The sequence below is a fragment of the Carettochelys insculpta genome, chromosome 1, assembly GCF_033958435.1.
Source record: "Carettochelys insculpta isolate YL-2023 chromosome 1, ASM3395843v1, whole genome shotgun sequence".
Lineage (NCBI taxonomy): Eukaryota > Metazoa > Chordata > Testudines > Carettochelyidae > Carettochelys > Carettochelys insculpta.
The window spans coordinates 217,305,431-217,377,519 of NC_134137.1; the positions used below are offsets into that span (position 1 = coordinate 217,305,431).

The 72,089-nt window shown below is 43.3% G+C and overlaps 1 protein-coding gene across 1 annotated transcript; it reads right to left on the bottom strand.

Annotated features, from left to right (window-relative positions):
* Nucleotides 1–3,908: 3,908 nt before the first annotated feature.
* On the bottom strand, nt 3,909–59,652 carry ZPLD1 (zona pellucida like domain containing 1). Its single transcript, XM_074983526.1, has 11 exons — nt 59,643–59,652; nt 49,743–49,856; nt 38,246–38,466; nt 30,184–30,365; nt 22,918–22,990; nt 17,984–18,081; nt 14,745–14,825; nt 13,217–13,388; nt 10,067–10,175; nt 5,244–5,273; nt 3,909–4,084 (listed from the first exon to the last, which is right to left on the bottom strand). Exons 1-11 carry the CDS (start codon nt 59,650–59,652, stop codon nt 3,909–3,911), a joined length of 1,266 nt encoding a protein of 421 aa, XP_074839627.1.
* Between the last annotated feature and the right edge of the window lie 12,437 nt (nt 59,653–72,089).

Below are 72,089 nucleotides of genomic sequence, written 5' to 3' on the forward strand. Positions count from 1 at the left end.
GTGTCACCCGAGAATACTTAAAGGACTAAAAATATGCCTTGTTGTGAAAGACTCCACAAGATCAATCTATTTAGTTTATATAAAAGACGAAAAGATGATCTGCTCTGTGTAAAAACCTACATGGTGAACAGAAATCTGATAACAGAGGGCCCTTCACTCTATCAGACAAAGGTATAACGCCAGGATCCAGGGGCTGAAAATTGAGATAAGACAAATTCAGACTAGAAATAAGGTATTAATTTCACAGTGATGGTAATTAACCCTGGGAACAATTTACTAGTGGGTGTGGTGAATTCTCCATCACTGCAAATCTTTTAAATGAAGACTGGATGATGATTAGAAGATGTGATCTTCTTCAACTATAACTATTAGATTTGAGGCAGGAATTAATTCGTGAAAATCCTGTGGCCTGCATTATATAGGAAGTCTGATTAGGTGATCACAGTGGTTTCTTCTGGCCTTAAAAATAAGTTTATGAAACATACAAGCCTTTAAACCTGAATCTCACTCATTTTCCTGATGCAAATCTCCAGTTTTGCCATACTCCCCTTACATTCACTATCACTAGCTGATGTTTGTTTAGATGAAATGTTACTTAGAGCTCAGTCAGTAAATGATTTTTTTTTTAATTTAATGGCCAAACCAGAATACCTGACAAAAATTTAGAAACATGTTTCTATTCTTACCAAACAAACCAACAAACAAATCAAAACCACAAATACTTGTTTTGGGGTTGAACAAAGCATTTAATGCCACACAGAGTAAGGCTATGTCTACACTAGCACAAATCTTCAAAATGGCCATTTTGAAGATTACTAATGAGACGCTGAAATGCATATTCAGCACTTCATTAGCATGCCGTCGGCCACGGCTCTTCAAAATTGCAGTGTTTCACTGCTGCACAGCTCATGAAGACGGGGCTTCTTTTAGAAAGCACCCCGGGAACTTCAAAATCCCCTTATTCCTATCTGCTGATAGGAATATGCATGGTTAATTCCTAATTCCTAATTTGCTGATAATTCAGCGCCTCATTAGTAATCTTTGAAATGGCCATTTCAAAGATTTGTGCTAGTGTGGACACGGTCTAAATGTTATATTAAGTGAGTTTTTTACCCTTTTCTCTTTAATTAAATATAGCTAAATTTCAAACCCAAACAATTAAAAAATAAAGTCAAAAGATTTCATTTGAATCTATGAAAGCACACACTTTGACTTTACGTTTTCCCCATTTTTCACCTGAAATTACTAGCTGAATTGACCAGAATTCAAGGAACGGTTTGTATTTCTAGGGAAATAAACTAATTAAAAAAAAGAGATCTAGTCACCACAGGGTAAGAAATTAAATTGAACATGTGATTCCAGTTTTCACTTTTGTAGAATGAGGTATTTTAATTTGAAACAGAATCAAGACAATAATTATTTATAAGAAAGACATTCAGACAAATATTTTTTCTGATATTTTTCGGTTTATTTCATTAAACAATCATGTTTTACATGTCATCAGACCTAACCCCTGAAGTGCAAAAAAAATTGTTTCTGAGGTATTAAGACTGAAGGAAACATGGACGATGTTGTTAAAGATCCTTCGCTACAACAGGTTGGGTGATTTCTGAACAGGCCTTTATACAGCATTTTCAAGATCACAGAAGAATGATAAGACATGTCTGTATTTGCATTTAGGCTTGAGATTCAGAAACTTCTGAATATTAACCTCAAGTGTTGCATCACAGAAAACATAGACATGATTAATACAGGAGAAGTGATAAACAACAAGGAGGTGAGGATGAATCAGTCTGTATAGTCCATGATATGTGAAATTAACAGTTTACTGAGTTTGGACACAAATTCTAAGCATTTAGCAATCAAATTAATATATATATACTGTATCTTTTACTGCCTCACTTGTTATCAGTACCAATGTACTCTCCCAGATTCCTCAACCAATGTACCAAAATTCCTACTCAGAGATACCTATTGAAAGAGACGCATGATCATTCACACTTAATTCAGAGGGTCTAAAGTTTATCAGATTAGCTGGAGCTGCAATTCCAGCAAGGAACTTGGCCTGTTCTTGCAAGTCTCCTTCCACCTCCACCTGGCCCCAAGCAGGGAGGACATCTAGTTCATGGGATGAAGCAACAAAAGGAAAGCACCACTCGTGGATAGTTCTGGGTGGAGGGACCACTTCATTATTTGAACTGTGCAGCTGATGTGACAGAACTGGTCCCTTCCAATTACTATTTCAGTGGAGTTTTGCTCCACCTGCAGAATTTGGTCCTAAAACATCCTTTTGGCTGGAAAAGTTATTGGGATTTTCGATGGTTGTTCGGTCCATTGGTGGGTTGTTTTGGAAATAGAGGAGTAAATTCTTTGCACCCTAGCATGGCCATGAGAGCAGAGTATAACTCAGGGTAAGAGCAATGCTGATTGCATCTTAAGGTCCATTACACTTATGGGAAAATCAATGCACTGATGGTTGATCTTCTGAGGTTCAATTTAGGATGCCTAGAGGGGACATGCTAAATTGAACTGTCACAGCACTGCCGTCAACCCTGGTACTCCTGGCAGTTGTGAGGAGCAAGGGAAGTCAAGGGCAGAGTTTATCTGGTCTAACTCCCACTTTGTGGACAGTAGCAAAAGTCAAATTTTGGATAAGTCAACCCCATCTATGCAATTGTCATAGCTGGATTTGCATATCTAAAAATCAGTTTTACCTCCTAGTGCAGACCTGGCTCAAGTAAGGCTTAGCAAAAACTGAACTTATGATGCAGGCAAGCACCCTCTAAAGTTACCATTGGAAGACTTCACTCTGGCTATGTCTACACGAGTGAGATCCCACCAAGTATGTACACACAAAATGCATTCTTTCGATATTAAATCAGAAGAACACAGCACTTTTTCTGGCAGCCCTCTTCCTGCCCCAGATGAGCACCTTGAAAGATTCTTTCAGGAAAAAAACTTGTGTATGTGCCCCGGGGGCCCTTTTTTCAGAAGGGGAGTCCTCAGGGTGCCATATTTTTCAATCCCTGGCCCATTCTTTCTAAAGGGCAGGAGCTGAGAGGACACTATCAAAAGAGCAGATTGATTTTTTCCATCCACTTTTGTGTGTGTGAATGTGCTCTTTCAAAAGAAGTTTTTTTTGGAAGAGATCTTGTGGAAGAACTTCTTTAGAAGGACCACTCTACTGTAGATGTAGCCTGTGAGAGTCCTTTGTCTGAGAAACTGTGCCCTGGGAATGCCTTTGAATTTTCAGCACTAAACAGCTTGATGGACAGTTAACATACCAAATTTTGCCTTGATTTTCACTGTGTGTAGCCCCACTGAATTCAGTGGAACAACACGGTAGAGCAAAATTCTTCCTGAGGGTCATACGATCTTATTTCTACATGGGTGATGATTGTGGTCCACTCACTTTGATTTGTTTTGCAGTTATTTTTAAGTCCAGATAGAAAATGTATGTTCTGAACTGAAACAATTTTTTTGAAAAGCACAAACAGTAAACTGGGAAAATAAAGAAAAAAAGATAAAAGTACAGGCGGTCTTTATCAAAGGTGGTGATTAAATAGGAATGTGTCTGGTTGGCTAGGTCTGGTTTAGTAATAGTGGATTGAGTGATGTTTTATCTTAAGCGTCTTTAAATTTTAAGACCCCCCGGATCGAAGTAGGGCATTCATTTTACAGCGTGTACACCCATGGGCAGAATATAAATAGTCTGATCACAAACATATATGAAAAGAATTACCTAGAATTCTTCCCATTGTTATGACTGTTGAGCTATATGATAAAGCTACAAGGCTACAGATAAATCTAGCTGAAGTTTGCCTTGGTAAATTTATAACACAAATACATCTTATGGACAATGAAGGCAATCTCCCACCCCCAAAACTAGTGAAAACTCACTGTTCCTTTTAGTTGACAGCTAGATTTTGTACACCATCCAAAACTGAGCTACCAGACCATTTCCTGTGCAGGAGAGTGAGAGAACATACAAAGAAGAAAACACTCATAATCCCTAAAATGACTGTTCCTGAAATCAGTGCACTGGTGATTGAGTTCAGCTGGAAAGTTGGTCCATTTGGACGACCTGCAAGGAAATAAAAAAAAAAGCTCCAAAAGGTCTCAGTCTCCTTCAGCAGATCTCTGTCTCCATGCCGCAATGCAAAAACTAGTTAACAGGTTCATACTGAACTGTACAGAATGTATTTAGAGAGTAGTTGCAGACACATAGGTCCTTCCCATATATATACCCCTGTCCCCACCAGGGTGAGTAAGATATGACAATATTTAAGGCATAAGCTGATTTGAATTCCATACTGAGGAATGCAGGATATCTGCTCACAAGAACGCTTTCTCTTTTTCTTTAATGCCAAATTACCATTAGACATTGTTTTCTTATAGAGAAGGACTCTTACCATGATTCTGGATTTCCCAGTATTTAAATGTGTTGGGAGAAGGAAGGACTAGGGGGATTCTTTCCCAGTTGCCTTAAATTTCAGGGGGGAGAGCAGCCGAATTTTGTTACGATTCCCTAGTATATATCAATAAAGATTATCAGCCTGACAACAGCAAGAGGGAAATCAAGAATATGCTACAGATTTATTTCTCCACCCAAAAGAATTCTAGGTCATCAGGAGGAGGAGCATTCTGACAATTTATATACTTACACTTTCCCCTACACTACCTCATTTTTCTTTACAGCTTACTTCACCAAGCAGCAGAGAAGCAGCATTGGACTCTGCAGATGCCTTATCACCAACTATTTCCGTGGATCCTATGGTTACATCCAGGACAAAGGTCGGGGACTACAGAAGCTGAAGCAGAGGACCTTTACCTTTCTGCACTGTGAAGCCAGCCAAGTTGGGCTGCACCATAATGACCATTTTGTGATTCGATTCATCTGTTGCAGGAAATTAGTATTGCTTAAACCTTTGATTTTTCTTCTGGCAGCTGTGCTGTTTTCTAATGTGCCATAGCAGCACAAATAGGGTTGCATTTGATCTGCAATTTCACTTCAATAGTAGAGATTGGAATTTGCTGAACTGTTGGGGCTGGGTGCATGAACTTAACTGAGCATTCCAGATCTACCTATTGCTTTCTTTATAACTCATTCGTAGTGTCTCATTTTAAATTCATGGTAATGAGGAAAACTGTACAATACATATAACTGAATCCAAATGGTTTACCACTCATGAGCGTAGCCCTTTTGCAATACCATTCTTCTATGTTTCTCAGAGCAGACTTACCAAGCTGTGAATTGTTGGTTGGCGTCTCATCTGTACAAAAATATAAAATTGGAGGCAATGTATTTTACAGTCATCAATATCCACACCTTCTCCTCAACCCCACTAAAACCAGGCAAAAATAAAACGAGGGCTATCCTGAAACTCAGAAACTGTGCTGGCAATGTTGCCTAGTCGCTACCAACATCAGTGATTAAATCAGGTTAAGAACATTAATAATGAGAAGTTTCCTAATTTTACTGTGAGGATATTAGTCTTCTGCACCACTTACTAATTTGCAAAAAAATCTTATTTAAGCTCCATTTAGCTGAACGTATTGTTAATTCTTTTTTGTGCTATTTCATAAAAGTATGATCCAAAACATTGCAGCAAGAATGTCTCCTCACTGTCTGCTGCACTAAGGTAGGGATTCTGCAATGGTGGAGGTAATTTATCTTTGTTTCATCAAAGAAATCTGTGACTACATAGAATTACAAGTCTCCTCCTCCTCCACACGTTTCTTCCTTGACAATAGCAAAAAGGAGTTATAATAAGGAATGAATTTACATTTTTCCCTAGCATTTACTGAATCCCAGTTGTTGGAGTAGAAACTAAATATTTTGTCTTTGCAAGCCTCAAACACATCTCAAAAGTACATTTATTTCAGGAACGCATCTTGTATTTTTAAGTAGAACATATAATGGCTACCATTATTTTTAAACAGTTTTGCCTTCACAAATAAATAATTCTTTTACTTCCATATACAGACAGAAAAACATTGTGTCTAAAGTAACTTATCATAGATAAATAAGTGCAAGGTCTCTGTGAATGAAATCAGTGTTCGGATTGCTTAAAGCCGAGATGAGTGAGTCACAAGCAACAGCAATGCTATGTACCTATGCAGATATTTATATGGTGTCTTGTAACTATTTATCTGAGAGCCCCACAATCATTAATAGAGTTTAGCCTCAAAATAGGGAAGTACCATTTTACAAAAGCAGAACTGATGCAATCTGATTGCCCCAAGTCATGCTGGAAACCTGTGACAGTCAAAAATTCAATGCATGTCTTCCAACTGATGGGTAAATGGAGATCTGCACTACCTTTCCTACCTCTGCAACCTAAAAGCCAGAAATAAAGTTAAATTGTTCACTACACCATCCATTAAATATTTGAATTCTATTTCTGAAACAGGCACCAATTGAAAAATGATTATATCCCGCTTCCATGCATATTCATGGCTAAACTAGATCTAGACAAACAATTTTCAATAATCGTGTGTATAAAGAATTTAGCCACCACTACTGACCATGGAATAGCCACAAAAACCTTGTGGTATGCTATAATTTCTTTAACATTCAAAGGCAATTCATTAAATGTTTCCTATTTTTTGTAAACTTCTGTAAATTGATCGTCAATATTTGAAACTTAGGCTCTAATGTTTATCTATGACTGGTCAAATAAATCCCATGATCTTGTTTCTGTGCCCAGATTGGCTATCATGAAAATATGAAAGTCAGTTTCCTTATTTTTGCACCTTTACAAAAACAAGCAGTCCTGTAGCACCTTAAAGACTAACCGTTTTATTTATTAGGTAATGAGGTTTTGTGGGTTAGACCCACTTCCTCAGATTCTGAATCTGAGGAAGTGGGTCTTACCCATGAACGCTTATTACCTAATAAATAAAATTGTTAATAGTTAAAGTGCTACAGGACTGCTTGGGTTTTGGGGTTTTTTTCTTTTTTAGATGCTACAGACTAACCTGGTTACCCCTCTGAGACTGTATCTTGCACTTCTGAAATTCAATTTCCCCAGATATTTTTAAACTATATGAAAATTCATGAGAAGTGAACTCAAAAGGGTCGTGAGCATGGCTGAAGCAAATCTCTTTTCTACTTCAATTATATGAGCTATGTTTGGCATTATTATTCCAGTTCTGTTAAAATCCCTTTTTCTAACCAGACACATACAAAAAACTGAATGCATTCCCAATTCTCTGTGGCCAGATTTCTCCTCTTGCTTGTGTGCATGTCTCCAACACCACACAGTAAATCGGTATCAGAGTGGTAGCCGTGGTAGTCTGTATCCACAAAAACAACAAGAAAGTTTTGTAGTTTTAGGGAAGCTTGGCAAAGGTTTTGTAGGTGTTTATCTCTGTCGGAGGGTTTGAAGCAAATGCAGTTGTATCTTAGTGCTTGGCTGACCCATTGGAAGGAGGATCTTGAAAAGTTCCATTGTAATTTCAACAATTTCCACCCCACCATCAATCTCAGCCTCAACCAGTCCATACAAGAGATCCACTTCCTGGACATAACCGTGCAAATAAGTGATGGTCATGTAAACACCACCCTACACCAGAAACCCACAGACCACTATGCTTATCTACATGTCTCCAGCTTCCATCCAGGGCACACCACACAATCCACTGTATACAGCCAAGCACTAAGATACAACTGCAATCCCTCAGACAGAGAAACACCTACAAGACCTTTACCAAGTTTTCCTGAAAGTACAACACCCACCTAAGGAACTGAAGAAACAGACTGACAGAACCAGACACGTACCCAGAAGCCACCTGGTACAAGACAGGCCCAACAAGGAAGAAACAGAACACCACTGGTCATCGCATACACCCCACAGCTAAAGCCTCTCCAGCGCATCGTCAGTGATCTACAACCCATCCTGGACAATGATCCCTCACTCTCACAGACCTTGGGAGGCAGGCCTGTCTTCGCCTACAGACAGTCTGCCAAACTGAAACAAATTCTCACCAGCAACTATAGACCACACCACAGCAACTCTTACTCAGGAACCAATCCCTGCAACAAATCTCGGTGCCAACTCTGCCCACATATCTACACCAGCGACACCAACACAGGACCTAACCACATCAACTACGCCATCAAGGGTTCATTTGCCTGCACAGCTACTAATGTAATATATGCCATCATGTGCCAGCAATGCCCCTCTGCCATATGCATTGGCCAAGCCAGTCAGTCTCTGTGTTAAAGAATAAATGGACACAAATCAGATATCAGGAATGGTAACATACAAAAACCTGTAGGAAAACACTTCAATTTCCCTGGACACTCAGTAAGAGATTTAAAAGTAGCCAACCGGCGACAAAAAAACTTCAAAAACAGACTCCAAAGAGAAACTGCTAAGCTACAATTCATTTGCAAATTCGACACCATCAATAAAGGATTGAACAGAGACTGGGAGTCACTGGCCAACTACAAAATCAGTTTCTCTTTTCTTGGTGTTCACACCTCCACAATAGGTGCACATCAGCTCTGACCTTCCTCCTAATCAGGACTCCCTCCTTTTCATGAGCCTGTGTAATTAGACCTCTGGAATCTCCACTATATTGCATCTGACAAAGCAGGTCTTTGCCCAGTAAAGCTTATGCTCCAAGGTATCAGTTAGTCTATAAGGTGCCACCGAATCACACAGTAAATATAGACAGTTTAGTCCTGAGGGTCATAGTAATTCTTTTTCCTCTAGGGAATTACATTCTACTTTAAATTTCATTGGTTTCAATTCAGACTGACACCACTGAAAACAGACCCAAGGACAGTTACTGACATGCATCTGACAGTAGAATGTGGCTCAAAATATTTTATCTTTACTACCTTGTCATAGGGATACACAAAACATTTGCTTCTCAGAAATTCCAAAATGTATTTGCAATACCCTAAAATTCTCAAAGACTGGAAATCAGTGGCCTTAAACTGGTATCCATTCAGAGCATAATTGAAAACAGAAACTGGAAGCCTGTCTTTATATTAAAAATGGGAACTGTTTGCTTCAATCTCTGTTTACAGTTGAAAGCTGAGCAAAAACTACATTGCCATTGCAATCCATGGTTAATGTCATTAAAGTTATGCCTACACTGCAAAAAAGAAGTGTTCTTTCTCATCCTATTTAAGCTGCGTTAAAATAGCATTGAACACAGAGCAATCTGGGTTTTTGCCTCAGCTTAAGTGAGTCCAGAGTTAAATTGCTGTGCCTTTATTAACTTAACTCAAGTGAGGTAATGCTAGTTAAGACCACACCCTTTTCACCACGCCCTTTTTTGCAGTTTAGACATATCCTAAGATGGAGATGAAAGAGCAGGGAATGAGCAGGGAGAGACAATGCTAAGTGGTATGTGTATTAGCTTCTAAGTATTTCCCCCCCCCAATTGTGACTTTCCTATCTTGATATCTGATTTTAAGCAAAATGAATCAGGCTCATTTTTTCTTTGCTAGATGGGTTCACTTTCCATTGTCTTAAATGGAAGCTGCATCTGTATGACACATGAGAATTCTGTTGAGTTTGGATGCTTGTGCTAGCCTCAGACACATGCACATAAATCACAATGACTTCAGTGGGGGTGCGTCTACACTAAGAACTAACTTCAAAGTTAGGCACTACATCGAAGTAGCCAGCAGAGAGTCCACACACATTTTTTTCCCCTTACTTTGAAGTTAACTTCAAAGCAGGGAGCCCAACTTCAAAGCACTTGGTCCATTCCTGGGAGTGGAGTAATGCCCTACTATGAAGTTTAACTTCAAAGTAGGGTGTGTGTAGACACTCAGCTTCAAAGTTGCTTGCTTTGAAGTTGTACTTCAAAGTAAGCAACTTCGAAGTTATTTTTGTAGTGTAGATACAGCCCGGGTGTTCTGAGTCCATGTCTGACCAAAAATTGGCTCCGAACTTTTACATGTAAATTCAGTCTGCCAGTAGAAGTAGATCCAAATCAAATGGCTTGGGTTTTGAGTCACCAAAGCTCTCATTAAACAGCAAAACATCTCTCCATGTTTCTGAAATTCCTGCAGTACACAGAAAGCTTTGATAATTCCTACCGCTCCTTGTAATGATGGGGCCAGCAGAGATTACAGCATTTCCAGAGGTGCTCTGAGCATTCCAAGTTGTTCTCCTAACAGCAGCTCTTCTTTCTCTGTTGCTGCAACTCTGAGTAGTTAATCAAAACAATCACAGGTTTAGAGTGGAGAAGAATTATTGCCTTCCTGAACTTCCATTTAGAATGTCAGCTCTTTTAAAAAGTGATATTAGAGCTTTATTTCTTGTATGCATTCATTTACTTTGCAATCAAAACAGATGCAATAGCCACTGCACATTGTAAATGATTGACTTCCAGTTGTATTTCGCTTCATTTTGTTTATGGAATTGCACTGCTCTCATTTACAGTATTCATATTACAGTACAATAAACTTTTCAGTAATTTACCAGAGCTTTGTTCATAGCCACCTGTACCAGGCAACATTTACATGCTAGACTAGGGATATGAAAAAATAACAGGTGAGAGTCTAGCCCAGGGGGTTAGCAACCTTCATGAGGTGGAGTGCCACAATTTGACCTTTTGACCTCTCTGTACGCGCTGAATGCCGGTGATACTTTCTAAAGTCACTAATAATCCTACTTACAATAACTTCATTCATAAATAAATTAAGATGCAGAGCTTTACTGTTTAGCTGGTGGTTGGTAGCATTAGCTGGTCTTTTCTTAATCCACAGGCAGCACGGGTTTGAGCAGGCTCCAGGATGCATGGGGGAGGAAGGGTAGGGCTGAGCTTCCAACTTGAGGGCTGATGAAAATCAGCTCACCTGCTGCTCTTGGTACTCGTGCCAGGGATTGTTGACCACTGTTCCAGCAAATCCGTTACATTTTTAAAAGAGCATCTATAGTGGATCACTCATTTTCCATATAGCTCATCAGAATAAAAAAGTTGGGTTGAGTATTTACTGTCATTTTTCATATGAGTCTAACATTAGTGTCTGTTCCACCTTTAACTGACCATCCTCTTTCCCAGCCACCATGGTACACAAGCCAGGCTGAAACCTAAAATGAAGCATTCTAATTTGACTCTTTTCATACTTCATTTTTCAGGACCTGATTCAGCAAAGCACTCAAGCACATTAACATTAACAACATACTTTAAGTTCTGTGCTGAACTGGAGCTTAGATGAGTAAATTCCCTCTTCCTCCTCCTCCTCCTCTACCCACCCACACATTTTTAGTGATCGTGCAAGGTGCTGGATGGAGATGTGGAGGAAATGGAATTACCATTTCACAGGAAATTCTGCAATTTCAAAATTGGTTTTATTCAAAAAAATCCACTGAAAGCAAAAAAATTTAAAACTTCCCACAGAACAAATTTTTCAAAAAAATCATACCAGAACATTTTCTCTTGCTCACATAATTGTTTCCATTTCAAATTTGCTATTTTTATATGATAAAGAATTTCTAAATAAAATGTTTCAACAATAAGAATCAAAATGTTTCTTTCTAAAGATGTCAAAGCAGATGGTTCTGATCTTATCAAAATAATTCTGCCCTACCCACCCCCCAATATTTTTCCTGAAATGGAATCTCATTAAGGTAGACATGTTTCAGTAGAAGATAAAAGTCCAAAAAAATTGGCATTTTTTGTTGAAGAAGTGTCCTACCAGGATATTTTCAACCAGCTCCACTGTTAACACAGGTGTACTAAAGACACTTACTCTACACACTGAATAGTATAGCAGATGCAAATGGCACATAGAGTTGAACTTTGTCATCTATCTGTAAAGAATGTGAATGCAACAAATGAAGAGTGGCATTTCAGTCACATCACCACTGCGTGAAGTAACACTTGGGACTGTAAAGCTCTGGGGAATGGGCCTTGGCAAAAGGAATGTTCACTTACAGGTCTCTCAGTCAAATCATGGCTAGGGTGATAGAGACCAACTGTTGGAAAAACACTGATAGTTTATGAAACACAAGGGGGTGTTCTCACTAAGTCTCCTGGGAAAATGGTATTTGCATCACAGGGAACCATAAGTATATCTTGGAATAAAGAGCAGAGGCCAAGCTGTATTAGTCTGTACCTGCAAAAATAATGAGAAGTCCTGTGGCACCATGTGGACTAACAGATACTTTGGAGCATAGGCTTTCACGGGCAGAGATCCACTTTGTATTTGCATCTTACGAAGAATGTGTTTGCCCACGAAAGCTTATGCTCCAAACATCTGTTTGTCTATAGGGTGCCACAGGACTTCATGTTGTTTTTTCTTGAAATAATGTCAGTTGAAATCTTCAGGTTAGAGAACAAGTTTGAGCCTTAGACAGACCTACCCAGTCAATTCTAGATGTGGTATCCACAAGACAAAATTGAAGAGCATTCAGTTTTAGAGCATTCAATGGTATAGCAGATAGATGTGATAGTGCAACTTTCCCAAAAACATCCTGTGAATGCTCTTCAATTTTGTCTTGTGGATACCACATCTAGAATTGACTGGGTAGGTCCGTCTAAGGCTCAAACTTGTTCTCTAACCTGGAGATTTCAACTGACATTATTTCAAGAAAAAACAACATGAAGTCCTGTGGCACCCTATAGACAAACAGATGTTTGGAGCATAAGCTTTCGTGGGCAAACACATTCTTCGTAAGATGCAAAGACAAAGTGGATCTCTGCCCATGAAAGCCTATGCTCCAAAGTATCTGTTAGTCCATATGGTGCCACAGGACTTCTCGTTATTTTTGCACATATAGAGTAACACAGCTAGGCCTCTGCTCATTATTCCAAGATACACTTATGGTTCCTTGTGATGCAAATACCATTTTCCTAGGAGATGTGGTAAGAACACCCCCTCGTGTTTTATAAACTATCAGTGTTTTTCTAACAGTTGGTCTCTATCACCATAGCCATGATGTGACCGAGAGACCTATAAGTGAACATTCCTTTTGCCAAGGCCCATTCCCCAGAGCTTTACTGTCCCAAGTGTTACTTCACGCAGTGGTGATGTGACTGAAGTGCCACTCTTCGTTTGTTGCATTCACATTCTTTACAGATAGCTGACAAAGTTCAAACTCTAGGTGCCATTTGCATCTGCACAACCCAGATACCCTCTCCCAACTGTACCCATCTGTTCGTTACAGCTGTAGAATGGCCCCACAGTTGTGCCTCTGGCACATTTATGAACGTTATGGACAAAAGCCTCTTCAAAACTTACAGGTACAAGAAAGGGGCAGTCATCCGTTCTACACAGCTTTGTCACACAATGGAGGAAGACTGTAGACATCTTCTGGTTCTTGTGCTTGACAAAGCGAAACACCTCGAAGGAAAACCGGCCCATCTGGCTCTTGCCATTCTCAATTACAGTTGTCTGTGGGTCCTTGTCGCAGCTAATTGGTAAAAAAGATGAAAACTGGGATGACCATGTATGCTTCTGATTTTTAGCCCCTGAGAATAAAGGATTATAAGTATCAAGAACAATGCTTAAAATCTATTTAAAAAAAAAAAGACAGCACCACGTCATCCAAAACAGGCAGCTATGAGAGTCTCGAGTGCACTGGAGTAGGTCAAGTGCTGAAATGGCATGGCAGTGCGAACTGCACAGATAGGCAGAGAATGACAGTGGACAACAGGCTCAGAGTCAGTATTACTCTTACAAACCCTGAAAAGGATCTATGTTCAAGAGCGTCACACTTCTGATATTTTCTTTATGGGAAACACTTGCCTTGGAGTGTCTGGACCTGACAGGATTTGAGATAACTAGTCCTGATCCTGACAAGGAGTCAAGGTGACTACAAGATGGGCCTGCTGGGGGAGGAAAAGAGAAGCCCTGAGATAGAAAGAAGGTAGCTGTTGGTTGCCACTAAAAAGGAGGCCTAAAACCGAAAGGAGAGTCACTACTGCAGAGTTCTGAGGAGGATGAGGGTGGGTAGGTCTTACACACCTCTTTAAGGCATTGCTTTTTTAAAAAATTAAAACATCTTACAGACTTGGAAAGTGGGTTTTTTAATTTTCAACTGAGATGTCAAATGTCACACAAACCCACCAAAACCAAGTTTTGCTTGGTTAGGGAGTTCCTGAATGGTGTGTTTTGCAATATCAAAACCAAAATTAAAGTAGTTGCAGGTCCCATTTGATTTAAATCCCCCAATAATGGTGGTGCTTGAAACAAAATATTAGGCAAGCTATTTTACGTAGATAAGCACCTCTAAAAGAAGGTAGCAGCTCCATCAAGAGCCTGTCATTTAATCTGAGGTGTTGCTGAGACACCGAATTGCTCCTTTCTAGCCTTTTTAAGGCCCCAATTCAGAAAATCATTCTCATTCAGGACAGCACTGAAGCTTGTGCTTAAACACTTCCCTCAATCAGCTCCTTAGATATCTTAAATGGTTATCATCTACCTAGAGATCATCTTCCCACTTGCTTGCATTAAAATAAATGTTAACAAACACCTATCCATTGAAATACGTATAGACAACCCTTAGCACATGCTTGCAAAATGTCTATTCCTACAGCTACCTTAGTGCACAAGATTTTCATGACCGGGCACACTTACCCAATATTTATGTCTGCAAAAAGTTGGAGAAGTGTCTAATAAATTTGAACAAGCAAATACTTTGGACCTCCCTTAAAACTCTCATGCCCATCAAGAAATGTAAGCATTACCGTATCATACAGAGAACGCATAAATGTGGTCATAAAAGAAGGGTATTTGCATACAAATGCTGGATTTGCAAAATACCTACCTAAAGAAGAGATCGTATCTGAGCTCATCATTGGGATTACCAGATGGAGTGGTGTAACAATAGTCCATCAAAACATTCCATCTGCATGAGGAGCAAGATAATCGTCAGACAACATGATTTAAAAAAAAACCTGAGGTACAAGTTGATAGTGCTAGCTGATGAACTGAATGTACACAGTTATGTACAGTTATGAGCCATGTAAAGAATCCTCTGCATTTCCACTGAGGCCATTGTATGTCAGTATAATGGTTTTTACTTTTCTTCATTGCTTACATTACTTTACAGTGTATCCCATGGTGCAGGAATGACACAATTCAACCAATATGGTTTTATAGCCATCTGTTCCAAAGTAAAGAAGCTGTTACAAATCAATGGCCGCAGCACATCAATGGGTCTCACACTGCTGCACATCATTGCCTCTCAGAATTTCATAGCTGCGTTAGACAGGATTCACCTCCTCATAAGAGCAAAACAGTCATGCTGGGTCAGACCAAAGGTCCATCTAGCCCAGTATCCTGTCTTCCAACAGTGGCCAATGCCAGGTGCTTCAGAAGGAATAAAGAGAACATGCAATCATTAAGTGATCCATCCCGTTAGCCACTCCCAGATTCTGGCAAACAGAGCCTATGGACGCAGACCCTGCCCATACTGTCTAATAGTCATTGATAGATGCATCCACTGCAAATTTATCTGATTTTGTTTTTGAATAGTCTCAACCTCCACAACATCTTTGGGAAAGAATATCCCAGGATGACTGTGCATTGTGTGAAGAACTACTTCCTTCTGTTTTAACCTGCTGCCTACTAAGTTTATTGGGTGAACCCTAGTTCTCGTGTTAAGAAAAGGAATAAATAACACATCCTAATTTACTTTCTCTATATCAGTCATGATTTTATGGACCTCAATGTTATTCCTCCTAAGTTGCCTCTTTATCAAGTTGAAAAGTCCCAGTCCTTTTTAATCTCTCTTCTCTATGGGAAGCTGATCCATATATGTGATCATTTTTGTCCCCCTCATCTGTACTTTTTCCAATATCAATATATACTTTTGAGATGGGACAACCACATCTGTATACAGTATTCCAGATGTGATCATACCATGGATTTATTTAGCGACATTATGATATTTTCTGTCTTGACATCTATCCCTTTGTCAATGATTCCCAACATTCTGTTAGCTTTTTTTAACTGCTACTATACATTGAGTAGATGTTTTCAGAGAACTATCCACAGTGTTTGATGAAATACTGAAATAAATTTCCTAGGGAGGCTGTGGAATTTCCATCATCGAAGATACCTAGGAGCAGGTTAGACAAACATCTACCAGGCATGATATAGATGGTGCTTGGTCCTGCCATTAGGGCAGGGGACTACACTTGATGACCTCTCAGGGTCCCTTCCAGTTCTAGTATTCTATGACTCCAAGGTCTTTTCTCTAGTAGTAATGGGTAAGTTAGACCCCTTCATTTTGTACATGTTGTCAACATTATGTTTTTCAATGTGCACACTTTGCATTTATCAATTGAGTTTCATCTGCTATTTTGTTCCCCAATCACCCTCTTTAGCAAGATCATCATATCGTAGAAATGAAAGGGACCTCAAAAGGTCATTGAATCCTGTTCTCCTGCACTCACAACATGACCTATCGCCATCCTTAGCAGATTTGTTTAAATCCCATACTCTTGAAAGCCCCTCTCAAGGGCTGAACTCTCAACAGGGGATTTACTAGGCCAGTGCTCTAACCACTGAGCTATCCATACCTTTTTAGCTCTTTGCAGTCCACTTTGGACTCAATTGTTTTGAGTAGTTTTGCACCATCTGAAAACTGTCACCTCACTGTTTAACTCCTCTTTTTTTTTTTCAGATAATCTACAAATATGTTGAACAGGACTGGTTCTAGTTCAGACCCCAGAGAAAACCACTATTCACGCACTCCATTCTCGAAATTGACTACTCCTACTGTTTTGTGTCCTCCTGTTACAAAAGTACAAGACTCCTTCCCTTGAGCCCAAGGAGAATCTTTGTTCAGGATTAGCAATAAAGAGCCTTTTTTTTGACTCCATTAACCATGGATTAAACAGAGACTGGAAGTGGCTCGCATCTTACAAAGGCAGGTTCTCTGCTCTGGGTGCTAATATCTCACCATTAGACTCTGACAAAGGGTCACATCCCCCTTGTGAACTTGTTTTTAACTCTTTTGATAAGTACTGTTGATACTGGACCATTTCCACCTTGTTGAATAGACCTTGTCAGCTCTGGCCCTCCCTCTTACTGGGACCCCACTCTATAAATACCCCTCTGAAACCACCCCCCCACCTCATGCATCTGATGAAGCGGGTCTTTGCCCACAAAAGCTTATGCTCCAAAATATCTGTTGGTCTATAAGGTGCCACAAGACTTCTTGTTGTTCTCAAAGCTACAGACTAACACAGCTACCTCTCTGATAATAAAGAGCCTATAACACACAAAATAGGTCTGGATCCGTCCAACTGAGGACTGTGATTCACACATATTAGCCATTTTCTTATTTGTAAATAGGTTTTGACAGATTACATTTTAGCAGTAAATACACATTTCAATATCTATAAGCAAACTTCCAAAATATTTCCATTCATAATGCTCAATCTACAGGTAACAAATGTAAGAAAATGCTGCTTGAGACCTTAGAGTTTGATTAAAGAATATTTACGTTCCTTATTTTGACATAGTGTTGACAGTTTGTATTTTTAAAAGTTATGAAGCTTTAACTTTTTGAATCTCAGTGGCTATATCTACAGAGTTTTGAAGATAAAACTGGGATTTTGTCAACAAAACTCAGAGCATCTATACACAAATTGTGTTTTGCTGACAAACTGTCCACAAAAAAGCCATGTAGATGCTCCATGGGGCCCTTTTGTTGACAGAAAGAATCAAAAGATCAATCTGCTTTTACATGTAGATGCAATCTGTCAAGAGAAGTTTTGTTAGGACACCTCTTCTGAGAGTAACTTCTGTAAACAGATGCTTCTAATGTGCTTTCCTATTGCCTGACACTCCCTTAGTTTTCCACATCTGTGAAAATTTGAAAAAATAAAAGCACAATGAAAATAATCAGTTATCCATTACGGTTTAAAAAAATCAATTTCTGCCAAGCGCATATATAAAAAGACTGTCAAAAAGCCCTATAACTCAGATGATGGTTGGTATGGCTCAAGAGCTACAAAAATTTGAAAAGGAAAGAAAAGCAATCCTTTACTGTACCTGCCATCAAGGTTGGTTGCTCGTACTGCTGCGTATATTTTTGTTTTCAAAGGTAAACCTATACTGGGGATAACCAGCAACTGGCTGTAGGTTGAGTCCTGGAAAAACAAGCACACATTTGCTGTAACACAATGGCTATACCAACACCTTGGAACACAAAAGCTTTTTTGATCAGTTGTGTCAATGGAAACAGCAGTCCTGTCAAGTTTAATACAGTTTAAGGTTTACCCTCAGAGACTTTGAACAGATGCTTTGCTCCCCACAATGTAGCTTTAGCATAGGTGAGGGGGACTAGATTTGCAGGGGGTGTTCCAGCACCCCAGGTTTTAGCTGGGGCTCCGACGCTGGCCCCATTCCCAGTTCCATGTCTGGGGTCTTGACTGCTGCCTCCCTCCACCCTACTGTCTATGGGACTCTGTTTCTGACCCCGTGCCTGCCCATGCCCCCATCGCAGGGAAGGAATGGTGGACAAAGGTAAATGGGCTGGCTTTCCACAACCTCCACTGTTAAAAATGTTCCCACTTTACTTTGCTTTAGTGGAAAATTCAAGTGTTAGGTAAAAAATAAACAAAGATTATATTGAAAAAAAAAATTAAAAAACTACCTCTTTTCAAACAGTCCATTGCCAGAACAGTGTAGGTGTGTGTACAGAGAGGCTGAGAGTGTTGGTTGTATCATACTGTAAAATGAACGTGCAGTAACAGAGTGCTCTTAGCTGTCATAAGCTGAGCTCTTTGGAAGCCACCAGCCTGGATATCTAGAACACTCCAGACACTGGATATAATTAGAGTAGAAGGGACTCAAGTATTTAGGGTTAAAAAAAGAAAAGAGATTATTTTCACCGATAGGGAGCTTGAAGACCTAATGATGTAATTAGCTCACCAGCTGGGTACTGTTAAGAAAGCAAGCAGTGTAAACAGCTGAGCCACAGAGCAGGAAGGTGGCCCCACAGAACTGCCACGGATTGAACGTCTCTCATCTGGCACCCTTGGGACCTGACCAGTGCCAGCTGAGAGAATTTTCTAGACAATGGGTCAATGGGTCAATATTTTCTAGAAGCATTAGCAACACTTCCACTGCTTACTGCACTCTTAGAAGACATTTGGGGTAAATTACAGCTAAATAACAGCACAGAACACTGCGAGCCAGGACTGATGGCTGCAAACAAACTTTGCGGGATCACGGGAAACTTGGCCACACCCATGATAAGTGCTCATCCAGCTAACTGAAACCATGTCGGATTATGGATGTTGTCAGATGAGAGAGTTCTGCATTAGAGACGTTCAACCTGTACTGTGTTGTGATGTACCTGGAATATAAACAATCAAAGAAACTTGGCAGATGTGTCCTGATGGTCTGTGTATGCTGCTAAATTCACAGGTGGCCTACTAGCCAGGGTTTTTAGGAGCTGAATTGGGAAACCATTCACATGGACATAGAGAAGCACTTGGCCGAACCTCATTGCAGAGAAGCATTAAAAAGAGAAGAGTTGGGGGAGAGGTTTAGCATGTGAGGGAAAGTTGTTTAGTGAAAGGGGAAGACAGACAAGACTCAGCCTGCAATTTTCACAGTCCTGCTTGGAAAAGCCGTTATCACCATAGACCCAGGAGAGCGTGGCAGGCAAGCATCAGAAAGTTTGAAAAACATTCAATTACATATGCAAAACACGTGATATGCCTGATAGAATGAGAACAGAGGTTTTAAACAACTGATATACTTCAGCCCAAGGGCAGCGTCCTTTAGAATAGGAAAGAATGAGACAAAATTGGCTACAGAATTGTGACACCAAGCAGCAGAATTTGATAGCAGGGCTATACTCCTCTGTTAAATCCTGTAGGTAATTTAAGAGACTGCAGGAAAGCACTTACCCTTATTACATCCGACAGATTTTTGGAGCAATTTCTATAGTCCGCTATGGGTTTAGGCTGAGATTTTCTAAAGGGAATCTAAAGCTCGGTATTATGCTGGAAATGGAGGGGCTGCTCTGACACCGGTTGTTAATTTTGATCAAACTATCTTTCCAGAAATGCCTGCTGCAGCACAGACTGCAGTAGGGGTGAGTTGTCTGCATCTTGAACCAGGGACTAAGAAGTGATTCTATTTGGGCAGCTAGACTGTGCTGTCATGACAACAGGGCTAATTCTAGCAAAACAGTTTTTAGCAAAGCTAGCTCAGTACCTAAACTACACATGTTGCAGTCACACCCAAACAGTTGTACTTAGGTATTTAAGTCCCTTACGCCCCTTTCAAAATCCAGGCTTTAATCCTTATTCATCTTTTAGGTCTTTCCACAAGGACTAGTTTTGTGCTTGTGCCCATTAATTTTGCAGATGGAGTCATACACAGCAGAGGTATGAAGTAGCACAACAGAACAAATGAAAGCATTGACAAGTCGGGGAGAGGAAGAGAGCGGGAACTGTGGATAAGGTGTATAAACTGAGGAATAAGTGGCAAAAAAAACAATCAGCTACTCTGAACTTTGGCACCTGAAGCCTTATTTGGACACCCAAAAAAAAAAAAAAAAAGATGGCTTGATTTTCAGTCAGAGTCTTTGGGTGCTAAAAAGGCACAACATAGTTGATAAGACACTAACCCCTGCTTAAATCTGACTTTCGATGTCTATTTTGGGGATCTGCATTGGTAAATATTGGCCTATAACAGAACCTAAACATACGGTGTTGATTGGGGTTTCAAACTCCCAGTTCACAGGCCCGAGAGCTTCCCCAGCACAGCCTGCAAAATGTTTTGAAAAAGCTACTTAATCTGGCCCATGTGGCTGCTGGCCAGAAGGTGTGGAGGAAGCATGTGTGGGGTCTCACCCATGTGAATGGCTCCCAGCAGCACCCAGGCCCCCAGCGCTCTCCTAGTACCAACTGCAGCAGACACTGCTCAGTCCGGGAAGGCATGCTGGCTCTCTCCACCATAATGTGAACCATGCTGGCCAAGGAGCTGCCTGAGGTGACACACTTATGCAGCCAGCAGGGCAGGGCTGGTGGGTTTGGCTTCTGGTTTCCCTCGACAGGGACATGGAAATCCCAGCACAAGGATGTGGCCAGGGCTTTCCAGAAAAATAAAGCTCCATTTATAAAGCACTGGTTCCAAGAAAAGTTTGAAACCCCTGGTACAGATCATCTTTGCACAGTAGCTGATGTAAAGAATGTGCCAGCAGGAGCTTAATACTGCTGAAGGATTTGAGGAACGTGTCAAATACCAATAACTCCTTTCTCAGTAACTTGAACACCTTGGCTCTGATTTTACCCCCATTAACTTCAGATGGGCATTATCAAGACCTTTAGGCTTGGGCAATTCATTCAAGGGCATATCCCTGCACGATATTTATGTATTTTCTTACTGCAAAAACTGAATTGCACACTTCCTATCCAGTACACAGTTCCTTTAGTTTTGAAGAGTTTGGCTCTCTCCTCTTTTGAGTACAAATTTATTTAAAAATGGGAGAAATATAATCTTCATTCTAACACATTTTAATCTCTTTTTAAGAACTCTGCTCTGCCAAATGACAAACTTACTAACATGAATTTTTTAAAAAATGCCTTTGGAAAATGTCCTGTTACAATATTTATAGCTCATTATATTCCAAGAAAAAGTGATGACTTTTAAATCAGTTGCATGAATTATAACTCAACATCACCATGACATGAATAATAAAGCAAAAAAATCAAATTCATAATTTACAAAAATGTTGCTTGATAGATTGAAAAATTGATATTTAAATCAGGTATTTAAAATGTATGAATAAAAATTTTAATCAACAAAATATATTTCTGGAATTAATGCTGCTGTTATAAATAGAAGTCCATATATTTTTTTATGTTTCACTCTCATTGACCATATTTACATAATAAAAGTTCAACGTAGTAATGTGTATTCAAACCCAATTATCTAAAAAAGTATAAAAGAAGTGTCAGCCCAGTCAAAAGCTGCTATTAAAAATATTAACCCATGCAATATCCAAAGTGCATGCAACAGTACATCTGTATGCCTGTATAGATTGGAGGGGCAGGGAATCCTGAATACTTCACTCTTATTTAACATACTTGGACAAGACTTGAATCTACATATGCTTGTGAGAAATTGAACATATTAATTGTTGTTATTATTATTATTAGATAATATTTAGAAGAGGTACAGTAGGCAGTAAGTAGGAATTCTAGTGCCTCACTTATAATTTGTACACCTGTGAGGTCTGGATGCCTTAATTGTTGATCACTACCCCAGTGTGCTAGGCACTGTACAAACACAGAATAGATAAAGATAGATGATACTTCATTCACGGTTTGTCTACACTAGCTATCTCCTTCGAAGGGAGGATGGTAAGTAGGGTGTTGGGAGATTATCAATGAAGTGCTGTGCTGTATATGCAGCACTTCATTAAGCTAATTCTCCCCTGCGGCTACTTCTGAGTGTTAAACTTCGAAGTGCCGGCTCGCGTGTAGCTGCAGCTAACCTGCCAGTATTTCGAAGTACCCTGGCAACTTCGAAGTCCCTTTACTCCTCAAAGAACTTCGAAGTTGTCCAGGCGCTCTGAAATACCTGCAGGTTAGCCACAGCTACATGCATACAGGCACTTCGAAGTTTAACACTTCGGAGTTGCCATAGGGGAGAATTAGCTTAATGAAGTGCTGCATATGCAGCGCAGCACTTCATTAATAATCTCCCGGCACCCAACTTACCATCCTCCCTTCGAAGGAGGAAGGTAGTTTAGACACAGCCTCAGAGCAGGGACTGACACAAGAAACAACAGGCAGAAGCACAAGGCAACAATTAGGTGAATAACAACTGTATGAAAGTCCTGCTTCCCTCGTGAGGAAAACAGAACATAATAAGTACATTTAGGAGCCTAATTCTAGTCTGCCAATGAGAACATGTAATTCAGAGAGCATTACATATAATTTGTTCACTAATTTTACACTTACATTGTAAAGCAGCAAACTCAGAGTGCTGATAAATGTCCCATTGTTCTCTTTTACAGAAATCGCAGCTGATGACCTAAAACAGATTTAGAAACCAAAAAATTGTATAAGACTTTAAGGGAGTGTGGTGTGTTTCTTCACTCCTAACCAGTTCTTGAAAAACATCGTAAGGAGTGATTATTTTAGGTTTACGTTAGAAGCCTCTGAAAATAGGAATTTTTAGCGGAGACTATGACAACGCCTTAGCTATATGGAAGTAACGGATGCTATTAAAAACATGAATCAAGCAAATAATTAGCAGAAAAGGCAAAATGACATAGAGGAATCAGTTCTCCATGATGTAGCTTTTAGTAAATCGTTTTATTATACAAATCCTCCAAGAAACATTTTTTTTTCTTTCCTCAATTTCTCCATTCTTCTTGCCTCAGCATCCCACAATTTTGGTTTCACTTTTTTCACCTTCAGTACAAGACCACAATTTTTATGGAGATAAATGGTGGGGTGTATACATGCGTGTAGACAGATACTCTCCCTTTGCACGTATAAATATATATGAAGAAGAGAATCTATCTGGTGTTATTTGGATCCTCCTTGGGGTCTAGGAAAGGGCTCAGTGCAGAGGGATCCACCAGGGCCTCGTGCATCAGTGGTGGCTCCCCAGGACAGCACTGGTCCAGTGCCTGGCTCACCCTCAAGAGCAGGACCTGTGCTGCCCACCCAGCCCTTGTCCTACCTAGCACTGTGGCTTGGATTGGGCACCCTCTGTGGTGGGCCAGCGTGGCAGTGGATTGGGCTCCCACTGTGGGGCATGTAGGTTAGCCAGAGGGTTGGAAGGCAACCATGGCTATCACCATCACAGGAACCTTACCCATGAATGGTGGCCAGCGACATGCAGAGCTCCAGGCCGAACTGGTCACTCTCTAACTGGTCTGGCCTCTCCCATGTGGTCACTCTGCAATATAAGGCTACATCTACACTGAACGCGAGTCCACAATGGATGAGCCTGTGCAAGCTCAAGACGTCATCATCGGACACAACGGGCTACCTACAACTTACAACACTGAAGTCTTATTTCAAAATAATCCATTCCAGAATAGCTATTCCAGAACATCTTATTTTGAAATAACACAGCTACACACAAGAATCATCATCATCATAAACCATGGGCTCAGCGCCCTTTGGTGTCTGATGCCTCTCTCACTATTTTCTTTCCACCCTTCCCTGTTCATGATGGAGTGGCTTAGTTTCTGTAGACTAGCTCCACACCAATCTACTATTTCATCTACCCATTCTCTGTGGGGTCTGCCTCTCCTATTCGAGCTGTCCATTATGCCAAATACCAGGGTCTTGATTTTTCATTCATCATTCATGCTGAAGATGTGCCTGAATAGCTGCAACTTCCATTGTGTAACCTTCTGCATAGGTTCTATTTCAGCTGTATCTTCCTGTATAATTCCTCCTTGGTGACCTTCTACATCCATCCTATTCTCAGGATCTTTCTATAACAACTTCTCTCAAACGTCAATATTCTTCTCTTCAAAACTTTCATTATCATCCATGTCTCACATCCATACAACGTGCTGCTGAATACATGTTTTCAAGACCCTCAGCTTCATTCTTAAGCCAATCACTTTGCTTTTCCAGATCTTAACCATTGCCTTCAAATGAGCTCTTCTAGTCGCTATTTCCTTCTTACAGTGTAGCTCATATGTTATGTTGCTCCCCAGATATGTGAACTTCTCTACGTCCTCTAGTTCAATCCCATCTACACTGATCTTCCTTCCTATTTCCTTAAAATAAAAACTATGGTATTCGGAGATATCGATGTTCATAATCAGTCCATACTGCTTCCCTTTCTTGTATAGCATCTGCACCATTTTGGCTAGCTTCTCCTCCTCTTCCTCAACGATAACTATATGATCTGCTAACCTCAAGCTGTTAATTCTTTTCCAATGCACAGATATCCCTCCTGCCTCTTCCTTGATCTTGTCCATCGTTCTCTCTAGATGCGTGATGAAGGTACTCATTAATTTCAGATCTCCTAGTCTCATACCTTTACTTGTTCTAAACCAACTTACCAACTCCCCACATGTTCTCACCCCTGCTTCTGCATTGTCACTGATATCCTTCAAGAATCCTAACAGTCTGTTAACCACTCTGTATGACTACAACACCGCTCAAGTCACGTTCTGATCTATACTGTCAAATGCCTTCTGAAAATAGACAAAGCAAAGGTATACGTTCTTGTTCTTTCATCAAGCTTTCCCAGCTATCAATCTTAGCGCCAGTATCTGCTGTATGGTACTTCTATCTTTCCTGAACCCTTCTTGCTCATCCACTAGATGTTCTTCTATCTGCGATCTCAGTCTCTCTATCAGTATCAGCAGCAGCAGCTTGCACAGACTGCTTGTTAGGGCAATTGTTCTGTAGTTCTTGCTCTCCAATGTACTTCCTTTCTTGTGTATTGTCACTAACATAGATCTTGTCCATTCCTTAGGTGCATTCCCTTCTTTCCATGCTATATTACATAGTCGCTGTATTTCCTGAATCATACTTTCTGTGCTGTATTTGATCATCTGTCCCGTAATCTCATCATTTCCCAGGCTCTTGTTGTTCTTTAGTCATTTCACTGCTCTTTCTACTTCCCCCTTCAAAATATCAGCCTCGCTCTCGATGCTCAGTGGAGATATCTCTTTCAGTTCTTCAAACAGTCTCTCTGAGACACTCAGATTCAACTGTGCTTTGCATAGATTGGTGCAATATCTTGTCCATCACTGCGCAGTCTTCTTGTTCATGAGCAACTCTTGGTTCTCATATTTGATCACCATTTGCTTCGGCTGCTACTTCATATTAATATTCCTAATCATCTTATACACCTCCCTGGACTTACGTTTGCCATAATACCTCTCTATATCTTCAAACTGCTCCTCTAACCATTTTGTCTTATCTTTTCTGGCTGCTTTCCTTACCTCATTGCATTTTACCCTATATTGCTGTTCCGCCCACTCAGAAACATCCCTTCTGATCTTCAACACTCTTCTCTTGGACCAACTTCAGGGTCTCCTGAGTAATCCACTTCTTATTGATCTTCTCTTCTTGCAGAGCAGGCTGCTCAGTTGCCTCATCTAACGCCATGGCTATCCCTTTGACTCTCGTACCTAGGCCCTTCTCTGTGGCAACATTCCTAATCTTCTCTTTGAGCATTGCTCTGTACACATTCCCTATTGCTTCCTTGCCGAGCCTGACCACATCTCTTATCAGAGAATCATAGAACGCTAGGACTGGAAGGGACTTTGAGAGGTCATCGTGTCCAGTCCCCTGCCCTCATGGCAGGACCAAGTACTGTCTAGACCATCCCTGACATCTCTTCTCTTCTTAAACTGTGTCTTACACTTTTTCTTAGTTTTAGTGTGATGTGTGTGATCATTAGACTGTGGTCCAAGTCTATGTCCTCTCCTTGGAAAGTCTGGCACTGCTGTACTCATGTTATCCATTTCCTTCTTATCAAAATCATATCCATCATGTTCTTGGACTTCCCCTCATTTGATCACCATGTCCACTTCCTACAGTCCTTTTGCTGGAATCTTGTGTTTCTTATCACCATCTAGCAATCCATAGCAAACTCTAGTAGTTTCTCACCTTGTTCATTTCTTTCTCCATATCCAAACTTTCCCATGACTCTCTCCCAACCTTTGTTATCTGTTCCAACCTTCATGTTCCAATCCCCCTCCAATGATCAACACATCTCTCTTTGGTATCTCCTCCAGCATCTTTGTCAAATCTTTATAGAATAGCTCAATAATTCCTCCATACTGTACAATGTGGATGCATACACCTGAATGACCAAGATGTTGAACGGTTTTGCTTCAAATTTCCCTACCATCATTCTTGCACTCACCCGTTTGTATCCAAACAATGCTCCTCTAGCTCTTTTGCTAAGAAGGAATCCGACTCCTGTCTCATGCTTTGTTTTGTTCCCTGAGCAAATGACTTTGCAACCACACATCTCTCCTGATGCCATTCAACCCATCTCCGCCAGTGCAAGTATATCTCATTGGTAACTCTCCATCTCCTTCTGAAGCAGCTCTAATTTTCCAGTTGCCCAAGGTGTTCAGACATTTCATGCTCCAGCTGATAGAATATGTGTTAGTTGTAGGTTTCTTACAGTAGCCAACTTAACAATCCCAATCGCTCAATTGGTGGTGTGGACCTTGTTTATCTGGGTGACATCCAAGCCTGCATCTTTTATCATTTAGTCGTACTGGCATCAGATATCATTTGTATTGTTGTTTCACAATCAGCGCATCATCACTCATCTGACCAACCCTCCTCCTTTATCCTCCTCCTCTTCCTTTATCCAGGCTTTGGACTGGCATGCAACCAACAGAGGCTTCATGGAGGAGTTTACGGACAAGAATGCATTTCATAATAGCACCCAGCTATTTTGAAATAGCATGTACAGACACATAAGCTGTGTCTACACATGCAAGAAATATGTGGCCCTTTTTCAAAAGAACTTGAGGAGCATCAAAAGGAAATCGAAAGAACGTGGTACAGACTTCAAAATCCTAACCCCGATCCCATATCAGGAAGAGCATCCCCTTTTAAAAAAAACTATTTTGAAAGAGTATATGTGTAGATGCTCCATGGTCCACTCTTTCAAAAGAAGAGTGCACCATGGCACCAGCCAACTGGAGCCCGGGGATGCTGTAGCCTGCAGCAGCTGGGTTCTATGATCCCTGCGTCTGGCTGCCCTTCAAGTAATACGGACCCAGAAACACTGTGGCAAGAAGCTGAAAGTGTGCTAGGAGCAGCCACAGCATGAGCTTCCACAGCACGTACTCTCTGCAGCCTCAGAGCAGCAGCAGTGACCTATGGCTGGCAGCCAGCCCCCACAGGAAACCCAGACCCCCTCCCCTCCTCAGGGCCCTTACATGCCTCCCAGGGGCGCAGGAGCAAGAAAAAAAGAAAGGCTCTCTCCTGGATGGAGTGGGATCTGAGAGATCTCTTCGGCCTCTGGAAGGAGAAGGTCCTCCATGAAATGGAGATCGAGCAGCACAATGCTGCTCCATTCAGCCAGCTGACCCAGGGCCTCTTCACCGGGGGCAACCCGCGCGCACTGCAGCCAAGTCCACAGTAAAGTCAAGGGACTCAGGCAGGACTTTGCCTGAGTCTGGGGCAAGGCCAGCCGCTCCAAGGCAGCTCCACTTGCCTGCCCTTAATATGGGGAGCTACAGGCCATCCTGGGGCCCTGGGACAACTCCCTACTATTGGCTGTCCTGGACACCTCTGTGGACAAACTGCAGCTGGAAGTGGAGGAGCAGCCCAGACCAGGAAGCCAGGAGCCAGATGTGATCACGGCATGGTCGAGCAAGGAGGGGGGCTGGTCATCCACATCACCTTCAGCTCATCCAGCCAGACGACTGGGAGCTGGGCATCTCTGGATTTCTTTGAGGGACCGTGAGGTATGTTCACAGTAGGGCATGCATACTGGTCTGTGGGGTGGGAGGTGATGCACCAGCCAGCCGGCCATGCACAGGACCAGTGGTCCTGGGTCAGACACTGCCCAGCCTGGCATGGCACACGGCACCCTGTAACAGCTGCCAGGAACAGCCAGCATCTGCCCTCGGTAAACAGCACTGTGAGCCACATGCATGGGGTGGGTAGTTAGGACTACACAGCACCTGGGAACCATTCCACACAGTCCAAGAACCCCCACCCGCCCAAGATGCCCGATGGCTGCAGTGCTGTCAGATGGGATGCATGGCCCTGGGAGTGGGGAGGGTGCCTAAGTGGGAAGGATGCTGTCCCCTGGAGGGAGGGTGCCCTGAGCAGGAGGGATGCCACCCCACAGTCATGGCCCCAAGGGCCATACTATGGTACCAACATGCTATCCTTCTCTCCATACAGCTGCACCATCCAAGGGCTGGGAGAGTCCTGTGCCCTCCATCGTCCCTGAGAGACCCCCAGCAGAATTGCCCATGCAGCCATCCCCCCACCATACTGCACACCATGAGGTCCACAGCTGGACAGGCTTTCGGTGAGTGGAGAAAGACCTGGCCAGCTGCCACCAGGCCAAGATAGCCAAGCAGCACCTATGCCTCTCTGAGGCCAACATGGAATGGCTGAGGGTGGCCTGGGACCAGTTCATGAACAATCTTAAAAACACTGGTGGCATCCTGGGGTAGAATGCAGCCAATGTGACCCACCTTCTTGCCCACCCTGCTGCCCCCCCTGCCGCCCTCTCCACCATCCCACCTGCTGCTCCCCCCCTGCCCAGCCCTTCCCAGGGTCATACATTCTGGTGCTCCCCGCCCTCTCCCCAACGAGGACTCTGCAACCAGGGTGGCAGGGATCCCAGGGCTGATGGGGTTTGCAGCCTTCCACCCCAGCCCTGGACTGACCCCTCTCGCTCCCAGTCCAGGTTGAGAGCCCTCCCACCCCACCAGTACACTGCTGTTCCACCAGATAGACATAGTTTATCATTCCCAGTTTAAGCAGTGCATACGAAAAGTTTTATTTTGCAAACACTCCTGCATGCCGTGCTCTTTGGGGAGGGATGGTGAGTGGCGGATGCGCGTGAGGGATGGGGGTCACTGGAGCCTGTCTGCAAAGCTCTGTTGCAGGGCCTCCCTGATTCAGAGGCTATCCTGGTGGGCCTGACAAATGGGGGTAGTGCCTGGCTGCTCATACCTGATGTAAGCATCTCCCTTATCCTCCCTGTCGAAAGAAAGCAGCGGTCCTTCAAAAGGGCAGATCAACCCATCAATCCGCTTTTTACCCATGGTCGCACCCTTTCGAAAGCCACACTTTCAAATGCCCTCTTTCAATTTTCACCCTTTCAAAAGGGTGCTTCTATGTAGACACGGCTATAGGGCCTATTTCAAAATAGTGCCATTGGACTTCACTATGGCTTATTTCGAAATAGCATTGTTCTGTGTTTCAACAGTGCCTATTCCAAAATAGGCTTTATTCCTCCTGCAAATTCAGCTGTTATTTCAGAATAACTTTGTTGTGTAGACGAACCCTCCTGTGCCTCTTAGCAGCCCCCTCTCTTGCTGTATTATGGAAAACAATCCCATTCCAGGCCCATCCTGATTTCCTGGCACAACCAAACCCTGACCTTGCTGTAAGTTAGGATAAGAGGCAGCTGCATACCAAATTTGGCGGGAGGAGTTATTGAATAACAGACACATACAGACAGACGCACTGACAGACAAATGCACAAACTGTCTAAACATACAGTAGATGAATGAAGAGCATACTTACGAAGCCAACTGTGTATTGTTGACCAAGTATTCTAAAGGGTAGCTACAACTAAATTTGTACAGAAGCCCTGGGAGGTAGCTAATGATGGTTGGTGGATCTGGTGTATCTATGTAGCCTGAAACATTGCCTGTCTGTACCACTGATGCGTTCCCATATGCATTGATGCCTGGAACTGAAGATACCTATTGAGGAAGGTATAAAAACAAACATTACCAAAAGATTCTTATGTGCTTAAAGAGAGAGATACAAACCCACTGAAATTCTGATACTTTGAGATCAATTCATCCCAGGTGTAACTTCATTCAATACACTGGGGATGAACTGAGCTTACTAAATCAGATCCTGTTTTCTCTTTTAGCTGCACAGCCTGTAGTCAACTGCGATTACAGAGGTCTGACTGAATGTAAAATACATCTCACTATAGCATACAAATATAGAGCTGGAACATCCTGTGGTCCCTTGAGCAATTTTTCAGGTGGGTATTGTCTGAACATTCCTGATCAATTGCTATGGACCACTAGGATAGCTGAAGAAGCAGTTCTGTTTGATTTGAAAGGCAACAAATTATTGGAGCCTTTAGTACCTGAAAATGAAGTTATTTTTACAAACAATCCCATTCACTGAAGTAATGCACGCCCACTATTGGTATGTTGGCTCGTGAATGTTTCCAGAACACACAATAGATGATGGAAATGGGAGAGTTACAGTATTTTTAAAATAATATTAAAGGGACAGTAAAGCAATTCAAGCCAAACGTCTGAATTTCTGATCAGTACTTGTGTATGTCTGTAGGGAAATCCAGGTCTATGGATATGAAAAATTATACACAAAAAACATGGAATTAAAAGAATGCCAAAGCTGCAAATTCAAGCCCTCGATATTTAGGCTTGGTGTTTACTAGAAAAATAAGTCAATTTCAGATATGCAGTTCTAGCTATGGCAGTTGTGCACCTAGAATTGACATATCAGAAATCAACTTATTTGACTGTCTTCACTAAGGAAGGTCGACTGAAGTGTTTCTGGAGTCTGACATGTTTGAGTTCTATTCCCAGCCTTTCTAAAAGTACCACCTTTACTTATTCCATCTGTAAAATGAAGAAATGAATGCCTGCTTCTTTCATGAAGTAGAGGCAGAGCTGTCCATCCTTAGGATGGTCTGGGCCAGGTGCCTCATGCTCTTTGCTTGTGGGAGTGGTGGCGGTGAGGAAGGGAAGAGTCCTGCAGTAGACCGCTTCAACCATTCTATGGATGGGACCCATGGGGCCCTAGGGGGACCTGGCAGAGGGCAGCAGCAGAGGTCAAGACCTTCGGCCACTCACTACAGCAGCAGTTGCAGGAGCAACCAAGCAGCCTCCTCCACTCTGCTGCCATCTCCCAGCCCACTATGTTCTGGTTCACCAGAACAATGGTGGCAAGCAGGGTGCCCCAACTGGCCCCAGCCAGCCCCAGCTCCAGGGCTCTCTGCTTCATGCCACCTCATGGAGAGTATCAGGCTTGGAGATGGGAAGTGCAGCAGGGCTGCTGGGGTTGCTCCCAATCTCATCACTGTGGTGAGTGCAGGGAAAGAGGGCTAAACCTGCTGCCACCTCATGCCAGGCCCTCTAGTTATCCCCCAACTCATGTCGCATGGGGTCTGTGGGCAAGGGGCAGAGCAAGGGTAGAGGATGGGTAGGGCAGGGCCTGTAGAAGGGAATTGCCCTGCACCATGTACCTGAGTCACCAGAGGGGGAGTGATGCAGGCTCCACACCTCCCTAGGGATGGCCCTGAGTAGAGCTATAAGTCTGGCTTATTACTAAGGAGTATGAAAGATGCAGTATTATTAGCACCTCTTAAGGGAAGGGCTGAAGTCCGTATTCATGGTCTCCTCTTGACTCTCAACCCAGTATACCTAAGCCAAAAGGGGCAGTGGGCTTCTGGTTCGCCTTTGCACAATTTGGACATCCTTGGGGAGCCCTATGGGACTTGATCACACTTTCAGGGTGCGTCTACACTAGCCGGCTACTTCGAAGTAGCCGGCACAACATCGAAATAGCACCCGTTGCGTCTATGCATGCCGTGTGCTATTTCAACGTTGAAATCGACGTTAGGCGGTGAGACATTGAAATTGCTATTCCCATCTGAAGATGGGACTAGCACCCTGCTTCAATGTTGAATGTTGAAGTAGGGCGTGCGTAGACGATCCACGTCCCACTACTTCAAAATAGTGGGGTCCTCCACGGCAGCCATCAACTGAGGGGTTGAGACGCTCTGTCCAGCCCCTGCAGGGCTCTATGGTCCCCGTGCGCAGCAGCCTTTAAAGCACCACGGACCCGGCTTTTCTGTGGCAGGAAGCTGAGAGCGTGCAGGCAGCAGCACGTGCATGTGCTAGCCCTGCACGCTTTCCAGAGGCCCTGATCTGCACTGCCATCAGCCATGGCATCGAGCCAGCCCCCCCGAGTGCCCCAGGGCTCCCCTCCTGAAGGGACCTAGGCAACCCCAGCAGCCAAGCAGGGGGCCAAAAAGAGGCAGGGCCCCTCCTGGTCAGAGGCCAAGCTCCAAGACCTGCTGGGGCTCTGGGGTGAAGAGGAGGTGCTCCACATAAAGGGGAGCAAGCGGCGGAATGCAGAAGCGTTTGCCCAACTGGCTGAGGGCCTGGCCACCCGGGGTCACCCTGCCCGCACTCCAGATCACTTCCGGAGCAAGGTGAAGGAGTTGCAGCAGGGGTACACCCAGGTCCAGGACTTGGCCAGCCAGTCTGGGGCCGCCCCGCCACTTGCCCCTATTACAGGGAGCTCGGGGCCATCCTGGGCCCCCAGGACACCTCCTCCCCCCCGGCCACCCTTGACGAGCTGCAGGCTTGGAGGAGCCCCCACCCTTGGGACAGCGGAGGAGGGATCCAGCAGCAAGGAGGGGGGGCTCCTCATAGACCTCCCCTCCCAGAGCACCAGCTGGACATCCACCCACCGGTCTTCCCCCAACCATGACAATGGACAGTCAGGTATGTATCCCATAGGGCACACACCCACGGGCCACAGGGCAGGGGCACCAGACACGACCGGGAGCCTCACACACCCCCAGCAGACCCCAACCCCAACCGCCCAGCCACAGCACAGTCCCAGGACGGCAGCACGGCCATCAGCGCCCATCAGCACCCGTACCCATGCACAGCACTGTGCCTTAACCCTGGGGGCAGGGGGACAATGCTATGGGGACATCCAACAGGGACATCACACCCACCGACAGGGACAGAGACCCAGCACCCAAGGAGGGGCAGGGGGAACAGGCCATGGGCCACGGCACAGTACTAACAGCCTTCCCCTCCCTCTCTCCCTCTCTGCAGCCACACCATCTGACACCCCCAGCAGCCAGGCAAGCTCTGTTGTCCCCAACAGCCCGCCAGAGTTCAGCCACTGCCAGCACCCGGAGACACCCCCAAGGCCAGCGGGACAGTCCCCCCACCGCCGGACTCTGGGGATGGCCCCTATGGACCCCCAGCTCCTGGCAACTCTCCAGCAGCAGACAGAGCTGGTGGAGGAGACACTCCGCTTTGACCGGGAGGAGTCCACTCGGAGGTGGGCGGCATGGGAGGATTTCATGAAGGTCTTCTGGGACATAGCTGGGTCGATCCGGGAAGCCATCACGTGGCTCCCGCCCCCCGCTGCCCCCTGGGCCGCCCTCCCCACCACTCCACCCAATGCCCCCCATCTCGCTGCCTGCTGTTCCGCAGGACCAGAGCCCTTTGGGGCTGAAGACTAGCCAGTGGAGGCATCCCAGCCGTACTTGCTGGTCCTCCAAGCCCCCAGCTGGCCACGCCAGGGACCACGGACACGGCAGGGGTCGGGAGCCATACCTGCCGGGGGTCACACCCCTTTAACCCCACCCCAGACTGATGGGCCAATGGCCAAGCCGTCCGCCAGGCCCCCATATTTATAGTTGTCCCCCTTCATATATTGGTTCCAGTTTCTGTTGTGCACAAAACAAAGTTAGCAGTTTTCAAAAACAGAGGTTTTATTTTCCAAATAACTGGAGGCGTGTGCTTGTTGGGGGGGGTACCGTGCAGGTGTTGGGGGCAGTGTGCGGGCAGTGCAGGCTGTGGGGGGGGGGGTCCTCCAGGGAAGGTCAGGGAGGTGCTCAAGGGTCTCCCTGTTCAAAGTGGGCCCACATAGCCTCACAGACCCACATCCCCTCATGGTGGGCCTGGCAGCTGGGTGCGGCAGCCGGCTGGGGGAAGCCTGTGCTGGCATTGACTGCCCATCCCTGGATGAAAGCCTCCCCCTTGCTCTCAACAATGCTGCAGAGTGTGCAGCACACGCCCACAACCTGGGGGATATTCTGGAGGCTGATGTCCAGGTGGGCAAGGAAGCACTGCCAGTGGCCCTTCAGACAGCTGAAGATCCTCTCCACCACCTGGCAGGTGTGGTTCAGGAGGGCGTTGAACCACTCGTGGCTAGTGTTGAGGTGGCCGGTGTACGGGCGCATGAGCCAGGGCTGCAGGGGGTAGGCCGCGTCTGCCACGAGGCAGAGGGGCACGGTGGCATCCCCCAGAGGGATCTCCCTCTGGGGGATGTAGGTCCCTGCCTCCAGCCGGCAGCACAGGCCCAAGTTCCTAAAAACACGGGCATCGTGTGTGCAGCCGGGCCAGCCAACATACACGTCCTGGAAGCGGCCCCGACTGTCCACCATGGCCTGCAGGACCACGAAGTGATAGCCCCTGTGGTTTATGTATCTTCCTCCGCTGTGATCCAGGGTATGGATGGGGAAGTGGGTCCCATCCAGGGCCCCGAAGCAGTTTGGGAACCCCATGGCGGCGAATCCAGTGACAGCTGCATCCAGGTCCCCGAGTCGGACGACCCTCTGGAGCAGCATGGCATTGAGCGCATGGACCACCTGTGGGGAGGGAACATGGGCGCCCATGAGGCTGTGCAGGGTGCCCCAGGGCCCTCCCCCCAGGCCCCTCTCCTGGGCATCTCCCCGGGTACGCCCCCGCTCAGCCTCTCACTCCCGAGAGCCCCTCCCTCCCCAGCCCCACACCCAGCCTCCCCACCCCCCAATGGATGCGTGCCTGGGTCTCCTTACCTCCATGATGACGGCCCCGTTTGTGGCCTTTCCCACTCCAAACTGGTGGCCCATGGAGCGGTAGCTGTCTGGAGTGACCAGCTTCCAGACAGCTATTGCGACCCTCCTCTCGACGGGGAGGGCGCGCCGCATCCGGGTCGTGTTGCCTCAGTGCAGGGGTGAGCCACTAGCAGAGCTCCAAGAAGGTCTGCCAGCGCATGTGGAAGTTCCGCAGCCACATGTTGTCATCCCACTCCCCCATGACCAGCTGCTCCCACCACTCAGAGCTGGTGGGGTAGCTCCAGAGTTGGGGGAGCAGCCAGCAGGGTGAGGAAGAGGGGAGCCCGGTGGTTAGGGACATCCCCCTCTGCCCCCGGGGAGGGCTCCTCTGGCAGGAACCACTGGCGGCCTCCCGGGCAGCACCTAGCAGGGCTCTTGCCCCTGGATGACTACCTGGAGGGCCTCTTCTTCCTGCTGCTGCTGCTGGGGGTCCATATCTGCTGTGACTTGGTCTGCAAGTGTGTGGAGAGTACCCTGCAGACCTCGTGCTGTGCAGGCTGGGTGTGTCTTGGAGGGGCCCTTTAAAGGAGAGGCTTGCTGTTGATCCGGAAGGGCTAGTCCAGCCTGTGACCCGGTCCGCAGGCTTTCCTGGCCCCTTATTTCAAGGGGGAGCACTTGTGTGTGTGGACGCTCTGCGTTTCCTTCCGGGGCAGCTCCTTTCGACATTCCCTGTCGCTACTTCGACGTTGAATGTCAACAGCACCAGCCCTGGAGGATGTGTAGACGATACAGGTTGAAGTAGCCTATTTCGATGTTGTTACGTCAAAATAGGCTACTTCGACGTAGTGTGCTAGTGTAGACATAGCCTCAGAGAGTTTGCTACATAGGGAGCTCTGAGGGAATGGCAGCATGCACACAGCAGCCAGAATGGTATGAGATTTTTAACAGCAAATTTCCAACAGGTTGTATGAACATGTGAAAATGACAGTTGTCTGGGTCTTATAAGTCTGAATAATCTGCGTAATTTTCCCAGGGACTCCAAAAGATGGTCTGTCTGAGCCTAGGGCTATCTGCCAAATGGCCTGACTCCAAATTACGGAGGTGCCAGAGCTCTTTAAAAAAACAACAACACAGCTACACAGTTTAGGGGATATTTAGCATTGCAAAACTACCCATTTTTGAGCCTATCCTCGGAAACAACTGGGTTTATAGGCACATGAGAAGAGAGATTTATAATAGAAAGTGCTAGGAAACCTTATGTTTATGCATCATCACAACTCTGGCTAGAAACAACAATTTGTATAACGTTTTGTAGAATTGACATCCTTTTGTAAATTACGTAATATACACATTTTGGAGTCTTCCGTAACCCAAACCACCCACGTGTTGTCAGAAATTCCCACCTGATATCTGAAAGCATACTGCAGAGGGCCTGCATCTAGCAAAATGTAAAAGAGTAAAACGAAATTCTGATCTAAATTCTGGGCTTGCCCCACAGATTGAGGCATTGTTGGATACTATAGTTTAGAAGACCAAGGGGCTGATTTCTGCTCTTATTCACATTAGTGTAAATGAGGAGTAACTGTTCTACTTAATTAAACTATGGTGCTGCAAAAAATGTACCAGCATCTAGCCTTAAGTGATGATTTAGATATAACAAATCTGTGGCTGTCTGCACACAGCCAGATATCATTGTTGTCATTTATGCTGCATAGCACATAAAATCTGAGGTGTTTGATTCTAGAAACAAGTATTTTCCCCTTCAGCTAAAAGAGAATCTCAGCTAGTTGTTAGCACTGTTAAGGCTTCTGTCTTCCTTCTCACCAAATCACTGCAGAGCAACTTAACAGAGACATATACACCAACAGGGCTGGAGCACTCCAGAGGGAAAAATTAGTAGGTGGTAGCATCCACCATCAACCGAGCTCCCACTCTCTGCTTTCCCCCACCCCACACTTCTCTTCTATTGACGGCCCTGCAGATCAACTCCTGCCCATGCTCGTGCCGTGCCACAAACTGCTGATTCGCAACATTCAGGAAGCTCTGGAAAGGAGGGAGGGGAAGAGGTAGAGCAGGGGGGGCACAGGCGAGGGGACCGGGATGTAGGAGAAGGGGTGGAATGGGACTGGGGCAGGGCAGGGGCAGAGCAGGCACAGTACTTGGGGACGGGGTTGTGCGAATAAGTCAGCACCTAGGACATCAGACATGTGAGCAGATCTTACGCTACCCAGCACAAACTGTGGTACAGACACTCCCAGCACATTAGTGACTCAGACCTGAGCGAGAATCGGAATTTCACTCCTATGGGAAACTGATGTTTCAATGTTTATTTTTTATCCTGAAATCAGATGAAAGCTTCAAATATTGAAGTTTCTTGCTGAATGAGAAGTTCTTAAAACATTAGATTCAGAAATATCAAAGCCGTTTGTTCCAGGTCAATTCAGCATTACATAGCATTTCCCAAAGATGGTGCCTCCATTAACCCCTTAGGTCAAGATTTCTGACGAGATCACATCTCCCACGGTGCACCTGCAGACAAGTTACTCCCGCATTGCACCATGTGTTCAGTCAGAGGGCAGGCTGCATTGCAGCCTGGGAAACGTAGTTCAGTCAGGGAGCTCAAACTACAACTCCCCTGAAAAACCCATCGCAAATTAAATGTTTTTTTTTCTTCCAGTTGGAAATCTGGGGGGAAAAAATCAGCAAGAAATGGACAATTTCTGCAAAAAGTATGGATTTTTCTTGAAACTGAATTTCCCAGTTTAAAAAAAAAATCATTTTGCTGTAAAATTCCCCAAACAGTTCTAGTAAGGATTAAATTGTTTGCTACTAGTCCCAGGCTTCTTATTAGCACTCGTATTGATGAGTGATCCATCTCCTTTTTAAAAAAGGCAGATGTTTGTGTGGTAAACTAGTTTAGAAACTGGACAAAATCATTTCAGTGATTTCTGGCATAACCACCCACCCTGACCCCACCCCTCCATGAATAACTAGCCGTTATTCAGCCTCACTCTGATTTTGCCTTACCACTAAAGTGTTTCCACAGGATTCCAAAGTGCTGAGATTGATGATGAAAATAACCACTGCTGGAAACGTGTTGTTATTTATAAACCCTTTGCAATGAGCATCCCCATGTTTCCCATTCAGGGCTAAATCTGTTTCAGAGTAGCCAGAAAAAAGAACTGTGCAAAAATTAATCTTCAGAGTAAGTGCCTGTACTCCACAGTAGACACTGATATCTCGTTCAGCTGTAATAAAATAGAGGGAAAGAAAGTGTAAGAACAGGGATTTCAATTGACAGCTATACAGGAATACTAGGATGACTCCTACATCAGTTAGTCTGGTTATGTTCTGTGGATCTGTGAAATTACTCTTAACACTATCAGCAGAGGGTTGGTTCCTAATGTGTTATCAAGTAAAACCTTACTAATCTGTTCTTTAACTAGGCTGATGAGTAAGCAGATTTAAAATACCTGGCAATATACTCTACTGTGCTATTCAAGCGATTGGCCCATCATCTCACGTTAATTAAATCAGTCTAATTAATAAACTGAGAGAAAGCTGATGGATACAATCAGGCAAAGGGTTAAATATTCGAAGACTGATCATGAAACCCTTATATATTATGCACTAGGGTACTGCATCAATACATTTGTAATTGATGTTGTTTTCCATAGAAATTCAGGGGGTTCATTTCTGCCCTTCACAGCAACCTCACAGCTCAGGAGATTTACCTTACTGCACATGGTAACAACACAAAAATACTTAGAAAATGGCAATTGGAGCAGATCACACCTTTTTGTTCCAAACAGATTTAAATGAAAAATGGCCTTGTGTTTGAAAGTCCTGAAGACTCTTAAGTGCCAGAGAAAAAGAATGTGCACATAACAGGCCGGTAGGCACAAGAGAGGGTTACGCTGAGCTTCCACACCAGACAATGCAGCTCTTCTCTAACCCATTCCTGACTGCACGCTGTTCAACATTTTATTCGGTGCTCGACAAAGTGACACGTGTCAGCGTGTAGAACGCAGGCACCCTCTCCTTAAACAAGTTTATCACGACTGCTTAATGACGTAGTGCCACTAAAAATGGCAGAGTAGCTTCAGTCGATACTATGCCGTTGTGACTGCCGAGATAAGTCATTGTGCTGCATTGGCTGCAGCAGATGGAACTGGATCTCCATTACAACATACTGTCTCCTCCACATTGACCAGAAATGCAGGAAATTTCATTCACTCAGCCTGAACGGTGACACAAGTTGGGTGTCTAACACTCTGGAACCCAGTGTAGCTACAGCAACCCTACCTATAGTCCTAAAAGGTGGCATTGAAGAAAAAATAGTGATCAAGTACAGTACATAACCTTCCAAACCCCATCCTGCTCTGCGCGTCGCATCAGACTTTAAGCCCTGGGCAGAAATGGGAGTAGGGGAGCAACTAGGAGGAGCTGAGTGGTCTCGGGAAGGGGATTTTCTTCACGCATAAGCTTACGCAAATCTGTGGTTTGCCACAGACTTACTTTCCAGTTGACAAAGATATGAAGAGCATCAGGCTCTTTGCCTTCAGTAGATGTGGGGAACAAGTGATATGTTAAGGAAAAAGGGGCAGCAGCAAAACAAGACATAGCACATCATTAAGGTTCTATGACAGTGTTACCAGCAGGCAAATGTGAAAGTATCCACCCTCACGCCTGCAATCTTTGGAAGTGTGCTTTTACTTTAGCTTTAAAATCATTTTCAAAGCTCCCGTTGACTTTCAGAGGAGCAGTGCCCTAACTCTGTCAATTATATATTTATTCAGGCTGGATTATATAAGTAGAAATAGTCTGGCCTTTCCCAATACAGAGTCCTTCCCGGTCGCTGTACCTAGTGTTGCTACTATCTAAGGGTGTCGACACAGCAAAGTTATTTTGAAATAACAGCCGTTGCTGTGAAATAACTTCGCTAGTGTCTGCACAATGCAATCACTATTTCGAAATAAACGCAGTCAGCTTTGTTTGAAATAGATAAACCTCATTGCACGAGGAATAGCACCTGTTTCAAAATAGAATCTATTTCAAAATAAGACAGTGCAGCCTATGGCTCTGTTTCTACATGGGGTCTGTTATGTGTATATTTTATTTTTTAAAAATGCTGCTGTGTAGACATGCCCTAATTTGCCCATTCTGCAGCAAAAAAACAGAGTACATGTATTATAGATAGGTCTGAAGCCAGAGGCAAATACCACTACAACCTCTTCCTGAATGTTCTAATTGACACTCATGTCTATGAATTCATGGCACTGATCACAAATAAGTTACATGTATGGCTTTCATTTATGAAAAAATTCATACTCACACTGCAAAAATGTATCTCCTTTGTGTTATTCATAAATAAGAAGAATGCAAAAGAAGGATGGTCCATGGGGTAGGGGCTAGCCTGGGACTAAGGCCACCTGAATTCTTATTCCTTCTCTGCCACAGACTATCTGTTTGACCTCTGGCTCTTTGGGCCTCAGTTCCCCAACTCTACAATGGGGATAGCAGCACTGCCCTGTCTCAAAGGAGCGCTGGTTAGATAAATACAGTAATGACTTCAAAGTGCTGATAGTGTGGTCCTGTGGACGTATATATATGCCTAGATACATATTCAGAACAGTATGGCCCACATCCAGGGAAATCCTTCACTTTGTTTTACTGACGTATGCTGCCAAGAGCTCACCTTAGAACAAATGGAGTGAAAAATAGACAGAGGAAGCTAGTTGGACAACTTTTGACCTCAAGGAAATTTAGTTAAAAATACACTGCTTTGTCAAAGCTGAAATATTTTGAAGAGATTATCTATTTTGAAGAAATTTTCATCAAGATGGTTTTGGGGTCAAATGATCTCTAGTCCTTTCTGAGAACGGAGAAACATCTGAATTAAATTTCTACCCAAAGACAAATGTTTAGTCCGGGAGCATGGGCAAGTTTGCAGAAATCTACAGAATCAAGAAGGGCCTAAAGCTATGCTTGAATGCAAAGACATTCAAAATGTCACTGGCAGGGACTACTACGAAGCTCACCACAGATATACCACTATTCGCTCACCTCCTGATCAAGTCAGCATCCCATCATGATGTTTCCCAGTGTCTCACACAGGTCAAGTACAACTTTTCATTGGCACCAAACTGATGTTTGAATGGGATATACACACGCACATGTGCTAGGTAAGAAGCAAACATACTTCTTTTGTGGTCTTCCTAAATCAATATCTATGGACAACACGACCAACACCTTATGTCAACACAGGCCTTTCAGTGGAGCAATCTAGATGACGCACCTGAGGTAAAAGTTTGACAAACCAGAAACTGTTAATAAGTGCCAGGATTTGACTTATCACTTCATTATGAGGCTGCTACAGTGAAAACACTGGACCTCTGATGAAGTCCACCTCCTATCTGACATGTATGCAAAGGAACCAGTTAAAATATGATCAGCAGTAAGAGACTGTGTGGTATTATACCTGAGCAACATAAAGTGTTTTACTTCATGAACATCTCCAATGTCACAGTGGAGAAGCTACTGTTGCAGACTCACATGTAGGATAACAACCACATACTGATCAGGAAAAATGCTCCAGGTTGTGAAGACTTGCTTGAAGAGTTTCACCATTGCATGGTACAATGAAGATGCTGCCTTGCACTGTTCAGTGGATTTCTTTTTCATTATTCTCATGAGGAGGCTGACACTAAGATTATCTTGCATGTCACCAATGCCAGAGAGAGGGGCTAATAAATTCTGGAGTTTTGCATAAGACACAGATGTTCTGTAAGACTCTACCCAACGCTTCCACAAGATTGTTTGTGTGCAGGCTGTTGGACACAGAATCACTGCACCTCCCTCAGAGATGTGTTCCTATCACTCAGGCCATTACGAGCTGACACACTTCCAGGTTTCCACTCCCTTTCTGGAAGTGACTTTTTGGCAGGTTTGGTTAGAAAGGTCTGGTTTGCTTATCAGAGGGCATTTGATTCAGCCTCTGAAGACTCTTGCAAGCAGTTTCAAAGCAAAGACAACATTAACAGTCACTGATAAGTTCCTTAAAGATCTCAAGGCATTTATTTGCAGAATCTACTGTTTGAAGACCAACACTGTGACACTTGCAGTGGTATAATCAGTGGATATTATCCAAGGAGCAGACACACAAACAAAGATAGCCGTTGACAAGCTGTACATTTCTCAAAACAAATGCAAGAGGGCAGATTATCAAGCAACAGAATGGCCGCAGGATTATCAAGTGCATCAAAAACTACCTTCCCTTGTCAGGCATGGATGGCTCTTAAACTGATCACACCAGTTATTTGTCCAATACCTTGCCCTCGTGAACCAATCCTTCCACTAGCTAAATGCTCACATACAAGGACCAGATGAACTCAGCCCTGCAAATGTTTGGCCAGCAGCCAGGTTTGTACTGAAATATCCAAGAGCAGCATGAGCAAGGATCAGCACGACAACATAATGAGCCACAGAGCCCTGGATGAAGAAAACACTAGTGAGTTCAATGGGATTTTCAAGGTTAACTTTTTGAGGATTACCAAAGAAAAACGCCTCTGTAATTTAAGTAATGCATCCTTGTGCTATATTTTAAAACCTAACATTGAACCTTCATAGTTGTGTCTACTGTGGAGGTTTTGCCAGGTTAGCTATATTAGCTAATGGGAGTGATTTTTTTCCCATACTCCTAGTGGAAATAACCATACCAGCAAAACTTACTCTGTGCTACAAAGTTCTCATCTTCAAATATTAAAGTACATAATTTTAAGTTCAACAAAATAATATTTTTTCTTCTCTCCAACAGAGTAGGCCAAGCCTCAGTTTGGACTTAACCTACAACCAGCATAAATCATAATTGTGAGGTATTATTTATGCAATGCCACAGATGTGCAAGATGCCACCACAGCAATAAATGACAAAAGCAACCTAATGAAAAACGGATAGACTGCTGCTGCTTTTTCTGATGTTTGCTTTCGGGAGATGTTATTTCTTTTGTTTATAGATTGAAGAAGCCAAACTTGCATATATCTGCCAACATTTTTTATTATTTTAGTGCAAAACAATTTTCAGGAGAAAAAAAAAAGACTCATTTGGCATTTGTAGTGCAGTTCTCATCTGGAGATTCTGCACTTGCCCGTGTGGAATTCCAAGCAAGAAACATCAAGGGAAATCCTGCACGTGACAAATGAAGACAAGGGAGATCCAAAGGTGATCTCCACTATACTCAAGCTCAGGGACTGCTGTCACACCTTCCTCACTGCATTAGCCTTGGAGGTACATTCATTCCTCTTACTCGCTTCTTCAGAGAGGAGGCAGGCCAGACACTCCATGAGCCATACCCCATGAGCTGTGCCAGAGTCCTGCATGCTGGAACATGGAGTTTTACCATAGAGCACATCTTCTCAGCAAACAGGTGGATGAGCCCACATCAGGCCTCGCAGTCATGTCCATGAACTTCACAAAGGAAAACTACATGAGCTTTACTGCATAACGACTGCAAGAGGGTTGCAGTCTCCTCTGAGAAGCCTAAGCCTCTCTCTCCCCCCCGCCCCACCTCCCCGGGGCCAAGAATGTGTGCCAGCGCTCTCTTTTGGTTTACAGAGGCTCTTTGGTAACTCATCCCTCCTGCTGAGTCACACAATCTATGTGAAAAATGAAAGAAACCCCTTATGGGGAATTAGACCAACAGGGCTTCTCTCAGTGCCCTCCTTAATGTTTCTCAGTTTGTTCACACTCCAGAACAGAGCAGTGTTCCCATGGCTTCCTTCAGGAAGACAACATTTCTACCTTCTTAGGACCCTTCTGGGTCTAGCCCTTTGATCAGTATAATCCAATTCCCCCTGCACCCTCCCCGGGATGCCTCAATATCCAGGCCACTTCCCCAGTGGCTAATAGAAGGATGCAGGGAGATCCAGACCCACCCTCTACTCCACTCCCTAGCCTGCAGACCCTGTAAAAAGCAGCTGTCTGCTATGTTCATTCCACTGTTGCTCTGGTTCCCTGAGCCACTTTCCCCATGGGCCTGTGCTGTCTTCATTCTTACCTCAGGGCTCTGTCCTGTTTGCCTTGAGCTCTCCACACTGAGCTGTTCACAGCACTTCTGCTCTTCCAGCCAGCCTTCACTCCTTGAGCACCACACAGAAACTAACTGCTGCTCTGTTTCGCAGATCCTTTTATATGGTTTTCCTGGCCCTTGACTGGCTGCTTCTTCTGCAGCCACTCTAGCCTCTTTGGAGGACTTTTCTACTCCTTTTTTACTGGGGTGGGGTAGAGTGTGGCAGGACCACAAGGCCTCCAGCAGGATGTCTGAGAGCCTAGTCCAACCCCATCACAATGATATATAGCTGCTCACTGTGTATTCACAGTGTAGTGGGTGGACTAGGCTTTGGGGCCCTCTTTCTGGTGGCCTCAATATCCTGCTACACCCACTCCAGAAAAGGAGTAGGGAAGCTGAGTCCCTCCAAGCTACTAGCAAAACTGAACAGAAAGCAATCAAACAGGAAGGAAGGTTGCAATGGGCTAGCCAGTCAGAGGGTTTCAGGTTAGTATAAAAGGACTTGCAGTGCAGACACACAGTCAAGTCCTTTCTGGAGCCAGAGGAAAGAAAAGGTACTCTTTGTCTCATGAAAGGGAACTGTAGCACTACAGTCAGTTTTAGCCTGGCAGGGACCAGAGAAGCAAGAAAGAGCTCCTGGCTAGATGCTGGGTTGGAACATAGAACAGCCCTGAGGTAAGGATGAAGCATTGATGAAGGTTCTGTATGGCCATGAGTCATCAGCCAACAGCAGGTGAGACTCTCATCTTCTCTTGATGGGGCTTCTTTCTCTTTCTTGGGTGGGTTCTTTTGCAAGGCTCAGCTCCTTGCTGTCAAGGTGCTGTCATCTGCTGTCCAAATAGGCCGGCTTCAGGGACTGATTTCCATTGCACACACACCCATTCACACTTTCCTCACTCACACAAAGGAAGGCAACTTCTTTTACAAAGGAACATCCAGGATTTCTGACAGAGTTATGTTATCTACAAACAGTTTCTTACCAACTTATAAGCAGGAGGGGAAAAAGGCCACTTGGGTGGCTCACGTAACCACCTTCCTGACAAGCGAGGCACAGGCAGCTTATTGAGGGATAAGTGATGAGCAGGTGAGTTCCCTAGTAGTCATGAAGACAGACACTTTATATTATCTGGGGCTGACTCCAGAAACCTACTGGCACAAGTTCTGGACATAATCATGCCAGCAAGGAGCCCAGCCATGGGTAGTGGCCCAGAAGTTTCAAAAACTGGAGACAAGCTGGTTTTGTTCAGAGACCAGCTTACTGGAGAATCTCCTGGATCAGATGACCCTTGAGCAATTCCTGAAGGTCTTACCAAGAGGGACATAAGATTGGTAAGGTGTTTCCACCCAGCCTCAATTCGAGCAAGCTGAGACCTACCTTGAGGTCAAAGGAGAGGATTGGCCCAAGTTCCATGGTAAAATGCAGGGAGAGTCATTAGGGAGTTGCTCAGAGAGACTCATAAGTGGGAAAAGCACCAAGACTTCTACCTTTAGGGCATGCACTGCAACAGTAAAGGGTCTGGGGACTTCTGCAACCTATAGGAAGTACATATGCGAAGGAACTAGGAGACCCGATAGTCTGCTACAGGTGTAGCCAGCCCAGGCACATTAAAAGGAACCACCCAGCAATGGAGTATGACTAAATTTTTGTCACAATGAGGTCAATCTGTGTATATTTATATGCCAAAGATCAGATAGTGATCGTCAGGCTGAGAGGAACCATTATTAAGGATCTGGTAGGGTATGGATACACCCAACTGTAGCAATACCAAGTGAGGGCAACTGGCCTGGACTAGCACCTCCTAGTAAATGTCTTCTATGTACCTGAGGAGATCTGAGATGATCCTGCAGCAGAAGTTGGACTTGAGATACAGGGCCAGAGAGCTCGACTCTGTCAACATGGTCAAAGACCTGCCATGGCCCACGATTTTGGGAAGAGACTGGGGTAAGGTATTCACCCTTCATATGGGAGAGACCAGGACAGTGATTCAGGGCCCAGAGGGTCCAGGCTCACTGCAAAGCAAAAAAGAAGGGCTGGTATTTAGGGTAAGGAGACTTTGGGAAAGGAGCCCAGAGGCAAGACCAGAATGTCCCAGATGAGGAGACCTGCCAAAGAAGTACCAAAAAGAGTTGGATGAGGCCAACATCTCCAAAGGGAAAGTCATTAGCTAGCTTGTCTGGATAGAGCACAGTTGGAAGCCAATGAGCAAAAGGAACAATGCTTGGTTTTGCAGGATGCGTTAGCCTAGACTGGCAGGGAGAGAACCTAGAGGGCTACAGTGGAAACACAGATCTAACCCGGAAACTCAAACTGAAATAACCAATATGCTAACTAGCACAGAGGCTCAGACAATCAGCCCAAGAGGGAGAGGTGAAAGAAGAGCTGGGGTGTACATTATGATGCTAGGATAGGGAAACGAGTAGCACAGACAGTATTCCTCTCCTCCCATCGGCTGCACACAGAGTGTAATCCCTGCTCAGCTGAAGGAGTTCCAATTCTGTAATTGTGTTTCAGTGGGCTTGACATTAGGGATGAAATTTCTTTCCCCAAGATAGCCTTCCCATAGCATGTAGCCATACCACTGTGCTCTGAGCACTTTTATCCCAGCTGGAAGGCTGCTCTAAACCATGGAAGTGTTTTACCTTACTGTTTTTAAACTCGCCAGCGGGTAAATGATACTTGGTTACAGTACATATGGCCTTGCCCTATCCCTGTCTTTGCCAGACACACCTTCACACCACCCCCTGAACACCGGAAAGGAGATAGATGGGTGGAATGAGAGTCCACTTTATGCTGAGGATGAATCTGGCAGCCACAAGTTCTGCCTGTCTGAGGAGAATTAACCCATCTTTGACTTGGGCTACACTACCAAATTATAGCAGTATAATTACCTCACTCAGGGGTGTGACTTTTCCATGCACCTGAATGACATAATTATGTCAACATAACCTCCAGCATAAACCCTGCAATGTCAACAGGGAGGGCTTCTCTTGGGGAGGTGGCAGACTTACACTGCTGGCTGAAGCTATGCCATAGGCGTAGGAGCATCTCCACTAAGTACTGTAGCTGTGCGGCTCTATAAGTAGACAAGCCCTTAGAGTAAACCTGAAGTAAGTCAGTGCTATGCCCTGCTGAACCTGGCATTCAAATTCAAGATCTTGTTGAAGCCATTATTTAAAAATGACATGCTGGTCCCCTCATTAACACTTAGAAATGGGGACATTGCATGTTACTGGTAAAAATATAGACTGAACAGCTGCATGACTCAAACAATGCCAGTCTGAGTTAAATTTTGTTATGGATGCAAGCTCTCCCTACATGAGCCTAGATAGTAAACTTTAGGGTAGATTCAAGACATTTGATCCTCCTCTTCCACCATGAGCAACTCCATTAACTTCAGCAGAGTTACCCATGATTTATATCAGTTTAAGTGAGAAGAGAATCAAACCTATTGTCTTTGGATATGCCCAGAGGCACCTACCACACTATTGGCAGAAAGGAAAAAATAGTAACGCTACATATTGTAAATTTGCTGCTGGCTCATAATTTTGACAATAACAACTGACTCTTGACAGCAAAGCCAAGCTATAATTGTAAAAAGGTATTTGGGAACTATTACAGCACAGTGCTGTGCTAAGAGTTCAGCGCTATATTGTTTGATCCAGTTACTGGAAGAGCCATAAAGCATAATATCAGCTCTTCTACATGGGCTTCCTTTTTTGCAGCAAGAGGCAAAGAAGGGAGAATGAGGCAAGAGACAAAAACTGAGTGCATCATTTCAGCCACAAGCCAAATAGGCATATGACTAATAACAACATTTAACTGCTGGTTCTAATTTATGTAAATGTATCCCATAAGGTCTTCTTTCATTACTGTTGAATGGTCTCCAGAGATCTCTATGTAATTACAGCCTTCTTATACAAATATCAGTGTAGACATTTTATGTGTGTGTGTATGTGTACACACACACACACACACACACACACACACACAGGCTCGCTCATGTCTAGTTATAAAGTCCCTGATGCTGAAGTCAAAAGCAAAATTCTGTGCCAGTCCTAATTTAAGCTTCCTCAGTACTGGATTTCTTAACTTTTGTTGTTGTTGTTGTTGTTGTTGTAAGGAAACACTAAAAGACCATCTCAGTCTATCATAGTAAAAAATTGTGAAGTAAAAAAAATTCTAGTTAAAAATGTCTACATTAGTTGCACCCTGTTTTCACAACAACTGGACAATACTGGAATCCTTAAATCTGGACTCATTCCAGCGATGTTAACTCTGGTGAAGTTTTTGGATGAAATACAGGAGCTTAAATGGGTGAAACTCCACTGATGTCACCGTAATCACACTTGCCTGTAGCAGAGCTGTATTTGGCACTTTCTCCATGAACGTTGGCATAACATGCAACTCTAGAAAGTTTAACTGACACTTAACTAGTTAAAACAAAAAGTAGTCAAGTAGCACTTTAAAGACTAGCAAAATAGTTTATTAGGTGAGCTTTCGTGGGACAGACCCACTTCTTCAGACCATAGCCAGACCAGAGGCCGGCTATGGTCTGAAGAAGTGGGTCTGTCCCACGGAAGCTCACCTAATAAACTATTTTGCTAGTCTTTAAAGTGCTACTTGACTGCTTTTTGTTTTGATAGTGTATAGACTAGCACAGCTCCCTCTCTGTTATTATTTAACTAGTTAACTTTCCTTAACGTGAAGCTCTGTTTCTAGACTTCCTATAGCAGGATTTGGCAAACTATAGCCCATGGATCATGTCCAGCCTGTCAGACATTTTAATCTGGCTCTTAAACTCCCACTGGGGAGCAGAGTCAGGGACTTGCCCTGCTCCATGCATGCTGTGGCTCCACGTGGCTCCTGGAAGCAATGGTACGTCCCCAGTCCAGCTCCTACACACAAGGGCAGCCAAAGGATCCATGCACTGCCCCCGCTGCTCCAGTTGGCTGGGAACCACAGCCAATGGGAGCTGCAGGGACAGTGCCTGCAGGCAGGTCAATGAGCAGAACCTCCAGGCCATGCCTCTACCTAGGAGGCAGAGAGGGGACATGCTGCTGTTTCTGTGAGCCGTTTCAGGTAAGCACCCCAAGAGGTTGTACCCCTGTGTCCTATCCACCCCCAGAGACCTAACTCCCCGCTCCAGCCCCAATCCCCTTCCTGCTCTCCAAATCCTTCAGTCATACTCTGGACTAGAGCACTGTCCTGCATCCCAAATCCTGCAACTCACAGCCACATTGAGATTCCACTCTCCCAGCAGAGCCCTAACACCTCCCCTCCCACACACACACAGCCCAATCCCAGTTTGTGACCATTCAAGGCCCTCCAAACAATTTTCTTAACCTGATGTGACCCTCAGACCAAAAATTTGCCCAGCCCTGTCTTACCGATTTAAAGCTTTCTACTTAAAAGTTAGTACCACTGGATATCATAACAAAGAGCCCATTAATACTTACCAGGAAACCTGCTATGTAGGTTGGCATCACAGTTGTATCCATTGAACTGTGCAGTCACTGAAAGCACCTGAATTGTCAGGAGGAGCAGTAACCATATTCGTTCCATTGCAAAACCTAGCAAGACATTAGGAAGTTATTGCATGCATCTGATTATTGCATTAAAAAGACTTAATGCAAAGATTTAACGATTCCATAGCCACCTAGGTCTTTAACTCAGGAATGAGGGACAAGGCTCACAAACCAAATAGACAATACACCACTGGCAGGAGGTCCCATTTCTCCAACTGGTGGATATTAGTAACGCCTATTGATTTCTACAGCGTTGACATATATCCTATGGCAAAAACAAAGACCAAGAAGGATTTTTAAAAGCTCCTAGAAGAGTGAAGGAATAAAGACTTCAGAAGTATATTAGAGATTTAATAGAGTTTAATTTCAATACAGAGAGTATTTTTGTTCTTTAATTTCAGATATTTTAGGAGAGATATGGACAAATGGGACAGATCTGATTGCAAAGTTTTGCTTTAGTAAGCCTTTGAAAACCAATACAGCTAAATGTATGTAAGATACTTAGCAAGTTTAAGGTACTGGAATACATCAGTTTGTCAATATTCTAGTAATCAAATTCTGCTCTTGGAAGGATGCAGGCACTTACACTGGCTTTTACCAGAGAGTTTACATAGAAACTGAAAATAGTATTTTGATGAAATTTGGCAGTCAGATTAGGAAATCAGAAGAAAAGGACATCTTAGAGTACACATGACTGAGGGAAAAGCCTCAAGTTATAGCATATATGCAGTAAGTATGTAAACAGCAATCATGAAGAATGTTTGCCTTACAAAAACATCAGAAATATTTGACAAAAGATCTAAAACTTGGAGAATTTTTAAAAATAAAACTTACTATTTTAGAAATAACTTTGATTGCTAATGTAGCTCTTAAGATTTTCCAGATATTCCATTTCACAGACAGTAGATGCTGTGGAATTCTAAGAGGTGGTGAATTATGAAGTTTGGTTTCTATAACACTGGCATCATTGATGCATTACTCAGAGATGAGTATCGTCAATTTTTCATCCCAAATAAATCACGAGGCCTTTCAAAAACTGTATAAACACAACACAACTGAAATACAGCCATTTCCAGCATGACAAATAGCAGCCAGCCATAGCACAGAAGTTGACAGCTGTAGGGTGAGGGAAAATCCTAGCCAGTAACATTAGCTTAAGTCTTTTAAATTCACAAAAGCATTATTGCATCTTTAGTACCTGTGCAGGGCTTGATCCAAAGCACAAAGACATTAATGGAAAAGCTCCTGGGAACTCCATCGGGTTTTAGATGTGTCCCACACAGGCAGCAAAGCATGAACTTTTAAAAGGTTTGTGCAGAGAGCGTCATATGGTTCATTCCATATAAACAAAAACTACTAATCCTCCCTCCCCTCCAAGCAAAATTTAAGCAAGCTGGAACACATACAATATTCAATCAAACTCTTCTCTCATTTACTCTTTTGCAGTTGCAGCACAGCCAAGGGGGTTTCATGAATGTAACTGGGAGAAATCTGGCCCATTAGTTTCTGTGCAGTTCGACTTTAACAGTCACAGAGCAAAAAACGTAGTACTGCACATAGCAGGTCTTTCTTAAATATAGTACTTTATAATCAAACTAGATCCTTGATTGGCCCATCCAGAAGAAGCATGGTCTTACAGCAATTGTGCAACTTCTGGACCAGCATATGCTTGGTCACAAAAGGCTGATCCCATTTTATATTTTTACATTGTTAATGAGAGCACGGTTTGGCCTTCTTATTTTATTCATTAGACCTTACCATCAACGACTGTTGACAAGAAAAAAGTTCATGAAAGAAAACGGCTAAATTGGTTGCTGCAAAAGCCTTTACTTGAAGCCTTACACTTTTTCCTCCTTGCCCTCTGAAATGTTTCCCACTGCTGGAAGTGCTCTTTCCCTTTGAAAGAATCACACTTTTTCATTTGGGAAACCTACATTCCCCTGCAATAAAAGGTCCCGTCCTCTGCTTTCACAGTACTTGACAGACAAAGCTTCAGTTATGTTCTGTGTTTGGGCCAGATTCTGATCCCTTTATTTTGTAATCTCAATGAAGGACTCTTGCTTTACCGCCAGTCTGGCTTTACCTCTCTAGCTGCCTTGCCAGTTTTCTCATGACCAAAAATTCAGGTTTGAAAAGGAGCTAAGGAAAACACTGAATGATGGCAACTCTTCCAGTTTCAAAGGAAAACAGCTTTTACTGTCAATTCTAAAATTTTAAATACATAAATCTGACCTCATCTGCCAGTGTTTTATTTGTTTTGGCAGGAGATGAGCAAAATAGAAGAAAAAAAATAGACCTCAAAGAATATTTTTTTAGTAGGCCAAAATCTAAACTGCTTGGTCAGTTTTTATGTTACTCCTTACCACTGGACTTCCCAGTAAGTCTGACTAAGGACAGAGCCTAATTGTTCTTCACCTACCCACTGTTTCCTCTGTTGGTAAAACAGTGTGAGGAGTTACGGGGTAATCTGCATCTCCGAGGTTTTCCTTGTGGTGATTACTTCTTGAAACCCAGGAGGCTGAAAAGGGAAAATCAATTTCACTCTGGTTCATGGAACACCACTCAGGAGTCATCTTTCAAGGGATATGGGGCAAGATGGAAGTATGAGGGCTGGGGGATTGTCTGAGGCAGACCACACCATTCTTGGGAAGTGAGATTCATGTGTGGATTGTCCCTTCCACATGTGGATGAGGAGAGTTCAACTGGGCACTTACTAAGCACTTAAAAAAAACTTTTAAGATTTAAGACTTATCTGCAGCATAAAGGCAGAATTAAGAGAGCCTTGATATGAAGCATATTAAATTGGGAAGACAGCAATCAGACATTCTACAGCATAGCATCTCGGTCTCAGCTTGTACCCATTAAAGCCAATGGCCACTCCAACAGAACTTCACTGGGGCAGGAACAGGCATTGGCAGGATCCTACTGCTGTTTGGTTTTGACTGGCACATTAAAGACAGACATACTTAGATTGTTATGTGTGTATTTTATTCTGGTGGGTCTTTCAACTCATATTTGTGCCAGGCAATTTGATTTGTGAGACTTATTTCTGTCTTGTTCAAGTTAAATTTTCCATAAAAATTAAGTAATTTTCCATTGCTTCACATTAAAAAAAAATTAGAAGAACAATTTAAAGGTGGGACTTTGGCCATTTTCCACTGAGGTTTTGGATTTCTCCTCCAAGGAGATGCACACATTCCTAACTAGCTGACATACAATCGGTGGCTTCTTCAGTAGTTTTGTGGCTTATTGCACACATAAGGAAATATTTATATACGACATAGGAGAGAGTAGATCTTATGGCAGATAATAGTGGGATGAGTGTCGTATGAAAACAATGCAAAAACAGAGTAGAACAGCCTCTGCTATTCAAGCAGCATTTTTAGGATAGCAATAATGGTAGCAGTAAAAATCAGTTACTAGTCAAATCACTGGCTCAAGTTCAGCATGGCCATATTATGGGTTAACAACAATGTGTGGTGGGACACTAGTCCGAGCCAGCTCCCACACTGCAAGCACACCCGTGGTCAAATCTCCCCATCACATGTTCATGGCCTGTTAAAAACACACAGTACCCATTGCAGCATGCCAGGACCGGTTGAACCTCTCAAATCCAGCACTCTCAGGACCTGACTGGTGCCAGATGAGAGAATTTGCCAGGCCATGGGAGGTCAATATTATCAAGCAGCATTAGCAACACTTCCACTGCTTACTGGGCTCTTAGAAGACATTTGGGGTAAGTTACAGCTAAATAACAGCACAGGACACTGACAGCCAGGGCTGGTGGCTGTACACTAAACTTTATGGGACTACGGGAAACTTCGCCAACCTATGATAGGTGGTCATCCCACTGACTAAAATCATGCCAAATTATGTATGTTGTCAGATGAGAGTGTTCTGGATTAGAGAGGTTCAACCTGTACAACAAAAGTGCTGTTGACCATCTACTTGTGAATGGACCAACATCAACAGCAAACGATCCACATAAAACTATCTATACAGCCTCAAGTCAATAGACTATTACATTGTGATTAACAACCTCTTCGGGTCACCTGGAATATTTGCTGAATTTTAGGTGGACACACATTCACCAATTTCAAAGCCAGAAGCAACTATTAGATCATTAGTCTGACCTCCTGAATTACACAGGCAATAGAATTTCATCCAGTTACTCCTGTTTGTAAGGCCAATTCTTTCTATAGAACTGAAGAGAGAAAATCCATCACTTTTCCCTGGCAGTTTGTTCCAACAGTTAATCACCCTCACCATCAAAAATGTGTTCCTTATTTCTAAGTTGAATTTGTCTGACTAATTTCCAATCATTCGACCTCATAATGCCTTTTTCTGCTAAATTAAGAAGCCCGTTAGTACCCTGTATTTTCTCCCTGTGAAAATACTTTTACACTGAAAGCAAGTCAAACTGAATTTTTATTACAGGAATTAACTCTAGTTTCAGTGTTTATCTTCAACGTACAGAAAATAGTTTTCTCTGTTTAAACAAGAAAAAAATGAGTATCTATTTATGGTATACATAATTTTGCTATTTTCAACTGCACTGTGTAAAGTCCTTTCAGTTTATTTTGAAAAAGAAAACACACACACACACACACACACACACACACACACACACACACACGCACACACACAGAGCACATTCCTGCAAATGCTTCTGAGCTCAGTAAAGAAACACATTCAGATATCAAAAAGACAGTTTGACGTCTGAAGTTTTATGACTCAAGATGCTGACATGGGCCATAAGGGAAATATGATCCTTAATGGCTATGAAATCCTCAGCTGAAAAACCTGACCCAATTTCAACTGACACATGCTGAGTTCTCATTTATTTTAAGCCCTCCTTTCCCATTGGTGTGTGTGCTGAGGTTTTTTCAAATAATCTTTAATGTTGAAATAAATCACATCATTTTGTTTATAAAAAATAATGTCACAGCTTTGTGAAGGAAATGGACAATGTGGCCCAAATATATCACAATGTTTTGCACAAAGAGTTTAATAAGTTTCACTTTCAAAGCAACTTTCTCCCTACCCTTTCTCCCGTACTAAGTGTAGTTTTTCTATGTTAAAAGGCTCTATTTTCCCTATAAATTTAGGGGTGAAATTTGAGTACATTACTTACATTAACACCAACAGAAGTTCTCTTGATTAACATCTCAAATATTAATAAAAAAGGACATGGACAAGGGAACAGTCGGAGATTTCGAAAGCCCTATTAAGCCAAACTAATTAAGTCCTTTTGTAAACTGCAGTTTATTCTAGGTTTTTTTAAAACAATAATCAATTCAAAATGTAAATGATCTGATAAATTAAGGGTCCCATACGATGAAACAATAAATTTACACAACGCAGAAACAGCTGGCAATGATCTTTCCTGAATCAAGTTGGTTCTTTATATGCACATCACAGAGTCAGTTCTGACTGTGCTACACCTAGCATCATTTAAAAAAAAACAATCTAAACAAGCCCACAGATTCCAGGTGACAACCATCTCCAAATAACTTTATTATTGCTATTTTTCTGGAACCTTGATCCTGCTTTTGCAAGTTTTGCCATGCCAGAAAATCTCTACAGATGTCCAGAATTAAAGGTATTACTTGTGATTGATTTAAACAACCTCCGACTTGACTTTTGTGGCAAAGTAATTGCCTGTGGATTATCCAGCTGGAGCCCCACTCTCTTTTCTGGCCTTTCCCATCTGACAGATGAGCTTTGTGTCCATCATACTTATCCTCACATCTAGGAATCAAGATTTGATACAATTCCTTTAATAGGGTTGGCTGGATTTTCATTGCCAACAAGATTCATTATTAACTCAGCCCTACATTTTGATCACAATTCATTTGTGAGTCATTCCTGATTACCATGAAATTATTTATTAGTTTTAAGCAGTCACTAAATAATTTATAAGAATGAATTATAGCCCATCGTTTGTTCAGTATTCTGAATCATTATTCACACAGTATGACAGGTCAGCTTGATACTGTTCGCTCCCTCATTGGATGACTCACGCATGTTTTTAAAGGGAGAATTAACAAAGAAAACTTCCCCAACTCAGATTTTCAGACATGAAAAAATTCCATGATAAAAATTGCAAAACATTTGAAATCTGCAAGTATTTTCACACATGCCTCCTAGCTGTCTGAATGCTATGGAACAATGTCTAATAGGACTCTAAAAATTACAGCTTAAAGAAACCACGAATTTTACTCAAGAAAATGCTATGTCTGATTTCAAACCTATAGTCCGTATCAGTCATGGTGAAATTTCTTAAGTTGTAACTATGAAACAATTCTTCCAGTCCTATTTACTCCGTACCTCTACACATTCATTTTGTCAGTATTCCAGTGAATATGAGTCAAAAAATGAATACAGGTTGAAACTCTGTCATCTAGCACCCTCAGGACCTGACCGGTGCTGAACCAGAGAGTTTGTTAGACAAGGAGAGGTCAATATCGTCTATCAGCATTACCAACACTTCCACTGTTTACTGGGCTCTTAGAAGATATTTACGGGTAAATTACAGCTAAGTAACAGCACAGAACACTGAGAGCCAGGACTGGTGTCTGGAAATAAACTTTATGGGACCAAGTAGTTGTATGGCTAACTAAAATCATGCTGGATCAAGGATGTTGCTGGACAAGAATGTGCTAGACTAACAAGGTTCAGCCTGTACATGTACCAACTGAAATCAGAAGCACCATATGGATGACAATACCCACTTCAAATAGGGGGCAACTTTCCTTGTTACCATTTCCATATCCCTCTGTTAGCATCTCCTGTAACATACGCCAGGTTAACTACATGATCATAAACAATCATCTTTCCCGTGTCTTTAGTACTAAGTCTTCAGAGATCAATTCAACAGGATTTTGGTCTTTAAAAATGCTGTTTTGATTATAGGCATATCAATAATTAAAAGCATATGTCTTAGATAGCCTGTTAGGGAAATAAAATCAGATTCACACCTGAGCGATGCAGAAACTGCAGGATGTGCTTCAACAACAAGGTTAACTAGTGGATAGAACAATCATTCTAAAAGAGCAGTCCACAGACTCTGAGGATCAAAGAATTATTTCTCCTTTGAGATTTACACTTCTCTGGTTTCAAACCATACTGCAAAGTTTTAAGTTTGAAATCAAACAAAACAGAAAAATCCCACAGAGGCACAGAGACCTGAACAGAGTTCTGCAGCTCTGCGATTCCCCAAATGGTGAACTGCAAAGCTAACCCTGGAAACTGAGTCAAGCCCACAAATATGTGCAGAGTGTGCCCACTAGCCAGCCTTTTCAGGGCACTCATCACATAAATAAAAGTTTTAATTTATTGTTGAACAGTGCTTAAAAATAGGAGCAAGGGAATTGGTGATGTTGAAGATTGATGCATTCATTAGCCAGAGGACTTTCCAAAGACGGGGGGGGAAAGTTATTTTTTAAAAAGGAAACTAAAAGCTGCTTCTTTCAAAGTGTCACGGCTGGCAGCATGCTAATGAGGATCTGAATATTCAGTTCAGTGCCTTATTAGTATTCTCTGATTTGGTCATTAACATGGCCATTTTGAAGTTTTGGCCAAGTGTGTGGCCACAGCCATAGTGTTTGCAGAATGAAAGCCTGACTGATATCAAGATCTGACCCTTTGAAAATAACACTGTGGAATAAAACAAACCAAGGCAAAAGTCTGCAATATTTGCTTTATTTTACTTACTCTCTGTCTAATAACTTGTCATTTTTAAGCAGCTAAAACACAGGAGTGAGACAGAGAAGGGGACATCCCATTACAAAAATATCCAAACCACAGTTTAAGTTCCAAAAAACATATAAAACTTATATTTCAAGAGGAGGCCAACCAAACTGAAGTTTGGGTTTGGGGACAGGTTAGAGAAGGTCTAAATTACAGACCAGAATTCTGTGGGAACAACTAAAATCCAAACCCTGATGTAGTTTTAAATAAAAGTGGTCCCCATCTCTCTGACAAGTTGAACCAAAATACCAGCTCTAAGCACTGTGGAATGTGAAAATGTTCAAAATCTAGATATGCATCTGATCCATATATCTCAGGCAGACCTTTGCACTGCTGCTAACAAGACTTAGATGTGGATGCTGGGTTGATAATAAAATCATGTAATGTTTGTAAACCTAGGAAGAACTCCGGATGGAATTACTGACAGTTTGTTTTAAGATCAGCGATAGTGTATTAATCCCTGGCACTGCTCTTATAATTCTTAGACAGGTAAAACTCCAGCTGAGCTCAGTGGGAGTTCTGCTTACCTAGGACGAACAGATCAGGCAGCATATGTAATAAATATACCAAATAACCAGTATGCTGTTAATTCATAAAGGGCATGAAGCTGATCTTTTTTTTAAAAAAAATGATTACCCAATACAGTGTATATTTTTCACAAGAACTTATTATAGACCACAAATTCTTCTGGAATACATATAATATCAGAATGTTCATAAAATAGTGGTGATTTTGCTTTCTAAAATGTATGCACCACTCAGATTCAGATTTCAGATGCCAATTTGTATTGATTTTACTCTGTTGACCACAATGGAGTTGTTCCTGCTTTACTCAAGTATAAGACCAGAATCCACAATCTTTTCAGCTGTGAGTAAATTATTTGCAAAAGGAGTCAGATTGTGGACAAAAAGACCGAAGTCCCCTGTGTACAGCTCAGGCAGTGGTTCTGCAGAATGCCCCAGGCAGGCTCAACAACATTCCTTTGTCCTGTGCTGATTGGGCCGATCCTAGGGCTAAGAAGTAGCTGATGGTCAATGCACATTCAAGTTCACTGACAGGCTTTTTACCCCACTGATCATGATGTTGACTTCCATCCTCCTGGGAATTTTCAAGGACTAAAATCATTTCACACAGGCCGCCAAAGAGAGATCAGATACTAATGATCTTTTGTTGCTTCTAACCCTAGGCTGGGTTCAAACCAGTAATCTATTGCATATCTTAATGCCTGTCCTCAGAGTCATCCAGTCACATAGGTAAATAAAGATCTAAATTAATACCATTCTATTTTAGAGATTCCTTTTACACTCTTGGAAAGAACCATATATAAATCTTTAGTAAATAACTGGCTGATATTGCTAACAAATAGATGATACTGTAGCCATATGACCATTAAAATAACACCTCCCTGCATCAATTATTATATAGCAATCCCTTCAGCTCTCCTGGTTTTAGGAAAAGCATTACTTGAAAAGAATATAAAATTTTGCAGTAATACACTACGTCTTTCTCTAATCCCCAAAAGCTATATAGTTTTTGCTTCTGATATCTCATTTTGAAAAAGCACATAATACCCCAGGTTTCCTAAAACCTTTGAAGTCATGGCACACAATGTTGCCAGCTTTTATTTAGAAGAGAAAAATAAATGGGTTCCATGCTGAAATGGAAAAATAACTCATTTACAGACCTTTCTTTCACCTTGTTTTCAGTCCCTTTCATAACCATGCTGGATTCATAACAAGGTTTGAAGTTACATTAGACACAAACTCTAGAATGAGCAAAAGGATACCGCTTAAGATCTAATTGAATGAAGAAACAATGTAGTCATGCACAGATATTCTTTGACCAAAACAACACAAAAAGTGAAAAACAGGGCCTCTAGTCTCATCTTTTGTTGAACCCAGACTAGGGTAATGGTCCTCCTCACTGTACATGTAGCAATTACAAATAACCCTGTCAGCTTGACCTGTATCAGTTAATCAGTTTCACAGAGAGACTTCATTTCAAATTCCAGGCATTTCTCAGTCAAGAAGACATCGTCATTATTATTTTAAGAAACAACAACACAAGTACAATTAGTACCTCCAGTCATCTTTGTAATTCAAGATGTCACCTTCAATAAGTGAAGTGATGTTGTTAAATAGCAATGTGTCCCTGATAAGAAATCTTGCCTATCAAGGCTGTTGGTTTGTTTCTGTCAATACAAGGAGTGTGGGAACTGGCAGACTTGACAGGGCAAGTCAGATAAGATTGTTTCCTTGATGGAATCATTTTGAGAGGGTTTGACTGTGTTTGACCTGCCTCAGTAACCTCAAGGCTGAAAGAGAATTGTGGAGAGGACCCTGGTTGCCCTTCTCACATCACGCTAACAATGTGGGTCTGGACTGGATCTCATCAAATAAATCCAAGTCAAAAACTAATGTTTCTTTTCAGACTCTGACACTGGCAAATGTCTATGTTTGTTTCTTCTTTTTCATCGTCAGCTCCTAATTTAATTCCCTCTCCTTCATCACTAGAATTCCCAGTGAGGTCACCCTTGCCTAACAGGTGGTAAAAAGATAAACAAGCATGAAAGAATGCAATCTTTTTTTAAAAAATGACAGTGTTATAGAAAGTGGCTTGCATGATGGGCACTTACCAAATCCCCTGTAGCTGTAGAGTCAGCTGTACTCCATCTATCCTGTACTGCTGCATGTGAATAAGTGTGTGAATTCTCTGTGCTGCAGAACTTTTTCAGAAAATATGCCGACCCTTCAGATGGGGGAAAGAGAGGCGCTCATTATGAAAATTCTTTTTAAAATATGCCTGGATTTCAGATGGGGAAATTTGACAGGTCTTACAATTCTAAACAAGACTGAAACCCGAGCCGGTTCTTTATGATAGTTTTTTCAGTCCTGAATCTCTCTCCCTTTTTATTTCCCTGGCTTTTGATCTCCATTTTCTACTGTACAAACATCTCAAGAGGTCCATGGGGGGCAAGCAATCAACCTGGAAAAATTATTCTATCATCAGCTTGTTGAGGGAAACCCTTGTCTGCTTAAAAAGAGAGAAAGAGGGAGAGACAAATACCGAGGTAGGATCAGTAGCAAATGTGCAAGGTTATCCATGTCCCATTGTGAGAAATGTCTGGCCTTTTCAATTCTGCATTGAACTCATAAAACAAGATAAGCAACATTTCATGTAGCGATGAAACTGTGATATGGAGTGTCATCATGAATTCGGAGCATCATTAGAACTCTAATTCCCAAAGGGACATCAATGCACACAAAGCCTCCTGTGAACAAAGGCAAAGATCAAGCTTCTAGAAACTGAACCTGCTTCACATCATCTACTTATGGAGCTCTGGAATTCTCTCTCTTTTAAAAGCACCTTGAAGGTGGAGCGGGGCTTCTCCCTGCTTTGGTTTTACTTGGAACAGTCCATACCTACAAACTCATTACTCATTGAGTATGGAAACCGTAGTCTACAGTTCTTGGCACCACAGGGAATGTTTGGGTGAGGTGTTTTTTCAAAGGGGTTGCTGTTTCTGATTGTTAGTTTGGGGTTTTTTTAAACGGAGCAAAGCCCTGCTTCAGCCATTACTGCATTTAGGATAGCACTCTAAACATCATAGTGTATCATGTAGGCTTACCAGTTCACATTATTTTTTTTTCAGCAGTCATCTCCAAAATACAATAATGGCAGCAGCCCCCATGCTGTGCCGAGGTAATGCAGGTATGTCCTGCTCAAAATTACCATTGTGATACCACAAATATTTATTGACAATTGCAGATACGAAATCACATTGTACCTTAAATCGCAAGGACACAGTTATGTCATGCAGGTACAACCCATAGTAAGGAGCGGTGCCTAGACACAGTGCCCCTGAAGGAATATCAGTAAGTACTCTCTTTGCGAGGTACAGATTCCTCCTCCCTGACACAGCCAGACAGCTCCAGGTGTCAGTGTGGAGGGAACCTAGTGTCCTGTCCTCCATCAGCACACTGTGCATCTTCAAAGGAATTCACAAGAAGGGGGCCCTGTGCTCCTCTGGCTGGCCCTGATGTGGGTCATCCAACACTGCACTCATAAGAGATAGGCAGAAACTCAGCCTTACTGATTCACAGTAAGCATAGAGAACCATATTTCGCCACCCTTACTTCTTACACAGGCAAAACTCACCGACTTCAACAGTTTTGACCAAGTAAGCACTGCCGAATCTGGTTTTTTATTATAGACCAAACACCAAGGGGTCTTTGCCCAGGATAATTCCTACATCCTTCTTCAGGCTAACACCTCCAATTAATACTAATGGGTGTTTGGCTAGGTACAGGCTCAGTAAAAACTGAACTATTGACCAGGACTGAAAGAAGAACTAGATATGTTCATGGAGGATAGGTCCATCAATGGCTATTATCCAGGATCATGTCCCTTGCCTCTGTTTGCCAGAAAATGGGAATGGGTGAGAGGGGAGAGATCTCTTGGTGATACCTGTTCTGTTCATCCTCTCTGAAGCACCTGGCACTGGCCACTGTCAGAAGACAGGATACTAAGCTCGATGCATCTTGACTCTGACCTAGTATGGCCATTCTTATGTCCAATCCATTCCATGCCAGCCGCAGAGTGCTGTGGCCTCCAGTACAGAGCCCAGGTTTGACCTAATAATACAAAACAAAGACAAACTTAGCAACAAAGAGTTTCTCATCACTTATGTCTTACTGAAGTTTACACAGAATAGCTTTCTGTGACAAGCAAATCTAAGACTGAATATTTCTCTGCAAATTTCACTCTTACAGACAAGAATGTTTACAGCATCATCCACCCTGCGACAGAGTTCCAATATGCTGATCTCCTCATTTCTTTTTAAAAACACCATTACTGTAAATAAAAAAAAATCTTGCTGTCTGGTTTTGAAATGAGAGGACTAAAAACATAAAATCATTTTACAACACTGCTTGCAGTTTCTCTCCATTACCGCTGACAGCCAGTGCGGCTTCATAGGGCTTCCAACAATATTTGGGGCTTTTTCACATTGTATAAGAACACTGAAATCCTGGGCCTCATTTAGCGATACAGTTTCACTTTTTAAATACAAGGCAAATAACAAATCCATTATATATGAGGGGCTATGGGCTGCATGACAAGGCTTCAGAGCCTGACTTGTACAGAAGAGATATATTCCCTGAGAAAAAGTACTAAAAGGTATAATATTATGCTTTGAAAGGCACAGTGAGATTCTTATCACACACACAACCAAACCAGGAGTAACTCTTCCAAAGTCAGTGCATTTATACCAGTATAAGTGAGAAGAGAAACCAGGAGCATACCCCCAGTGCTCTGTAGAGTGTAACTACAAAGACCTGGGGCCTTCCTACTGGTAAGACATACTCCTTTGTAGGTCATTAACACTGCCACCAGTACAAACAATTCACCACTCTCTCATGCTCTACACCAAAATTACAGCTACCACTTTCATTAGTGGAAAGCCTGGCTCCCTGTGCCATCCCCAATCACTTTTCCAGCCATGAATGGAGTGACCACAAGTTACCCTTAAATCTATTAACCTTAGAGAGATGAAAAACAAACTTGTTCCAATGGAAATTTACTCACCTGATTATTTATAGAAAGCGATTAACAAATCTCAGTGCTTCTTAGAAATGGGCACTTCAGCGCCGAGTTGTGTTACGTACAACCTATCGGACATGCTGCATGCACCCTTACAAATAAAAGGATCCATGATCCAGCTCTCTGTAAATAACGCATTCAGTAATTTACTGCTAAACAAGCAGTTTTGAAACCTCGGTGTCTATTCAGGTTGTCTACAAGGATCAAGACAGGATATTTACACATTTTAAATTCATGAGTAGCATTCTTATAGACTGGCCAGCTCCAAGCCACGCAGTTCTCCCTTGTTAAGTGTAAGTTATTTCTAATGAAAACTGGTACGAGACAAGAAAGCACATGTGAGAAAAATGAAGACCACGTTGTATTTACCTTGTAACATCACACTGGACCCAAATGAAATTTAGAGAAGGTCTACTGAGGGCAAACTCTTCCCCAAGATTTGTCACATGCAGGCTTGATTACTCAGGCAAAGCTCCACACGTCAAGACAACAGGACTGGAACCTGTAAATCCATATGAATCATACTAACGCATGACAACATACATCATCAGATTAGACTGCTGCTGCTATTTGCAAGGCAAATTTAATATGAAGGGAACAGATACCAATTGCTAAATCAAACTAAAATCTGAGTTTCTGCAGCAAAGCTACTTCCAGTTTTTTCCTGTTTATACAAATACCTTGCAGAGCCTAGATGAGTGCACCATTGAACAGCATTACAGCGAATTTCTTATGTGAAACTCCTCTTCATTGTAAATAATTCTCTTTATTATATAGTAAAGCAATGGACCCCTAGTTTAGCTCTAGACTCTGGTATCAGCTTCAGAAGGCATTTGTATCCAGCCTTTTGATTTCACCCATTATTTACAGGAATAAATGGCTGCTGTGAAATTCAGATCTGAATCTGCACATCCTCTCAGTTCAGGGATATTGACACCTGCTGCTTTGCTTTGGGATGACCTATAATTTTTTAAATAAATTATTTTTCAACAAAATGTTTGCCATCTCATTTAGTCCTGCACACAGAATTATACAATAGAAATGTAGACTCCCATTGCTGAAATGAGGTTAACCCTAAACAATCCATCTTTCAGTTATTAACAAGCATGAGTCCTGTTTTCTAGGAGGGAGGATTCCCAACCGCTGCCCTGCATGCTCTCCCTGTTAATTGTGTTATATTTATATCTTTCATTAACTCACTGCACTTTTCTTCCACCATTGAGATCTGTAAAAATTTCAGGGAGTTAGGTAGAGAGGGCCTTTTAAGTCTGAAACGGACACTAAGCTAGTTTTCTGTTGCTTAACAGTAGGGCTCTCCTCCTCCGCTCCCCACCCCCAGGCCTGCTTCTGCCATTAGCTACTTTAACAAAGCACAGGCCTCACCAGTCTCACTTTGGCAAGAAGAAATAAGCAACCCATTAAATACTTAGAGGAATGAACAGATTCTCCCATTCAGATTGTTCCCTACACACCTGTGGGTGCTGAACAATCAATCTTGTATTTCAGAGAAAGAGCAAAAGAGCCTTTTTATGATGGCCCTAAGTGGTTTTCTGATTTCACCTTTTCGGGAGTTTAGTGTTAAGCTGCTGAAAGATTATCTCATTGATCTGATTGTGAATCTGTTAGTTTTTAGAAGGTAGGGTGAGTGAAGCAATAATTACGTGGTTGAAAAGTACGGGTAGTTTTGCTTGTATCAAAAAGACATATGCTCGCATTTTCCATTATTTGGGGAACAAACCCTAAGGTGTTTACTGAGTTTTTATTCGGACAGTCAATCCTCATTCATAGTCCCAGAAGCTACAGTGAAGTGTGTTGTAAGAACTGAATAGACTAGATCATGCAGTTGTGGTTTGCACTGGTTTGTCTGCATGGGAAAGATATGCTTGCATAAGACAACGCTTTCACATACCCTACAATTATAATATATGACTCTCTGTATGAACGCTCTTCTGAAAGGGCTCTCTTCTAATACAGCTTATGTCTCCAGCATCTAAAAAAGGGCTTAAACTCAACTGGAGAAGAACTCTCTTATTCTAGTACATGGGTTCATAAAAGGAATTGTACGAATATTTACATTGATCTAACTGGTAAAATTTTCCCATCAGCACAATACCCCTTGTCTTCACTATTTGCTCAAATTGCAACCCACAGAATGAAAACTGAATGAGGGTCTTGGGAGTTGGTCATTTGTTTAGTTACTAAAACACTCTTATTTGGGTAGTTCACATTCATAAATATCTGAACACCCTCCAGGGTACAATCAGTCGGGAAATAGCTTATCAAGCCCAAACTCCAATGCAAGAGGCTTGACCTTTAGTTACACGTCTAGGTTATACTCCATCTCAAAAACGAGCAACAGAAAGGTCCCCAGGGAGAGGAAAGCTCTATCTACCTTTACACCTCCTCTCTTCAATCTGGGTTTTAGACAAACTCATTTTGCCAGAAGGCATATTCAGCTGGATCAATGCACCACCCAGACAAAAGAGTAATATAAACTGTCTTAACAGCTGGTTAGAATTTTCTTTACTGTCAAGCCAGGGAATTAAAAACAGAGCAGGAGGCATATTGAAACTATGCTCTCATAAGCTTAATCAGTAGGTTGGAAAATGAGTTTTACAAAAGAGATAATGAGTTCCCAAATCATTGTTTACCCAGGGTGCAACCCTTTTGCTGGGCTTAGAATATTCTCAAGCATATGGCAGAAGGGAAGCACCCCTCCACCTCCAAGCAGTGGAAGCCATGCACCAAAACAGACTCCAGCACCTGTACTAGGCACTGAAATGCAACACTGTAATACTATTGCATACAGTGGCATTTCTCAAGACTTCATCATAACAGGTTGAAAAAAATCATACATTGGACCAAAAGAACCCTTGAAACTTAGAATGTTCAACACTGATATCAAAATGAAAACATATGACTGACCTGGAGATCTAGTAACAAAGCAGTACAAGAATGGGTCCCTGGTCTGTTCCCCACTCCCAGACCCACTCAGGAGCCAAAAGTGCTGCACAGTCCCAAAGGCAACATCCTCGGCACTGGAAGCAAAGTGAATTATCACAACACTCCATTAATTCCCTCTTTTTAGCAGTAGAGGGTGAGGAGGGAACAAGGCCCAGCTGTCTTTGGCAGGGTAATCAAATTTTTCTGCATGTTTCTTATTCCCATTTCAACAGCTTGAAACTGTTACCAGGCCCGGCCTTCAGGTAAGGCGAGCGAGGCACTTGCTTTGGGCCCTGTGCCTTCAAGGCCCTGTGCATCAACAGAAAATAGCATCCACTGTCCACACCCCACTGGGCAGGCTTCTGACTGTTACAACCTCACAACAAAAATCATTTACCTAAGAAACAGCAAATCCATCACTGCATCAATCAGGTCAACTTCAGTACAATACTGAGAACTGATTATTCAGTTCAGAACTTATTTCTGAGAGAAAGACAAGCTAGCCCCTGTTTTATTTTAGCAGATTAAGCTCTTTCATGTCTGGGTAGGGAGAAAGTCCTCCAATATCTCTTCAGGTGAAGCCATGTCCAAGGAGAGATGATAGGCCACAGCAGTGGCATGGGGACTATTTACAACCATGTGGAATTCCCCACAGAACCTGAGAAAATGTTGTTCTTTCCATTCAATAGCTTCCAAATTCCTCCCACCTGAAAACACATTTCCTGGGATCTCCTCAAGGTGAGCCACATAGCATTTCTCAGACTGTCTGTTCATCTCTCATTTCTGCATTGGAGGGGACGTTCTAACTGCACGACTCCAAGAGTCACATCGTTCCCCTTGGTCATTTTGTCCCTCCAGAGATTTTATCTGCCATTTGAAACCACAAATTAGGCAGGTGCTTGTGGATCTTCCTCACTGATGCCTTTCCCTTTCTTGTGAATCTGGCTGTTTGGTACCAGCTCTCTGCATGCTGCTCCATTGTCTCGAGCCTTATTGGTCTCTTTGGCTATGTCTATACTTGCCCCCAACTTCATAGGGCATGGTAATCAGGGTGATGGGAGGTTAGCCTAATAAAGTGCTGCATATTCATTGCAACATTTCATTAGTAATTCTCCCACACAGCAACTTCAAAGTGTCAAACCTCAAAGTGTTGCTGTGTGTAGCTGCGAGCACTTTGAAGTGTCTGTGCTACTTCAAAGTCCCTTTAGTCCTCAAAATTTTGGGGAGTAAAGCCACTTCAAAGTAGCACGGGCGCTTCCAAGTGCCCATGGCTACACACATACTGGCACTTTGAAGTTTGACACTTCGAAGTTGCCGTGGGGAGAATTAGCCTAATGAAGTACGGAGTATTCAACACAGCACTTCATTAGTAATCTCCCATCACTCTGATTACCACGCCCCCTTCAAAGTATGGGGCAAGTATAGACATAGCCTTTGTATTCTAATGGGACAATCCCACACCACTCGCACATTCATGCACGCTCCTTTTCTATTTTCATTTTTTTTTAAACAGTCATGTTCTTCCCATGTGCTAGCCAACCACTTTTTTACTGAAAAAAATTAATAAAAAAGGTTTTATTCTCTGGGAGCTATTTCTATCCTACTCAGGGGGAAAGAACTAACTTACAGCACAATTTTAATGTCTGAAATTTCACAGCTGCATTTTAAATTCTATCAGTACTTTCAGGAAGTCTTGGGTGGGGAGAAATCAGAGAATCTTTTCTTTCTGCTCTTTGGCCTAAATTATCTATACTCCTTCTCTGGCATTCACCTTTATCTAGGCTACTGCTCTTCACTAGAATGGATTCTGTTGCCCCTATCAACAGGTAAGACTATAATTATTGGTTAGTTCTTTAAATGGTACCAAAAAACTTGCTGGAATTTCTAGCAGCTGACAGAAAAAAATCCCCAGTTTGAGAGCTAGCAATCTGAAATTCCAACCCCAAACAGGGAATGAAAGCAATGGGTATTGTTGTGGGCACAAAAGGGAGAAGGAATCAAACATCATTTAGCTTCACCAGACACTAGGGAAGCAGTGGGCTAGGTCCTCTAGGACTACACATAGGGAAGCAGGGGCCTGGTTGCTGCATGTGTTAGCTCCAGAGCAGTTGAGGGAAATACAGTAATGGCTCCAACTCTTGATAAATGCAGCTGTCACTAGTTCTCTCTAAAAATCTCTTCCCCAGAAAAGGCAAATCTGAGCTTCCTGTATTGATCTGAGGTGTATTTTTAATGAAACAATCCACCATGCATGTCAAGTAACTGCATCGCCTAAACTTTGTAAATCTTTCCCTTCTCGCTTCTTCGCCAGTCCTTTGCAGAGGTGCCCTTAGATTCTTATGACACAATTTGGCTCTCTGAGTGGCCCGGCTTGATCACACTCATGATTTTCCTGGTCACTTTCTCCTGTGAGAACAGCTCAAAAATGGTGCCTGCAGGACAAGAGGAAAACACACAGGATGAGAGAATCTTGCCCTGTCGGTGGACTGGGGAAGGGGAGCGTGTGGAATGGAAACAAATAAAAGAGTCAAAGCACTGCAAGGCTTGAATTTCATCTTAGTTTCCAGACGAAATGGGAAAGAATTAAAGGCTTATAATCCTCATTTGCCTGTACATTAGAGAAAGATACTGTCGGGTAAATATCATAAGAGCTTGCCGAGTACAGTAATAGGAAGATCAAAGTAAATGCTGTTATACAAAATGAAAACGTTATGAGCCATTGTGATCGGACTGACTTCATTTAAATAATCCATAAAAATCAAAGACAATGCTGGAAACGTAGTCTCGCTAGAATTACAGTTCCATCAGAGCCATTTCTTTCCTTGCCGTTAAGTCCACAGCATCATTTATTCATTCAAGTGTTTTAACAGAGAAAATTGCTCAGAACCCACATTTGAGTTATGAGTTTGCAGGGATCAATGTAGCAGCAAGAGATCGCAAAGATGGTCAGACCATGATGTTGCGTGGCCACAAAACACCTAGCCAGCCTTAAAAAACACTGCATAGTGTCATAAGAACATAAGAACGGCCATACTGGGTCAGACCAAAGGTCCATCTAGCCCAGTATCCTGTGTGCCGACAGTAGCCAGTGCCAGGTGCCCCAGAGGAGGTGAACCGAAGACAATGATCAAGCGATTTGTCTCCTGCCATCCATCTCCCGCCTTTGACAAAAGTCTAGGCACCATACCTTACCCCTTGCTATAGCCATCTATGGACCTAACCTCCACATATTTATCGAGCTCTTTTTTAAACTCTGTTAGAGTCCTGGCTTTCACAGCGTCCTCTGGCAAGGAGTTCCGCAGGTCGACTGTGCGCTGTGTGAAGAAAAACATTATTAGTTTTGAACCTGCTGAACCTGCTATGTCACCCGGGGGGAAACACAGTCTTCTGCTCCTAGCACAGGACTGGTCACCTGAAGATTTTGGTGGTAAGCCCAGCTCCAGCACTGACTCACTGTGACTAATGGGCCAATCATAGATGCTGTCTGTGACTCCATGCTCCATCTATCAAAGGGGGCAAGTTTGAGCCTGGGGAGGAGGTGGGTTTTTTAAACTTTAAAATGAACTTAGCGCCGCTTCAAAAGTGTGCTGAAAGCATTGGAATTTAAGTCCTCTCTTTATGACAGGGGAAATAAATTGTTTAGTTGTAGTGAAGGTCGCTGCTTGACAGTACACTTAACCATATTTAAGTAATGCAAGGGTAACACTGTCCGTTCTTTAGAAAGAGGGACAATGATCATCATCATGTCTTTACTGAAGAAAAGGTGTGTTTGTACAGAGATAGCTCTCTGGATACTAAATCCTAGGGGAGATGGGTAGTGTTTGTTTCAGTGTAAAAAACAAACTGACAAGATGATCATTGTACCCCACGCAGGCTATGGTTACACTGCAGCTATCTATCAACAAAAGTCACCGGTGGGAGCGATTTCCCCACATCACCTCTGTCGATAGATTGCGTTTACACACACAAGCGGGCCGCTGTGTTGAGCCGTTCTGTCAATAGAGAGTGGCCAGACACCAGGCCATTCTGTCAGCAGAACAGGGCTCCCACACCAATCAAACAGGGTCATACAGCCGGCAAGCCCTTCCAGGGGCTCTGGCCAGGCATGCCCTTAAAAACCCTCCTCCCCTCTGGCCAGTGTCTGGCCATTCTGAGCCCAGCTTACCTGTGCAAGGCACAGGCAGCCTGCAGCAGGGAATACACCCTGTCCTTGAGAAACCCACCAGCCTAAGGGAGCCATGGACTGGCCTCTCATCAGCCAGCTGCTGCTCACCTTACAGCTGACTCTCCTCCCCCACCAGACTCAGACAACAATGAGGATGCCCCTGCTGCCCCAGTGCCCCTTCTGCTCTCACCCTGCCCAGATGCCAAGGCGGGTCTGGCGATTCAACACCAGTGCAGACTGGTGGGACCACGTAGTACTGGGAGAGTGGGACAATCAACAACGGACCCAGAACTTCCAGGTGAAAAGGGAGAGCCTCCCGGAGCTCTGCACCTGGCTGGCACCCACACTACAGAAACAGGGTGCCCATATGCAGCCGGTCATCCTTGTCGAGAAACGTGTGGCAATTGCATTGTGGAAGCTAGCCACTGCAGACAGTTACTACTCTATTGGGAACCAATTCAAGATGGGGAAGTGCTCCACTGGGGTCATCCTTATGCAGGTAAGCCACCCTTGGGCTACAATCTCAGCCCACGGGACAGGAAAGGATGGGGTCCTTCCCTGGATGGGAGAGGAATGTCATCCCACCCTCTCAAAGGCCTGCCGCTGTAGGGGACAGCATGGGGGAAGCCTTGGGAGAGACTGGGAGGGGGCAGGGGAACCTGCTGGGGACCAAAGTCTGCCTCATACAGCCCCTTGTGTGTGTTTGGTCTCCCCCCTCCATCCAGGTCGTGATGGCTATCAACAGGATACTGCTAAGGAGATTCATTCTATTTAGCAGTTGAGATGTAGTGGTGGCCAGTTTGAATGCCTTGGAGTTCCCAAACTGTTTTGGTGCAATAGACTGGACCCACATCCCAATCTGTGACCCAGACCACAGTGCAGGCCGGTACCTAAACCGCAAGGCTTACCACTCAGTCATCCTGCAGACCCTGGTAGGCCGCCATGGGCGATTCACCAATATCTCCATCGAGTGGTCAGGCCGAGCACATGATGGGAAAGTATTCTGGAACTCTGGCCTAACCCGGCAGATGGAGGTGGGTACTTTTGTCCCCCAAGATAACATGGCCATAGGGGACATCAACATGCCCCTGTGCACAGTGGGGGATGTGGCATACCCCTGCCTGCCATGACTGATGTGGCCAAACACTGGCCACCTGGACCTGAGCAAAGAGCTCTTTAACGGGTACCTAAACCAGGCACGTCTCCAAGTCGAGTGTGCCTTTGGCATTTAAAGGGGAGACTTCGCTGCCTCCTCACATGCCCGCTTGTGCCACTCCAGGAACAGCTCATGCTGCTGCAGAGATCACTCCCTCAAGCCTAACATCTGCTCTTGGAGCTTGTTTTGGCATATCAGGGTGGCCGCATAGAGGTGGAGTGCCTCTTTCTCTATGGCTCACCATACCTGCCCTGTGGTGGTGGCATGCCAGCTGCAGTGGGTGCTGGCCCAGGACTGGCAGGCCCAGGTGATGTTACAGTGCTGGCATGGCCCTCTGAGGGTGAAGCTATATGGAAGAGGAAGGGTAGAGATGGTAAGTCATGATCCTGCCCCTTGTCAACAGTGAGCAGTGGCCTCTACCTCACCCCTGGGGTCCTGTTGCCAGTGCAGCTGGCTGTACCAGGGACTTCCTGCTGGGGCTCTATGGAACTTGCTGTCAGGTGCATACACTCACTTACTGGCCCCACATCTTGGGGCCCAGCCCGGACCATGCTGGTTAACATCTGACATGCCCCAGGCGAGCCTACCCCCTATGCCCCAGGTGGTGTGCCTCATGAGGTACTCACCATTCGTTTGAGATGTTGCCCCAGTGAAGGTGCCT

Excerpts from the sequence above, each read along its gene's own strand:
- ZPLD1 (XM_074983526.1), bottom strand. Across the intron at positions 22,991-30,183 it reads AACAATACACAGTTGGCTTC|GTCATCAGCTGCGATTTCTG; the intron begins GTAAGTATGCTC and ends AATCTGTTTTAG. Across the intron at positions 13,389-14,744 it reads AGATACGATCTCTTCTTTAG|CTGCGACAAGGACCCACAGA; the intron begins GTAGGTATTTTG and ends TTTACCAATTAG.